Source organism: Coptis chinensis, chromosome 5 (genome assembly GCF_015680905.1).
Source record: "Coptis chinensis isolate HL-2020 chromosome 5, ASM1568090v1, whole genome shotgun sequence".
NCBI lineage: Eukaryota > Viridiplantae > Streptophyta > Magnoliopsida > Ranunculales > Ranunculaceae > Coptis > Coptis chinensis.
The window spans coordinates 9,872,293-9,944,381 of NC_141460.1; the positions used below are offsets into that span (position 1 = coordinate 9,872,293).

The 72,089-nt window shown below is 35.4% G+C and overlaps 3 protein-coding genes across 4 annotated transcripts; all 3 read right to left on the reverse strand.

The window, feature by feature from the left end:
• Positions 1-10,749: 10,749 nt before the first annotated feature.
• LOC147496602 (omega-hydroxypalmitate O-feruloyl transferase-like) lies at positions 10,750-13,445 on the reverse strand. The gene is made up of 3 exons (XM_086559560.1): positions 13,308-13,445; positions 12,715-13,185; positions 10,750-12,006 (listed from the first exon to the last, which is right to left on the reverse strand). The coding sequence occupies exons 1-3, from the start codon at positions 13,308-13,310 to the stop codon at positions 11,149-11,151; spliced, it is 1,332 nt and encodes a 443-aa protein (XP_086415686.1). The 5' UTR covers positions 13,311-13,445; the 3' UTR covers positions 10,750-11,148.
• Positions 13,446-15,512: 2,067 nt separating this feature from the next.
• On the reverse strand, positions 15,513-24,925 carry LOC147496603 (DEK domain-containing chromatin-associated protein 1-like). Its single transcript, XM_086559559.1, has 11 exons — positions 24,073-24,925; positions 23,961-23,994; positions 21,024-21,103; positions 20,860-20,919; positions 20,526-20,636; positions 20,357-20,437; positions 20,182-20,259; positions 17,190-17,733; positions 16,203-16,267; positions 16,092-16,122; positions 15,513-15,941 (listed from the first exon to the last, which is right to left on the reverse strand). The coding sequence occupies exons 1-11, from the start codon at positions 24,331-24,333 to the stop codon at positions 15,775-15,777; spliced, it is 1,512 nt and encodes a 503-aa protein (XP_086415685.1). The 5' UTR covers positions 24,334-24,925; the 3' UTR covers positions 15,513-15,774.
• An 842-nt stretch (positions 24,926-25,767) lies between these two features.
• Positions 25,768-41,377, reverse strand: ARP2 (actin related protein 2). 2 transcript variants are annotated; one of them, XM_086559561.1, is made up of 15 exons: positions 41,150-41,377; positions 40,973-41,083; positions 40,738-40,872; positions 40,593-40,664; positions 40,442-40,520; positions 40,180-40,229; positions 39,913-40,016; positions 39,765-39,833; positions 39,609-39,672; positions 37,152-37,220; positions 34,530-34,613; positions 31,871-31,929; positions 31,414-31,480; positions 26,256-26,339; positions 25,768-26,123 (listed from the first exon to the last, which is right to left on the reverse strand). In XM_086559561.1, exons 1-15 carry the CDS (start codon positions 41,189-41,191, stop codon positions 26,043-26,045), a joined length of 1,170 nt encoding a protein of 389 aa, XP_086415687.1. In that variant the 5' UTR covers positions 41,192-41,377; the 3' UTR covers positions 25,768-26,042. The 2 variants fall into 2 exon arrangements, with proteins under 2 accessions (XP_086415687.1, XP_086415688.1); XM_086559562.1 differs by having other exon boundaries at positions 40,973-41,022; positions 41,150-41,278.
• Between the last annotated feature and the right edge of the window lie 30,712 nt (positions 41,378-72,089).

A 72,089-nucleotide genomic window follows, 5' to 3' on the forward strand; every position in this document is an offset into this window, starting at 1 on the left:
TCTTTCCAAAGCACATGTTTGTTCCTTTATGGCTTTATTTAGTTATTGGCTAGAGCAACTTTTAGAGTTTTGTTTATTTCTTTCTCCTTCAGAAAAATAATCTCTTAACATCTTTCTTCAATGTGCAGTAGCTGCTTCAACATAAATGCTTACTAACTTTTGGCTTTGAGGAGGAGTCAAATTGACAGAGATTTCAGTTTTATACTTTCCAGGTTAGCTCTCCATCATTTATAACATGCAAGTAGGTGAGATTGACAAAAGGGTTAATCAAGTTTCAAGTAATGACTGGGTTACTATGTTAAATGTGGCACACCTGATGGGTGGACCTTGGACTTTCCACTAGGCCACTTCAAACCTTCCAAGAATCCAAGGTCTCACTGATTTTGTAATTGAACTATGAATGGTTACCAAATGTTTACCATAAGATGAAACAATTCATCCAAAAAATAAGTAACATGGTATTTGCTGATAATAACGCCCCAAATCCTCAGACGATTACATCCCAATCGATTACCGTTGTCTAAAAAAAAAATAAAAAATCGATACCTATGAATAAATAAATAAAAAATGGTGAGCGAATCCAATCAAGTAGCAAGTGAATCTCACGCTTTAGAAGCATTGAAGCCTGACTCAAACAAGAAATTGGAGCAGTGGAATCACTATCCAATTACCACAAAGCACTTAATAGTCCTGAGACGTAGTTGCATAACTCTTGGTGTTGGCCTGATGGGATAGATTCATAACGGAAATGTATTTATAGAATTAGAAATGTTTTGCTGGTATGACACTTAGTCTTAGCACCACTCTTCTTTTCTGCACCCACATTTTGGATCTACTATATATTTTTGTTTCAATATCAGCATGAGTTTCTCACTTTAGTATGTCTAGAAATACTTTTCCAGTCAAACTCTTGATATAATAATTCTCAAATGTTAGCCTGATTTACTTGCTTACTTCATAAGCTACTAAAAAAGCATAATCTGGAGTATGGTTGAAACTATGTATTAAGTATTAGCAATCATTCAAAGTAGTTTCTCCATATTGGTATATTGCCAAGTATTACATATGGAATTGTTGAATTTTATCGAAAAAATTATAATTCTGGGTTCTTCATTTGAATTGAGTTGGAAATATGCAGAGTTACATACTTATATTAGATGTACATGAAATGAGTACTTGGAAAATTTGGTAACTCAAAGATTTTATCCCCTTTGCATATACCATGGGTTGATCTTATGTATTGCTGTAATAATCAAAATGGGAAATTATAAAAACACGGTCAGCGATCCTGCACGTGACTCTCATGATATTATTACATTGTTAGTTTGATTAAACTTAATTGGTGAACTAAGACCATTTTGATTGGTAGCTGGCATGCAATTTATACAATATGCTCAGTATAATAAGTTTGTGATGCAAGATTTTATTGATTACTTGGTATGCTATTTAGAAGTAATATGGAAGTGCTGGAGAGAGTGTGTATGTACCCTAATAAATAAAGCCTCAGAATTCCTAAAGTAGTCTGTAGTTTGTAACAGAGTAACAAGAAATATATAGCAAGCCTAAACATGGGATGATTTGGAAATGGGATTTGTGTGGAATTATGGTCGGTTATTTAGTTTCAAATGGTTATATTGAATAATAGATTTAGGTGTTTTTTCTGTCAACGTGTTGGTAAAGGTTGAAGGTTGAGCATTAGTTAACTGCCATATTTGTTTTTTGGACGAGTTTCATGAGGAGGCCAACACATTTTTAACATGTTAAATAGGTATTATAGTCTATGGAGGTTGGTCAATTGACTTGAGAGAAGAGGCATTCTCTTTTGCTTACATTTTTCGAATGCAAGTGACATTTACTTTCTTTCACATTGATTAATCCGAACCATTTAGTACTCGCGTACTATTTTTTTGAAATGCATGGCACAATCATGCATGGCGTGTTGGAGCTGAATATGACATAATGACTCTATTGAAAGAGATGGTAAGGTTTAGACTTTCATTAGTTAGCTTATTTGTTGTATGGTTGGTGACCGCTCAATTCAACTAGCCTCTTTGAGCTTTCCAGTCGTCGAAGAGTTTCGCACATGTGAGTTGGGATTAGGGCTGGAAATGGTATGGGATGCGACCCGGATCCGACCATATCCGAATCCATTTTAACGGATATGGTTTCTATGTTTGTTACTAGAATCCAACCCGAATATCCGAAAACTCGAATCATTTTAAAAAGATTTATATTTTGATGCCGAAAAATTAATTTATATCTTACATTTATATATGAAAATTATTAAAATAGTGTATTTTTTTGTGTTTTTTAAGAGATATGGATATCCGAAATCCGACCTGAATCCAGATGGATCCAAATATGGTAAAGAGTTTTGAGTGAGAATCCGACCCGAACCCGCTCTTGAAATTCATGCTTTCACTTAGAGAACTATAAGCAAGGGAAGCAGGCACTAATGGTTGTTTGAAGGTGATTTGCACTAATGTGGAGGTTAGTTCAGACTCAATATAAATATGCTTTGCAGGATGGTAAATATACTAGGATTACCATATAAAGATTTTTAGACAAGGTAAATCTATTTTATTTGTTGAATAACTTTGATAAAAGGACGCCTCACAATGTATAGAGAAACTAACAGTCATGATGTAAATTATACAATATTTTTAGTACATTTTAGACGCGCTAGAGAAACTAATGCCTTCTTAGGGAAGGAACTAAATTGTCTCGAGGCGTAAGGGTTATTTAACTGTTTCGCATTCGCCGAGACGGTTAAATAACTGGATTAAACAGTGAGATATGTATATTGTTATGATTTTCAGGTTATGACAAGATTTAAGTTTATGAAATGTTGAAAATACAGAGAAGACTCTGTCGAAATTTTTGTAAGATTATTCTGTCTTTGTTTAGTTTGAGTTTTGCTTAGTTGGTCTGATCACGTCCCGAGTTTCACTGTAGATGCCATGTGTCTTTGGTAATCAGTCATTATAAAATTTAGGGCGTGACATAGTTGATGGTAGATGACATGCACCTTGGTATTGTCTTAATATTTAATATGGTAAAATATATATGTAGGAAGCTACCAGTTACATGATTCATCATGGGTTAGGGGGTAACAAAACAGTAGCTGGACTTGCTAACAATATTTTTGAGTGTGGTTGATGATGCTATTTTGAATTTTGCCCCTCTACTTAATGTATAGTGGAAAAAACTCTCTGGTCATAAACCCTTCAAACTTTTTCAAAAAATATTAAAAAACATAAACTCTTCAAACAAAGTATACATATATTATAAGCAATTAATCATTAGCTATAAATATACATATATTATTTATTCAAGTAGATTTTAGACTTTTGAGTCATTAGTTATCTATGTAGCAAGTCCGGCCATAGGCCGGGCCAAATGGATAGTCACATATAAAAAACAGAGTTGACACAATATTGTTGCCACATAAGCAACTCACTTGCCACCTGTACTTTCACCAGATTTTAGTCTCCTAACCGGGGTTGCTTGCGGGCTAGAAGCCTACAAGTACAGGGTCTCATTTGCCTAAAATAAACTTTAGGGTCTAAATGGATTATGTGACAGATTTAGGGATCAAAACTGCCATTTACCTTACTAGCCGCGAAAAAAAAGAAATACAGTTGAAGTATAGCACAAAACCATGGTTTTTAGACGGTTGGGGGCATTGGAATAGTGTTAGGCGTTTTGAGGTAAAATCATGTACTAGGGCCCAGTTGTAGATGGGTCTTAACAGCTAAGCATAGTCATGTGAGTTGCCCAGATGACACTCAGCCCCAGCCCAAACCAAGTTGCAAGGTCAACAATAACATCAAGCATTCAAGCTCGGTTCGGGATGGCCCAAGAAAAGGTCACACCCAACTACCCAAGAGTCAAGACTCAAGAGATACAAAAGAGGGAGGGCATTAGTGCCCAATGCTTTTTTTTCTTTTGCCCTTTTCTCCTCCTCTAAAAGCATCATGTCGCCACCGAGTGAAAAACAAAAACAATTATCATTGATGTCTTTCTCAAGTCTCAACTTAACCATTGGAAGTTTAGGAACCATCAACGTCGCTATCCATTTAACAGTGGTGTTGTTGCTGAGACCAAATCCCAAGCTTATTTAATGGAAAAAAAGAACAATTTTAGATTCCATTTCTAGGAGAAAATTTTATAAAATTCATCAACACGCTAATTATTCCGGAATTGAAACAAATTGCAAAGGTTTCTTATTTGTTTAGTGTTAGTGAGATACTTTGTGAACTCATTGTTTCGACTAACCACGATTCTCAATTATTTTTTATTGGTTACAACAACAACAACACAAGTAAAATATTTGTGGTTGATCTTTTGGGACAACTACGGTTTGATATATATATTTGTAAAGTCGGTTCTGCTACTGCGCTCGAAATTTGAACAGAGCGGAAGCAGAATAGTATGCAATTGATATCATTACTGGTGCAAAAGAGCATGAATACTGTTGTGGCGTGCCAATTCAACTATTAACTACTATGAATTGTGAGATAAAGAGATGGGGGATTAAGCCTAATACTGTTCTAGTTAACTGTATTTCAAGTTAAAAACCAATTTTAGATGATAGTGTTGAGAAAATGGGATAGAGATGGAGTTGTAAAAGAAGTGATTGTTGACTCAATCAATTTTGTACTTGTCGATGCTCCGAACTGATAGATGTAGACAGAAGATGATATTAGTTGTACATTGCAAATGTTGACAATGCAAGTTGAGTTATATGAGGGAAAGTGGCTATTTGTTGCAGAATAATTTTGTGGACATACAACTATTTGTTGTCCATAAGACTTCATGTGCTGATTGGTGGAGAGGCTGCTCAGAAAACTTATTTAATTGCCTAAAAAAACTGTTTATTTGGCCCATAAAGTGTTTGGACCAATGAGAAGCTGATGTTTGTGGACAAGTCTGTTCATAAATTCGCTATCATATTTGTTGTTACTTTTTTATGCTCTATGCATGCTTTAGATTGCATAAAAAAATTGTTGTTTTTTCTTTAAAAAACAAAAAACCAAAAAAATCATCTTTCTTCTATTCTTCCCCTCTCAACTGTTTGTGTTAGTTGTAGGTTTTGCCTCAACATTTATTACTTAGCCATACTAGTGTTTCTTTGGATTTTGGTTGTTGTTAATCTGAAATATGATATATCTTAGAACCAATGATGTCGAAAATTAGCAAACAAATTTATTTTTTCCGAAAACATTTTTATTTTCTAGGCGATCATACGCAAACCCAACAACAATAACAACAATCTATACTACTTTATAATGCAACGTGGGAGAGCTAGCCAATTGAGCCTGCATCCTCCGTTCGAACATTTTTTTAGTTTTACTCTCTTTTTTCTCTTGACTCCTGACCCCACCAAAATCGTACCATTCGTTGTTTTTCTTCACTTTTTATTCTCCTAGCCCCATATTTATTTATTTTTTTTCTCTTTTTTTGTATTCTTTTTAGGGGCCCACAATCTATAATAACAAAACAACAACATTAATTATTAAGGGGAAATATACAAAATAACTTAAGTTCCACAACACTGGTATGATGATGCAGAGGTTTTCACCAAAACCAAGAGATTACATAGACATAGCAAGAGTAGAAGAAACACATCTGATAATATAACAAAACAAATTCCACCTAATTAAGTACAAAACTACCCCATGAAACCTTTACTAACTCGTACTCTTCAACAAAAACTCTCAATTGAATTTGCTGGTATGAGTATGACTAAATATAAAATAGTACCAAAATAAATAAATACAATATTACCGGCCAACCATTTCAATTTGAAAGACAAGCTAATTCCATTCCCCAAAACGGAGTGTAGTTTCTTCCAAGCAAGCTCACTACTCAAATTTCTAACTAGTAATAAGGATTTTATATATACCTTATATTTAATCAAACACGTCATATTAGGGTAGGACAACGTCTCAACATAAAATATTAATAACTTTTACCCCCCTACAAAACAAAGTTAGATTTTCCAAACGTAAACATTTAAATTATACATCTACTTCACTCTATATCACAACAACCATCATGGTTATACATAATCTAACTTAAGATATCATCAATGTCAACATTCATACGTGTTAAATGCGGACAAGAAGAAACTTCCACCGAACTATGGCATAAGAGATTGTGTCATATGGGAGAGAAAGGCATGGAAGTTCTTGCCAAACAAAAAGTGTTACCAAATATCAAAGGTACACATTTGAATAGATGTACTCACTGTTTGGTTGAAAAACAACATAGAGTATCTTTCCAAAGATCTCCTTCTCACCACAAGGAAAATGTTCTTGAGCTAGTACACTCGGATTTATGTGGTCCCATGAAAGTGAAGTCCCACGAGAGAGTTTTGTACTTCTTAACTTTCATTGATGATGCGTCAAGAAAGGTATGGGCATATGGTTTGAAGACTAAAGATGAGGTTCTCAGTGTGTTCAAGACTTTCCATAGTATGGTGGAAAGAGAGACTGAGAAGCCTTTGAAGTGTATCCATCCATTTAGATAATAGGGGAGGGTACATTGGGCCATTTGAAGAGTAGTGCAAGAGTCATGGGATTCGTCATGAGTAGACAATGCCCAAGACACCACACCACAATGGTATAGCCGAGAGGATGAACCGTACCATTGTAGAAAGGATGATATGCATGTTGTCTCATTCCAAGTTACCAAAGAGTTACTGGATAGAAGTTTTGCGCACAACTATACGTGTGATCAACCTATCGCCTTCAAAGGCTCTGAATAATGATTATCTAGAGAGAGAATGGTCAAGCAGAGTTGTTGATTATGAATAATACTTGAGGGTATTTGGCTGCAGATCATTTGTTTATCATATTCCTAAGAATGAGAGGTCCAAGCTTGATGACAAAATCAAGCAATGCATTTTTCTTGGTTATGGGGATGAGAAGTTTGGTTACAAGTTTTATGATTCGATTAACAAGAAGGTAATCCGAAGTTGAGATATTGTGTTCTTGGAAGATCAGACAATAGAGAACTTTGAGAATGGTGAGAAGCTAGAAGCTTTTGTTTATGACCTCGTTGACTTAAAACTGGAAGTTCCGGTAGTGGAACAAGTGGTAGATGGCATCGAGAATGTAAAGAACCATGGGTTTGAGGCTCATGATGATGATCCTATTATTTATGATGGGATTGAACCTATTGAGATAGAAGATGTGTATGAACCACCACCTGAATAAGTATAAGTGCATCCTCTTGAGCCACAAGAAAATGAGGTGAGGAGATCCGAGAAAGAAAGACAAGCTTCAACCAGGTACCCACCACATATGTATGTATTACTATCAGATGGTGAAGAACCTATGTACTATCAAGAAGCTCTTTAAGGTATAGACAGAGAGAAATAGTTGAAGGCCATGCAAGATGAGATGGGTTCTTTGCATAAGAATCACACCTATAACTTAGTTGAGAAACCGAAAGAAAGAAAAGTTCTCAAGAATAAGTAGGTGTTCAAAGTCAAGCATGAAGAAAGTAATCCACATCTAATGCACAAAACTCGCCTTGTTGTGAAGTGATTCGATTAGAGGAAAGGTATTGACTTTGATGAAATTTTCTCTCTGGCGGTTAAGATGACTTCTATCAAGGTGGTATTGGGTTTGGCCACAAGTATGAACCTAAAGGTTGAGCAACTAGATGTCAAGACAGCTTTTCTTCACGGTGATCTTGGGGAAGATGTCTATATGGACCATCTAGAGGGTTTTGAGGTCAAAGGCAAGGAGCACATGGTATGCAAGCTGAGAAAGAGTTTGTATAGGTTGAAACAGGTACTAAGATAGTGGTACATGAAGTTTGAGTCTTTTATGGTAAAGCATGACTACAAGAAGTCTACTTTTAATCACTGTGTGTTTGTTCAGAAATTTCCATATGGGGATTTCATAGTGCTTTTGTTGTATATGGATGATATGTTGATAGTTGGCCAAAACATCAACAAGATATCCAAGTTAAATAAAGACTTGAGTAAGTCCTTTGAGATGAAGGATTTGAGTTAAGCAAAATAGATACTTGGTATACGGTTCACTCATGACAGAAAGAGTGGAAAGTTATGATTTTCTTAAGAAAGCTAGCTATATTGAGAATGTGTTGAAGAGATTCAACATGGATTAAACAAAGTTGCTGAGCTAAGTGTCCGAAGGGTGAGCATGAGAAGAAAGAAATGCAAAAGATTCCTTATGCATACGCAGTGGGCAGCTTGATGTATCCAATGGTGTGTACAAGATCGGATATTACTTTCGTTGTTGGTGTTATAAGCTGATTTATGTCAAATCCAAATAAAGAGCATTGGGAAAGTGTTAAGTGGATATTGAGATATCTCAATGGCACTTCTAAGGCTTGTTTGTGTTTTGGTGGGAGTAAGACCTTACTTAAAGGTTACACAGATGCAAACATGGCAGGTGATGTTGACTCAATAAAGTCCACTTCCGATTATCTGTTTACATTTGCAAGGGGAGCAGTTTCTTAGCAATCTAAATTGCAAAAATGTATTGCCCTCTCAATTACAGAAATCGAGTATATTACAGCCACTGAGTGTTGCAAAGAGATGTTATGGATAAAGAGGTTCTTCAATAAATTAGGGCTAAAGCATAAACAGTTTGTGGTTCTTTGCGATAGTCAGAGCGCCATCCATTTGAGCAAGAATCCAAGTTTTCATTCTAGATCCAAGCACATACATGTGCGTTATCAATAGATTAGAGAAGTTCTCGAAGAGAAGCGATTGTGCATTGAGAAGATCTATATATATATACCGAGAAGAATTGGTCGGATATGATGACCAAAGTTTTGCCGAAGGGCAAATTTGATGTTTGTTGTGCTACTGCCGGATTGGTAGCACATTCCTCCTATTGATTTGGAAATGCGTGGAGGTACCCCCTCATGGCTCAGGAGGGGGAGATTGTTGGGTGTCCCTCACCATGTGAGAAGAAAAGCAAATTTTCAATTTTTTGTTGTTGAACTAAAATTTTATGGCTCGCCAAAATTTCAGCATAGTATATAAAAGAAGTTAGGGTTTCATACCCAAAATAAAAGAGAGAAAAAATCCAATTTTGAGAGTTACCAAAATTAAGAGGAAACCCTTACAAAGAGATAAACTTGTAAGGAAAGAGATACAAAAAAAGAGATCTAATAAGTATTGAAGAGACTTGAGAGGAGTGATTATAATCATCATTCCCAATCTTATAAGGATTTTCTCTTGTGGAAGTAAGTATTATTGGCCAAACCACGTTACATCTTGTGTTATGTTTTTACTCTACATTGTTATTGCTTGTTGTGGTTGCTGATTCCATAGTTTAGGTTTGTGGTTGTTGATTCCAAAACTTAGTTTGGCGATTGTTGGATGTAGTGAAAGTTCGGATTTTGAATTGGAGTGAGGAGTGTCCATATACAAGCTATCTAGCTTGAGGGGATCAATTGGCATCGTTTTCTTCAACAACTATTATTATTATTAACATTGTACTGCGCCAGCAGATCACCAACACTTAGCTTAACCGTAATTGTAATATCTTTCTCATCTCTAGGGTTATAAAATACCCTCACCTTCCGCTTTGTGCTAGTTGATTTGAAAACCAGAATCCTTAAATTGGTCCACATATTCAAAAAGATCCTAGACCCTAGAAGGAGAAGAAGACAACAACGAGAGCTGATTATTAAGGGCGTTGATAATGTGTCCCAAAGCCTTGGAATAACCTTTTTTTAGAGGTTTCCTTCTTTTCTATTTCTATTTTAGACCCCTTAAGACTGGCATTTGTTTGCTATGGAGAGGAAAGTGGTCTTTTTCTTAGGGAAATAAAACTATGGAAAGGAAAGGTTTTTTTTATTATTTCATGGCTCAACCCTTGGATTTGAGAGGAATGGAAAAGGATAATTATAGTTTTCCTTTCTTTTCCCTAATGTTTGCATAACAAACAATATTAGTAAAGGAAAAAGAGAAACTAAGTTTAATAAAAAAAAATGTAGTTTTTTATTCCTTTTCTTTTTTAAGTTTTAGCCCCACAAACATAAATGATTAAGTTCCTAGGTCTTCCTTTTCTTTTCCGTCCGAAGTTACCAAATAGAAACATCACAAACGAACCTTTATTTTCATTTCTATTTCATAGTGGACCTCTCATGGTTTTTTCCTTACCTTTAACTAAGTGAGTAATAAACAAACGGAGCCTTAAGATTTCTAATTTAATTTAGCCTTCTCAGCCTAACTTGCTAAATCTAGTCATGCACTGCTATTCAACCCAAAATCCGATAACGAGTGCCATTGCTATTCAGCCCAATCAATTTCTTGTATTAGTGAGAGACCATGGTTAAGTAATTAGTTTTGAGGAGTATTGCTATATTGGAATTAGTTACTGTTTGGTATTAGAGCCTGCATACAGGCACATACGGTGCTAAGTAATTTCATAGGCGATAGCCTACATAGCTGCCAATGGAGAAAGGGCTACCATTGGTGATGGAGTATGTGGGATTATAAGGATGCAGGGTTTCTCTTAAACGGACTATACATTAACGGACATATTATATAGTGTCTTGAGCAGTTTATATAGATGTCTTGCACAGCTTATATAGTATGGTATATAAACTGCCCATGAACAAATTAATAAGTGTAAATTTAAAAATTGTTCAAGACACTATATATAAGCTCCACAAATATGCCCGTTTAAGAGAAAAGTTGTATAAGGATGTCAACTTTGGAAGCATGTTGGCTAGTTACTTAACACAGATAGAGGTATTAAACTGATTGATTTTTTCTTTAAGATGTCTATTGTTATAATGAATCCAGAATAATATTCAGTTGATAAGCAACAGATAACAAAAGTAAAATGTGATACAGAACATAATAAAGACACTGTGTTGATCTCTTTACATAGACCTCAATATAAATAGAAAAACAACCAACATTCAGACCTGATTTTGCACTCCCAAGTACATGTAGACAAGTTGGATCTTTGCCTTTCGTGTTGAACTTCTCGAAAATACTTGCTCTTCCTGCTCATTCGGCAATCTACTATGCATGAAGTGCCTTGGGTCTCGACTCTTGACAAATCTATTTTTATTAGCTGATTTAATAAAGAAATTCCATAACAAATTGATAGATACACATGCGTGCTGCTCTTTAGAATCCTTTTAGATTTGCATTAGCTCTTGGAAGATCTTCATCGAGGAAGCGGGCAAACCGAGAAGCACATTAATGCTTTTCCTCTCTTTCCCATGAGATAGGAACAAGATCACTTCCTTTTCAGGCAGAGTCACTGGACCTGATAAAATAGGTTCCCCCCATCCAAAATCTACAACATGGAAAGATAGCCTAGACCACGTTGTTATCAGAAGGGTCGCAGAGAGAGATGGCCTAGCTCTCGTTACTTCGAAGTAGTCTATGGCTGATCTCATATAACTGTCTGTGACCATCTTAACTGCTTTTCGGATTAGTCCAACTGTGAAAGACAAAGGATTCTCCACTATATCACCTGCCCTGCATATCGAGTTTGTTAATACAATCCCATTGCCAAAGTAGCCAATCGGTAATGGTGGATCGAACTTAGACCTCCCGTCAACAGCAAAGAGGAGTTTTATCTGTTGATCAGGCTTCATTTTCAAAGATTCAGTTCTAGCTTTCCATACAAAGGCAGAGAGAGCCTCGAAGGTACTGCACTTGTCAAAGACCCCTTCCGTCATAGCTTTCATCTTGAGCTGTTCTAGTTTCTCAGGGTCAAAACAAAAGGACCTGTAGTGCATTTCTTCTTCGTAAAGCTCAGAAGTGTTCGATATATCCTCTACCTCTGCAAATTCATGATGAGGGTACTCTATCTTAGGTGGATTCCTCGCTTTAAGTACGCTTCTATCTATCTTTGGTGGGAGAGTCAGAGATACACCTCTGGCAGTTTCACCCCACGAGTTCACAAAGTCCATTGCGCCAATCCCATCAAACAAGCAATGGTTCATTCCCAGCCCAACAACGAATCCTCCACATTTGAATCTAGTGACCTGGAAAGACCAAAATTTAATTCCTCCTGTAGCTTCTACTAGAACTGGAAATCATTAAATTTTACTCTGATCTCCTATTTTATTTTCTTCAGCTTATAACCTAATAAAAGGGAACTAAAGCAGAATTATATATAGTTAGTAATATCAGTGAAGTGCCCGTCTTATAACAGGGTAGACAGGGTACATACTAAAACACTTCAAAATAAGAAATTGGAATCCTAAACCTATTCATATGTCCGAAATCTTGATTTTATCCAAATGATGATTGAAATCTAGACACTTTATCATCTCCAAACCAAGACATCCCTGCTAATGTGTTATAAGTCTAAACCTTAGAGTTTTCTATCCAATCCGGTAGGTGACTGCTGACCTTAAGCTTCGAAACTTTGTGAAGCATTCTTGTATATAGATGCCAAGAGCTAGTATACTTAGAACATTTTCGTTAGCTAATTCTGTTATAAACCATTTTATTGTCGGACTAAGACTTAAATTTTTACCAAAAGTTGCAGGAACTCAGACAAAATCACACAAGAACGGCCTCTATTCCATGAGTTGCTAACAAGCCCTAAGCCGGAAAGCATTAGAGTAGTAATATGATATTATGATATGCTACTCATGTACATTTCAGTAAACATGTATTGTTTTTGGTAGCATACATGTAAAGAGAGTTTATAATCAGTGCAAATCAACTATGAAGAATTTGCTCACCTGAACAACGAGAGGTGGTATTTCGAGTATGTTTTTTGCACCAGGAATGTCAAAAACCAGTTTTCCTAGAGTAATTGGATCAGGCTCCGTAATGTCGCCAATCTCTTCAATAGTACAGTTTGCCTCCGCCTCAACAAATACACTACCTTCCCCTGTGCAATCCACTATCAGCTTTCCTTCTGAACTGATGGTTAAGCGGCCCGCAGCAGGATAATAGGGAACTAGTACTTTAGCTAATGCTTCCTTCATAACTTCTGCGGCTCTATCGTTCCCTTTCTCCTCCGACTTGAAGCAGTAAATGGTTTTAATGATCACTGCAATGTTCTGGTCAAGATTGTTAAGGAAATAGAGACCCCTCTGCGTCTCCTCTGCTGGAGGAACTAGAACAGGTTCTCCTTGCTTCACACTAAGTTCAAATACTTTTCCGTTAGACTTCTTCTCCATTGGAACAGACGCTGCAACCTCAACAACCTGTGTTCACAACATAGAAAAGACAGCAATATGTTGTGAATATTAGTTGAAAGTCATGCAGAAAAGTTGATCATAGTAAATGCATTTAAATGTAAATAATCCTTGTTTGTTAGAATACAAACCATGTGTAAGAACTGTGACTGAGGAAGAGAAAGCCAAATAGAACTGATGGGGGGTTCTCAGAACTATCTTGGGGAAAGGACTGTCCGGCTGTACCACAAAAGCTGATATTGGTTCTGTAAATGTGGGTAAGAGAGAGATTTATATATAGCAACAAGAGACCATGCAACAACTCAGTCAAAATGTGTTTCTTTCTTTCAAGTAACAGATTAAAGAAAACTCAAGGACAGTTGTTAATCCCTGATTGCATAAGCAAGGCCTTTTAAAGGGAGAAGAGAAGGGTCTCCTCTTTGTACGAGTCTTGTTATGGAAACTTTGCTTTCTGTGTAGATTTTGCTTTGGTCATGTGGGTGGGGGTAGGCTACTTGCCATGGAACCATAACATAACTATTTAGGATGCCTGGCGTGGGAGAAAGGAGTGTGTGTGGGGCTTCGGTTGGTGAGGTTGGCCTCCCAAATTTTGCTTACTTGGACTCTTTGTAGCACATTTCAGACAAGCTCATTGACGATTGGAGAGTCATGGAATATTCATCTTAACATCAAAAATTAACTTAATTTTTTTAAAAATAGTAATAATGTAAGAATAAATAAACAAATTAAATCCAATAACTGCTTATTATTAAACTAGACGTGTGAGGGCTGTTTAGAGTGGGATAAGTAGCATGCATCCAATAACCATTGCATCGTTCGATAAATTTATTTTATGTTTTTATCTCCATTTTTATTATATTTTACTGTGTGACTGCGTCATAAAATGTTTAAACGCAATGATCACCCATTGGCAACAAAATTTCGATGGAGCATCTTATAATGAAGTCGGCTCATGGAACAGATCAAATTCTCCCTCAAACTCACTTAACCCTGTTTTAAATACTGGCCCACCATTGCTTTGAGAGTTTGAGTTGCATAGAAAGTATTATCGGAAAACAAAATTGCATAGTAAGTGAAAGTGTTATAACACTTGTGATATTTATTCCAGATTGTAGCGTGTTTAACAAAAAAAATTTGGTTGTTTCCCTTTGTTATGTTTTTACCCAAGCGAGCCAAAGTAGAGAGAAACAAAAGAAGTCTACCTAAGCTTTCTTGCAAGCATAACGCTGGATAAGTCACAAGAATAAACATATTGCTAGACACTCAAATGGTTGAGATGTTATATTCAACTTGATTTCTTTATTTTCCTTCAAATCATAAGAGCATCATTAGTTCAACAACAAACCTGCTCCTTTTTCTATACGACTATACCTAATGTCAACATTAGCTAAAATATATGAAATAAACCCGTAGCATTTTATCTAAACCCTGATGGATGTCTTTGAAGTTCCATCACAAACATGTTTGATGTTTGGACTTTAGTTAGCATTGGGATCCATTTCACGGAGATAGTTAAATTTGGCTAATGAAATGAAGATGGGCCATTTAATTGTAATAGTTTACTTTACTATTACTGCATGATTCCAATCCCAGGAAAAGTAAAATTCACCAAACGAAAATTTGGTTTTGGAAGTACCATCTTCACAAGATTTCCGAATAACAAACAGACGGCTCAGTGGCTCACTGCTGCATAGGTCTACCCATTTTGAAAAAGTAGCGCTGATATAAGTTGGTTTTGGGCTGCTCAATATTGTCTACCGATGTGTTCAAAATACCTCAGCTAGGAGTAGCCCATAAGAGGCCCGCTCGTAGGGATACCAAGTTACCAACCATTTCGATATCAAACTATTTAAATCATTTTCAATTCTGAACAAAATTAGCACCGTTCTTCAATGGTTCTACCTTGCTGCAGGTAACCTACTGCAGCCCGAAAAACGACTCGAATCCAATTAATTGGTTACCATCTAGTTTAAAACCAGGTCTCCACGGAACCAACCGGTTTTAGACCCAACAAAGACTTCCACATTGTAGGCAAAAATACACTCAGGAACCTCGTTCATGGTACAGGGCATTCGTACTCCAGAATCAAAATTGGCCAAAAACCAAGCGGTCATCATATAGCTAATTAACTACAAGTCTACAACTATAGCAAGGCTAACATTTATGCTAACACATTATATCAGGTACCCATGCAAAAGTCTAAATGCCATCATCCCTAACCCCCAGAAAGCTAAAATCTTGAAACGTAGTCCCAAGGTACAATCTAATTGAAGGACTATATACCGCCCATACATAAAAAGCTGTATCAATAAAGAACTAATAAGGAAGCAAGAAAATAAATAACAAAAAGTATAAATTACGGCAAAGCTAAGAAATTCTGAAGCACCAGTCACGGTCAACAACCATTTTAACAGAAAGAATAGCTCACACCAGGTAGAAAGTACCAATTTGATGTTACAATGTACACATTAGTAGATCCATGTCAAAGGTTAGCAGAGGCATCTCTCGCTGAAGATGCTTTTCCTCAACCCCACCCATGACTTGTTTCCTCTTATGCAGAGATCTGTTTTGATCTCCAGATACAGTCAGTTGAGGAAATCAATTATCTTCGCCTGCTTCTTCTTCAGAAACATTATTAGCCTCCCCGTTATCCTCCTCAGCCTCATCTCCATCATCTTCCTCATCTGACATACTGTTAATCACCTCTTCTATTATACCCTTAACCTCTGATTTTCTGTGCATTAGGGTCATACCAAATCGCTTTTCTGTACAAACACATGGATAACACCCAACACAAAATATTCAGATGATTAAAGGCACTAAGAATTCTAAAAGGAATGATAACTTACTAGGTTCAGTATCACCTCAGTCCAATAACTACTATAGTTGTATGGAAAGAAAATAAAGAATCATACCTAGCTGCCTGAGAATATCAGACAAAGTTGCCTGCATTACAACCAGAAAAGTTTGTAAACTACTACACCAACAGAGTCATCAATTAACACATTCTGGACACGAGTACTCACAGTGTTGAAATCCACTTCTTTCAAAATATCACTCACTGCAGCATGCATCTCATCTCTGCTAGGTTCTGTTTCGACAAGAAGACAAAATAGTACAAGATAAAACCACAAGCTTGAATGTTCGCTAAAATCTATTGGCTAAGAATGCCTCAAGTACCACAACATCTTCAAGATATATAGAAAGTGTACCGAACCTAAAATTAAACTACATCTACCTGTACTAATTTCATCTTCCAACATATTTTTCAAATTTGTAACTGTAGTAAGATTCCATTTTAGAAAACATAAGTTTTCCCATGGAAAACCATCAATCACACCTTAAGCCATTCTAATACAAACTGCCAAAAACACTATTTCACTCTAACGATATTCAACAAAAGCATGTTGTGGTAATGTTAAGTATTTTGTGTTTAATTGGGACTCCTCTTCTAGGTCGCTGTCACGTGGACATTTGATGTGTTGACCTTTTTATGTTAATTGTTCTTCCCTTTTTCTCTTGATGTAAATAGGATCCCTCTTTCTTAAACTTTTCATATTATCAATATAATACATTTACATTTTACCAATTTAATATTTATTTTAAATAAATAATAATAATAATAATAATAATAATAAAACACAAACACAAACACAAACAAAAACAAAAATAAGAAGTTAAGCAATCAGAGTTGCAAGCTCAACTATGCTCTGTACCTAAATTCTGTAATACATCATTACAAGTCAAGAATACAAATGACAACGCACCACATGACGACAAAAGTCTACCACGTAGTATTTTCTGAAAAAACAATTTGTCAATACTCAACACCATAGTTTTCTTATAGGCACAGGGACAGACCACTATATTAAAGGACTGAACCAGATGTCCGCAGGCAGGTGTCACAGAATGAGGTCATCTAATAATTCTGTGAAGCAAATTTAAGTGTCATTCATACAAGATGCGTATAAGTATGACCAACGCGGGGGAAAAAGAATTGAAAGATCATATACCTTCTTCCTTGCCAGAAATCTTCCCCTCCAGCTTGCTTCGCTGTTTCTTCTTTGTGTTTTTGTTTCCAGATAAATCGGGGCGACTAGTCTGGCTCTTATTTTCAATTTCCCCTTGTTTTTTTCTTATTGACGCCTTGGAAGTAGTGTTTGAGCCAGAAACTTTACCATCAGTTGCAGCACCTTTATTGGGAACAGATTTCAATGGGCTTTTCGTAGACTTGGCAGGAACTTTTACAGATTTAGGGTCTTTTTCTCGTTTTGTTGGAGTGCCCTTCTCAGTCTTGAACTTGGCCTCTGAATCCCGCTTCACACTCTTCTTACCAGAACTCTTTTGCATCTCCGTCACCTCCTTAACTTTGTCCTCTTCTTCTGATGATTCTTCTTCTTCGCCACTTTCTTGTTTATGCATCTTAAGAGCGTCATCATCGTCATCAGAACAAAGTTTGATGTCCGCAGACTCAGCTTCATCATCTTCTTCAGGCTTCTCCTTGGCCTTAACAGAATCCTTTTTGATCTTTTTAGCTTCTGGGATCTGCTTTTGTTTCTGCAAGAAAATTGCAGGGAAACAGAAAAAATCAATCTACTTTCATGTGTGTGGACAACTAAAAAGGCAAAAATAAAATGCCAGAACAGTCTGATTAATTATCCAAGAAAGGAACTGTATAATGAGAGTTATTTAAAGTTGTCCAGCTATTAGCAATGCCCTGGAAATCAAGTGCTGATAAGTACAAGGTATTGACCAGTGTTCTAAAAAACGCTAGGCGGTAATCGGATGGTGGGAGAGTGCCTAGCGCTTAGGCCTTCTAGGCAGCAACTAGACGGGCTAGGCGATAGGCGGTTTTTTTCCTAATGTATATATTATGTATAGTCATACACACCCACTACTTATCAAACTTTACATATTTACAATCATTCAAATTTTAAACACTTACAATAATTCACATATTAAACACAATCAAAAGTACTTAAAAAAAGGCATAAGAGTTGAAGATGACAAGTGAACTGCTTGAGTTGAACTGAGAGAAGAGAGAACTGAAGAATATAATATATTTTGAAAAGGATGAAGTGAAACACACTCTTGATTTTTTAACAACTTGTAAAGGGCTTTCTTCTTTTAAGTGTGATTGGGGTTTAGTCTTTTAAATCTTAAGCTTTCTTGGGCCTTTTCACCAAGCTTAAAAAAAAATACAAGTATAAAAAAAAAATCAAAAATATAAAAAATAAAAAAAAAAAACCATCTAGACCACCTAGAGACCGATTAGTCCGCCTAGAGACTGATTAGTCCGCCTAGTTGGTCCGTCTCAACCACCTAATCGGTCCACCGTTTTGGAAACCGGTTTTAGGCCTAGGCGAGAAGGTTGGGCACCACCTAGAAGGCCACCTAGGCTGTTTTTTAGAACACTGTATTTGACCCACGACATCCAAGTCATTTCTTTCATATTTTCGATACAAATAATTGGAGTGACTTCTACAGCTCACAACGATTAAGCTAAAACATCTAGGTTCTGAACCTCCCTCCTCAACAAAGTTCTTAATGTCTTGTGTTCCAAGGCACGAGTCTGCGCCGGGGTGTTGCTTAGCGTGTGTGTTCTAAGGCACGAGTCTGCACCAGGGCTGCTTTCTAGCGTGTGCCTTCCCCATGTCTACACAGTCCCTAGAACACATTGGTACGTACCTCCAATACCTCAGGCTTTTGGAATGACGTGTTTCTTACTATTTTGTTGATATTAATGCTTGAGACCACCCATTTTGTTGAAGTACAACCTAGGTTGACAGCAATTTCACAAGTGCAAGCAATGCTGGAAAAATTCCCAGTGGGAAAACCATAGGCATATCAAATCCAAGACACTATAGCGATGGATAGGAATGAACATAGTGTGAGCGTGTGTATCCAACATTTACTATTGTAGTGGCAACCCAGAGCTAAAAAGGAGTTAGATGAGAAATTAAATCAAACTTTCTACCAGGAGCTGACATAAACCGTGTAGGTGGAAACCAGAGTTCTAAACCCCGAAGTCTGAGCACAATACAAGCAAAACCATTCTAGTGTTACCCTGAATTCGTGATTAGAATCTCCATAACAGAGATTTAATCCTTAACCATTCCATAACTAGGACAACTGCTTCAGGGAAGATTTCTGTGATCTATACTTGAGTACTAAAACCTCTAGACAACAAACAGTACTAAAATCTATAGAACTATAGCTCTAAGCTTCTATACAATTAGCATGAATAAAAATGCATCTCTATACACATCACTTTCTAACTAACACATTACAACAGACAGTCTCCATTCATCATGCATGGCAGTTGGCGGAACTAGGATGGTGGTAATAAAAAGTGCGAGACCACTCAGAAACTTAGTATGACAGGTAATAAAGGATCAAGAAGGGCTATGGAGTTGCTTGGCAGAAGAGAAAAAGCTTAACCTTGGACCCCGACCACAGACATAAAAGGAGCACGGAAAATAGTCATTGTCCTCAACAACAGGGATGAAAAAGTGATTTTAGAATTAGAATGTGGAAAGCTCCTACATGACATTTATCTAGAAACCAAAAATTCATCAAGATCCAAAAAACGAAAAACAGATTTAAATATTTAATCACTTTAACTATGGATTGTAGAAATGCATATCCACAACCCAAAAATGCATCACTAAGTAGTACATATACCATATAGCTTACGGAAATCAAATGGTTAATCTCCATCGAACATCGTCACTATTATTAGCAATTAGGTTACTGAAGGAGAATTCTAACAGTTCCAACTTTAGTTGGATACAAGCAAGTCGAGAAAGAGCTTGAGATACTCCAAATGTTTGAACTTCCTCATCTTCCTTTTTGAAAATGACACTAAACTAAATCGACTTTCAAAGTACTATACATGAAATAAAATGTAATGCTAACATCAATGAGACAATGGACATACCAACTTCTATTTAGCAAAACTCAACCAGTAAATTAATGTAATACCACAAGTACTAGAAAACAAACCTTTGCTAGTCCTGAAGATTTGTCTTTCGATGCAGTCCCTGAGCCTGATATAGTCTTCCTCTTGCGCTTTTTTATTTTCTGAGACTCAATAACCAATAATTTAACCGGAAAAATCAGAACATACAACCCATCCAGATATAAACCAAAACATTAAAACAAAGAGCCAGTGCGTAACTTGTTCCTTATCAGCAAGTGAAACTTCTGTCGTAGCATGTGGAGACTCAAGAAATTCCAGTAACTTTCCCAACAGCTCATCCTGAAAGTTTGTGTGATTGAATAAACACATGTTCACAGCTTTGTATCAAAATTCAGGAAGCCAATTGACAACAGAACAATCTTTCAACCTTTTTTGTTGTGGACTTAGCGACTGGGATGTCAAGCATATCACACAAATCCAGCAGTTTTTCTTTAACATATTTATCAAGCTTTTCCCTTAATTTCGCCCTCTGCTTTTCCTGCGGAAAGGGATCTCCCAGTAAATGAGGAATATATGTCATGAGCTATGCTTAAATGGTTCAGCATGTAAAATAAACTCATGAAGAAAAAATAGTTACAAACTATAAACAGATATTCTGAACAAAATAATAGAGAAGGAAGAGCAACAAACTAGAAACAGATATTCTGAACAAAAAAATAGAGAAGGATGAGCATTTTTCCTTCAAAAGAGAATTTCCATACCTCATTTTCCTCCCACACAAAGCCCGAAAACTGGTGTATATTTCTCTTCAAACTGTGCGTCTGTAGAAGCATATGAGAATTAATTGTGGTAGAAATTGGTCAAAGTCAATGTTTGAATAACTAGATATGCAGACCAATAGTAATCAAATAAAGCCACCAATTACCTTTGTTCTCTTGCCAAAAAGGATTGTGTGCAGCACCTGGAGGTTCTCATCTGATTTTCTCTTTGATAACTTAAAAGCCACTGAAACAGTTTACAGGATCAGGAAAACTCAGAGGCCAGTCTGCCTTAACAGGGAATGGCATCTAATATAAACAGTACTAAATTTAATGTCCAGAAGACTTGAAGCCTAATTACTGAGAAAGTCTATCCTGTGCAACATTCATAATTAGAGACCTCATAGTCAAATTAAAGGGAAGGAACCACCCAAACTCAGTAAAATATATCAGAAACAAAATATATGCAGCTGTATAACAAGGAACCTTGGTTTCAGATAAAAACCAAGTTTCACTAAAAGATAATTTACGGTTAAATTGAGAGTTGAGGCTTCACATTTAAACATCATCACAGGCGCTGGGTATAAGAAAATCCCAGGAATGGCCAAAGTACTAGACCCCACAAGGAGACCATCTAAGTGTGTTTTACTCAAGGTGCAAGGTGTGAGCCTAAGCTTCAGTGATAGTACCTAGGCGAGTCCGACACTACATAAATTTTGACATAAACTATTAGATGGAATAGGACAAGTTTTGTTTTATTTCAGACAAGATGTTTCTCAAACCACACATCAGATGGTGATGTCGGGGTAAGATTGCAATAGAATGGGGCAAATACAGATAGCACATCAAAAAGGAATTAGAAAACATAAACTACTCATGTGAAATAGAGGTTAGGTGCAAGTGTGGCAAACACAATACTTCTCTATTGTTTTACATTCATATACATTTTTATTTGCAAGTTGCATTATGACAAAATTGGCATTTCAGAACGCTCTTAATGGACCTTTCAAATGAGAATAGTATTTGGGGATTCACTGTCACATCAGAGGCACATCGAAATGTATCAACGACATTGTGCACACCGAAATATGTTGTACACAACATAATTGTGGGCGCGCTGGAAGCACGCTGCAATGTTCATGACTGACTGGCGTATTCAACCTATATTTGTAATATAGAAATAGCATAGCTTATTATGAAAGTGGGTCATCAACAAGAAGAAAAAAACAATTCACACTTGATGTCAAGTTCCTCTGGAGTCTGGACCATTGCTCTGGCATTAGTCACAAAATAAACTCCTCTTGAGCAAGTAATTCACTCCGTCCACTTTCTAATAATATATACAAATCGGTAAATTATAATTTTTGTGACCCCATAATTGAAACTATCTTATTACTGTAACATCTAACTACTGTAATGAAAACGCTTCACTGAATAGTGTTTTTTCATAAGGCTCCTACAAGAAACTACTAAAAATCCCTACCCTTTAACCAGCCATCAATTCTCTTTTAGTTAAGCAACTGATTATGCCACATGTTAGTAGTTGCTTTAGTCAACCAATCAACTCATGCTCCACATTGATAATGGTCAAAGTGTCAAACTGATATACTCACACGTACTTCTAGTGTGGACCCCAACTATGTCCCACTAGATTTTAAAAGATGGAATTCCTTCAAGATCTTATCCTATACTCTCATATCACTAGAATACCATACACCCATGGTTTATAATCAAGTCTAAAAACTAAAAATTAATTAATTAATTTTTGTTACCAAATTGAATTCTATATATACACATAACTAGTATCTATTACTAAACTGAATTGCCTCCTAGTCTCCTAGAGACAATTATTATTTCTTCACATGAACTGGTAACAGTTTACCTTTTAAAACCTTATTGTTCAATGTCCTTGAAATGATGTAAAGTCTTCTAGTCAGAAAGTTATCAAACTGTCATATGAAAATAATTTTTGAGATACCTGTCCCTCTCACCCTCCCTCCCACCCTCTACTTCCCGATTGATGTTTTTCTCACTACTTTTTATGGATAAAATGTGTACCTCTCTTATTGATGTTTTTGGGTTTTTCCACACTACGTTTTAGCGACAAAATTGTTTCTAATCAGTGGAATAGTAAGGTCATATACTCTGCATTATTAGTGACATGAACAATTTCAGTGACTTGAACATATTAGTCAAACCAAAATTGGAACCAATAAGTTTTTTTTAACTTTTGTTTACTTCTATATTTTCTAATCAGTTAGATAGCACTATGCCAAAACCAATAGCAAGCAGATCTCGTAGGAACTAATAAGATGGAATAGGAACAATAGAAACCAACCCTACTACTGCTATCTGTGAGGTTGTATATGCACTTTCGCTATAATACAATGGCAAATTTCTAACTGATATACACACAACAGACTAGCAACATATCTGATGACCACTTTAGTTCACAATTGTTCTGAAGTATCCAACTTAATCCTGATCATAATAGTTTATATTTTCTCTCTTTTGCTCAACCTTCTCAGAAGTAAGACCATTGTCTTGCAATAAAAAAACCTAAGTGATGGAAATCAGCATGAACTCAAACATAACCTGCTTCCTCTTCCCAGCATTACTCATTCCATTCTACATTAATAATACAAACTTTTCGGGTAAAATCTTTGTTTGTAACAATGTCAGAACTTCACTGTTTTTTCATTGTCTCAATAGAGACAATTTTCACCAAAGGAATGTTACTGCCCTTCCAACAAATAAATAAACATACAAGTAAACCTCGCCCGCCAATGAAGTCTTCCCTATTCAGCCTGATAACTAGGTCTACAACCCCTGTATCAATAGAGGCATTATCTGCATTCTCTCCAACATCTACATTCCCTAATTTGCATTCACTCAAAAGGGTGAATATATATAAAATTCGTTAGTCCATTTGATTTGAATTAGTGGTCCCCACTTCCCTACTCATTATCTCTCCAGTGTCTTGTAGAAAACTTAATACCCTTTATTAATTATTTTTATCAAAGACTCATCATGGTCAATTCTGGTAAACCCTCAACCATAACTCATCCCCACATTAAAATCAACAAAAGAAGAAAAATTTTTACCATTTGGAATGTCTTTCAGCTGCGTCCCACGTCCCTGAAATTCCAACAAACTCCAATTCAATTTACTAACAACACAAATTTTTAATCTTTACAATAAAACTAAGCAAAATACCTTGTGAATTTCAACTCCTTTAGTAGCAGAAACCTTATCAGAAGAAGGAGCCGAATATCTCTCCACAACTTTCCTCTCTCGTGAAGGTCTTGATACCGGCGTAGAAGAACTCCCTCCTCCCCTCTTTCTCTTCTTCCCTTCTTCTTCTTCTTCCTCTTCAATTACAACTTCTTTTTCCTCAAATACTTCAGAAGCTTCCTTAAATTCTTCCTCTTCAGGTTCAATTTCAGGAATTTTCACTTCTAGGGTTTCGGTTGCCATTTTTTTTTTTTTTTTGGATTGATGACGTGGCACCCAAAACAAAAACGAAGGGTATCCTTAAATTGAGTTTATATATATAAGGATTGTTTGTTCGCCGTGCGTGCGGAGTGTGTGAGAGAGTGTGAAGTGGATTGGAGAGTGATTTGGAGTCCAGCCAAATTTAGAAATTTTATCAAGGCGGGGGAGATTCTAAATTTGGAAATTTCATCAAGGCGGGGGACTCCAACAGTTTGGGCCTATTAAAGCCCAAGATCTAAATTAAATTCCAGAACAACCGAGAAACTAGGAATCAATCTCCCAAGTAGTTCAAACTTGCTATAAATAAAAAAAAACATACATGATGGATGATCCTTTTTTTCAACACTATTGGAATCAATCTCCCTATCTATACCGAGAAGCACCAATCAGTCGACAATCTTGGTCAAACTCAGACACCAAAGGTTATTCGTATACCAGTTTTTGGGCCAGAGGAAACGGAAGCAGTATCGAGAATTCAGAAGGTTTTTAGAGGGTATCTTGTTAGGAAGTGTGTGAAAAAGATTAGGGGAATAAAAAAAGAAGTCGATGAGATTGACAAGGAAGTTTCAGTTGAGATGATAAGAAAAGGTTGAAGGTGAATGAGCTGTTGATGAGATTGTTGTTGAAGTTGGATTCTGTACGTGGGGTTGATTCTGGGGTTCGAGATTGTCGAAAAGGGGTTATCAAGAAAGTCATCATGTTGCAAGAGAGACTAGATAATGTTCATGATTGCGAAACCCAAGAGAACTGGGAGATTGTCGATCAAGAGATGCAATGTGAAAGCTTTGGGCAAATTTCAATAGAAGATGATTATTGCTCTGCTGCTAATCAATTTGAATGCACAGAATTCGAGCCATTATTGGTTGCAAAACAAGTATTATCATCTGAACATGAAGAGGAGGGCAAAGCAACTATGGACAGAATTGTCAAGGAGAATGAGAGATTGCGTAGAAAGGTAATGCTGTTGTGTGACAGTAACAAGCAGCAAAATAACTTGATTAAAACTCTGTCCAAGAGGGTAGACCATCTTGAGAAAGCCAAGTCTTCCAGGAAGAGAAGACAGGAGCTATTTTTTTAGAACTTGACCAGATTATTTAAGAGTTGAGAGGACTTTTCATTCTGTTTTTTTCCTTCTGAAATGTAACGACTCTTAGATTATTATTATATGGTGCTAATTTCGATTTCATAAATCTGCTTTATGATTGATGCATGAATGTTTCTGTGGATTAGATTTTAAGTTTAACGTATCTTTCAGCTGATACAGCTGATAAGATTATGTAGTTAACACGCAAAAATTAGGTTTCAAACGCTAAGCTCTGACAGGTTGCTAGGTTGTACAGCTTAATCCTGAGATCAAAGCATTATTATGCATCCCAGTATTCTTGGTAAGCTTCAGAAACTTGCTGTTCTGTAGTCAATTACAAACGGAGGTATTTATTTAGCACTTAAGAGTTATGTCCATCAGAAAAATACAAGTATGTATGCTAAAATTTCCAAGGGAAGCATTGCTATTGAGGTAAACGTTGACACTTCCAAGAGGTATGTAAACGGTTTTACAATCAATCTCATTTGTACTGATTCAAATAGACACTTCTAAGAGGTATGTAAATGGAACATCTCTCTTAAAGCATACTTAATTGTACAGTCTTCATTGTAAATAGACACAGAAGCTTTGAATCTCTCAGTCCTTGCTATGCCTGGCCGCATTTGCTCAAACAACCAACTCCCTCTTCTAGGTAATCCTGCCTCGAAATCCAGAACTCAGGTGCATCCTGCATTTAAGCCATGTAAAACTAAAGGTCTCTGCAAAAAATGATTCACGCCAACCAAAGAGGCAGAAGAAGTCCTTGTACAAGTATCAAGTGTGTGTGTGTGACTGACGAGAGAGAGAGAGAGAGATGTACTTTCATGATTCCTGCGAGGACTGCCCCTCCAAGGTATACCATATGCTTTCTTCGTGGAGGATCCTCTATCCGTAAGCGCAGTTTCTGCTCCAAAGAAACTTAGTTTGATGAGTCTTCAAGGGAAAACAAATACTTCCAAGTTTATCTCCATGTTTAGAAGATTAAACAGTGCTGTTTTGTTAAATTAATTGTGATACAACTGTAAAAAATGGGCCTGTGAGAAAATACAGCATAGCTAACTTCAAACGAGGTCTTGTTATGTTATAGCTAACTTCTTCGGATGGAAGGGGTCACATAAAACCAATTCACAATCAGGGAAGAAAAATAAATATATACTTAATCTTTCAGGATGCGACTGCTAATACATTGCACACCTTCACCTAAAACGAAATGTTTGGGGTCAGGGACATTGGCCAAAAGCTACATAAAATATTCAGTTCTAACCATATCAAGAACTAAAATCAGCATTTCACTTCAAACTCAGCCTGCTGCGAAACATGAGCAAAGGTCCATAAGTTGGGAGTTGGGGCACATACAGCAGTATGTTATGCCGGACTTTCATAACCCACTGAAAAAAGGGCCTAACGCTGAGTGGATTTACTACTGACGGAGTCTGAAATCCAGACACATGCCAAAATCATGCAGTCATTCCCACAGTACTTACCTTCGCCAGTTACATCTCTCAATTTACAAATATATAAATAAAACTAATAGTTAAATTTTACTTAAGAGTAGAACTCATGCAGTCATTCCCACAATACTTCCGTAGATTCTACTGAAATGCTTTAGATGTCCAATTAAAATGTAAAAAGTTCTCTTTTCTTGATCGTATCAGCACCAATATATTATCCAACATTAAGTCCCCATTTGGGATTACTGCACCATTTATGCTTCCTTTTTTAACATCAAATATGGACATCACTTTATAAGCAGTTTTTCCGACAATCACATCTCCAGACTATTCAGCACATGAGTAGTTTTTTCATCTAATATAAAAGAAATCGATACAAACTACTATAAAAGAATTGATATAAACTTGGTGTCAAACCATGGTATAATCAACTGTAGGTCCATAACTAAGAGTGAATCTATCTCCTTCTCATTTATTGTAATAACATTAAAAATGTATTAAAAAGGTGAACAAATCCTTTAATCAAGTGTAAAGTCGTGGTATCTGATGGTTCAAGAATCGTTCCATATACCATAAAAAAAAACAGAAATGGTTCTGTCGCTAACGCTTCTGAAATTACCGTAGCCCACCTATTCGCAAATAGCTAAGCACATAAGCCATTTGGATTGAACACCTTTGCTGTAAAACCTATTAGAGTATGATGCCCATTCCGCCATTGATTCATTTGAACTTTGACCGCTAGAAACTGGTAAAATTAGTTCATAGGCACACATCCTAAACTACAGCAAACAAAACCAATAATGAATATGAGCTGAGATAAGTATGAATTCGGTGTAAACCCTATGGTTCAAGAGTCTTTCTCTCACAAACGCTTCTTGAATATTCAGCTGTAACAGCATCTCTAGCTACAGTTCTAGTCGGCCTGTGCTGTGAAAAGCCTAGTACATAAACCATCCACCTTAGTGATATGACACCAACTAGAGTTACCCACAAATATAGTCATTATTTTCATTAGTATGCGCATCCATCCATCTCAACATATTCTGATGTAGATTAAACTGGCGGAAGCTTCAGTTTATCAAATCTACTCTTGAATTAAACAAAACAACTAAAACTAAAACAAATCTTTATTTCTCTCTGAAATATTCTCAATAACACAACTCTCTAGAACCCTAATTACAAACCCGTTATTTATACTAATCCTAAAAACTATAAACCAATAAAAACACGACATGTGTCAACAACTAAAATAAAATAACTAAACTAGTGGGCTCACAACCCATGGGCTTTGACCATACTGATGTCCGCATCACTCTCCCCATGTTGAAGAAGCTTGTCCACAAGCTTGTTAACATAAAAACCCACCAATATGCAAAACAACTCTTGAATTAAACAAAACAACTAAAACTAAAACAAATCTTTATTTCTCTCTGAAATATTCTCAATAACACAACTCTCTAGAACCCTAATTACAAGCCCGTTATTTATACTAATCCTAAAAACTATAAACCAATAAGAACACGACATGTGTCAACAACTAAAATAAAATAACTAAACTAGTGGGCTCACAACCCATGGGCTTTGACCATACTGATGTCCGCATCACTCTCCCCATATTGAAGAAGCTTGTCCACAAGCTTGTTAACATAAAAACCCACCAATATGCAAAAGCTCTTCAAACTTGTATACGTCACCCTCCCGAGGTTCTGAGGAATTCGACCTCGAATCTTGCCCAAATATCGGCTCAAACAAATAACATGATACCACAATGCTGCTAGTACTCCTTTCTTGAAACACAACGAATAATGGAAGTCATGAAGTATGCGTTGAAGTGTTTTGTGGCTGCGAGCAAAAACCTTCTCAAAATTGGTTAGAAAATGATCAATATAACCACCACGTTGTGCTTGCTGAGTTGGATGAACAAGACCTTCATAGATCTGGTCAGCAAGACGACTTTGTTGCAATGGAAGGTGATGAACCTACGCTGATTTCGTTTGTTATCACGCTCAAAACATGACACAACGTGATTAAAAGGTTCACGAACTAATGGAGGAACCTCGAATGGATGATCATGCTGGAGCCATTGTTCAACTCGTTTCTGGCCTGATGTTGCATCTGTATCAGTAAGATCTGGGTGAGGAGTCGAGTGACCAGACCGAACATCAAAAGGACGCAGTGGTTGGTACTAGTCTGTAACCTGTTCTAGCAAGACAAGATTATCGTAGGTACTGGAATTATCGTAGTGTATCACGGTCGCGATAGTAGTGACCAAGGTAGGAGGTGAGAGTAATCAGTAGTCACAATAGGCTTAACCCACCACTTCAAGACCGCGGCGGGGCGATCCAGTAACCTAGAAAATTCTTGTTGAGGATAGCTTGGCATAGAGCGTATATCCCGATTAGGGTTAAAGATACCGCGACCTGATTTGATAATCGACTAGGATTCCAAGACTGATAATAAGGAGAATAACCCTGACACATCATCTGCTGCTGATAGAGATCTAGATAATAGCCAAATGGCATAGAAACTGGCAGTGTCTGAAAACTTTGAGAAGGCGCCATTAATGGTGGAACCTGTGACAGCTACTAAAAAGGTAAACTAACTTCTGGAGAAACCCTATAATTTTGTTATTGGGCGGCTAAAAGTGCATTCAAGGTTTCTTGCATAGCTTCAAACTTGGCATTCAAACCCTGATAATTTTTTTCTAGGTGTTCCATCTCTGCTTTCTTGATATACGGCATAAAAATTAAAACTTTGAACAGTAACACGATGAATATTAACGCGTGAATAGTGTTCCCTATGAACAGTGTTTTGTGAATAGTACCGATGAACAGTAACACGGAAAATTAAAAACGAATAAGAAAAAAGAAAATTGGATTTTACTCAGGAACGATTCGTGCTCCGATACCAAATGATGTAGATTAAACTGGCAGAAGCTTCAGTTTATCAAATCTACTCTTGAATTAAACAAAACAACTAAAATTAAAACAAATCTTTATTTTTCTCTGAAATATTCTCAATAACACCACTCTACATAACCCTAACTTAAAAGCCTGTTATTTATACTAATCCTAAAAACTATAAACCAATAGTAACACGACATGTGTCAACAACTAAAATAGAATAACTAAACTAGTGGGCTCACAACCCATAGGCTTTGACCATACTGATGTCCGCATCACTCTCCCCATGTTGAAGAAGCTTGTCCACAAGCTTGTTGACATAAAAACCCACCAATATGCAAAACAACTCTTGAATTAAACAAAACAACTAAAACTAAAACAAATCTTTATTTCTCTCTGAAATATTCTCAATAACACAACTCTCTAAAACCCTAATTACAAGCCCGTTATTTATACTAATCCTAAAAACTATAAACCAATAGGAACACGACATGTGTCAACAACTAAAATAAAATAACTAAACTAGTGGACTCACAACCCATGGGCTTTGACCATACTGATGTCCACATCATATTCAGTCAGAAGTCTGCACATGTTTCTTTGTTGAACTAACATTAATTCTCACTATGAAGTTGGTCTAACCACTTGCTTAGGAAGTTCAGTTTTGATTGAATCATTAAAATGCATTAACTAATAGCATTTTATGATACTTCTACTCTAACTGGTTCAAATCCAATATCCCTGGGGTCAACTTCCCCATTCCCAAGATAGTGTAAGACTAATAAAACCAAGATAGTGACAAATGGTCATATGGGGCACTCCAAAGCTATCAATTTCTACAAAGTCACTCTTCATGTGGACTTTTGGTAAAGCTGAACTTGAATAGTAAATACCATGTCAGGTTGCACTCCTGGGCATCTTTCCTAAGTTCCACGATTTGCATCAACTTTTTCTAGATTTTATCAGTCACCCTATTCCAGATCAAGAATCATTTTTTTTGTTTTGTGTGGGTTGCGTGGCTAAGAACTGTCACTGGTGCAAATAAACGACAACAGGGAACACCATCATTTACATAAGAGGGATGGGGAGTAAGTGAGCCATATCTTGTTGAGTTGACCTGTTTCTTGGATTACTAGGTCTACCTTTTTCTTCGCCTGGATCTGGTGTCATTCTGTTGTATCCAGATAAAATGGTAAACATGCTCACTTGCTAGGTTCAAGTCTTTTCTCATAATAGAGAAAATGGGAGATTGAATTTAAAGCTTGCTTCTTGTTCAGATCTTGTGGGGAATATCACTTGATCGCAACCTACAACACTTGATGGTGCTTCAGCGACACAATGTGACAACTAATTTTGTCAATTAAGTCCCTTCTTTACCAGTGGAGTGATGCTTTCATAGTTTATAGGTAGGTACTTCATAACTAGATTGGACTGATTGCTTACAGAGTGGTAACTAGTTTTATGTTAGTTTTGCTTGGCTGTAATATTTTTTCATGTTCGCACTTTGCATGTGTAGGGCTTCTTGGCCAACCTTATTTTTCAATAAAATTTCTCCTTGCAGATAAAAAAGGAAAACAAAAAAGAGAAGGGTAAGAAACAAACTGAAGAAAGCTAACATATTTACCTTTAGCCCATCTTTGTTTCCCTTCAGGACAGCTTCAAGATAGCGATCTAGGATTTCTTTCTCCAAACTGTAATAACATAAAAAGCCAATTCAGTCAGAAAACACCAACATCAACAGGATGATAGTTTCTTCCGAATCAATATCTGCACACAAAACGGACAAGATTAACTTTTATGTTGTATTTGTAATCAGTTCTGCCTAGCAGTACTCTCCTAATCATAGCCCTCAAAACCATGTGGAGGCAATTCCCACTAATTCCTAAAGCTAAGACATGTTGGCGTGCCTCTGTGATGCGTTCGCAGTGCATTAAACAAATATACAGTAAAGGTTTTTATCATTGAGAAATTGGATTCCAACTTAATTATTTTTTGCGATTGGAAACATGGCAAGAACTTTACAGTTTGCAAGCGAAAGTGAAGTAATCTGACAACTGAAAAAAGAAAAATAAGGACATTACCGACTTGGCAATCCAGGATACATAGTACTTCCTCCACTCAAAACAATATGCTGGTATAGCTGCATATGGAAAGTGATTGTAAGCTTATTAACATAGCAGGAAAACACCAAAGCGGAATTAGTAAGATATAGAATCGAGGGTGTGGCTTCACAATTGTGTATTAATGCTTTTCTAGTATTTAGCAAGAGTGATGCATCTCCTGAACCAATAACTGATCGGATAGCCAACTTCGAATCTCGGGGTGAAGAAATGAAAAATATTCCATGGTCCACAAAATCATAAAGTTTTGTTTACAAGTAAAAGTACAGGAATACTAGCCCTGCCTTCTTTTTAACAAAAACGAGTGAATGATCATCTGATCAGAACAAGTGGATGGTTTGTAGATCATGTAATAGAAACTCCAAACATAACTGAATCGAGGAACCCCCCGATAAATTCTGTACTTCGGCTATACACATCAGAAAATTATAACTGGTGAGGTTATATAGTGACTATGGAGGCAAGGCTGCACACCCAAGTCAGACCCCACCAAGCGAAAGGGCGTTTTGGAGAAATTCAAGCTATCAAAAATTGGAATAAATGTGAGAGGATATCACAAGAACAGCTATAACTCCTGAAGTAAGCACTCGGTTCAGAGTGATAGTAATTCATGCTTATGAACTCCATGAACTAAATGTTCTTTTCACAATCTTTTGTTCTTATCTCCATTAAGAAATCTCCATCAATCCTACAACGCTAGTCCTTAAATCAATGGAAAATCTTACGCTTAAATACAGTATCTTAATTCAACCAAAATCATATAGTCAATCCTCCAATCTCTCCAGCAACTAATGAGGAGTACTCAAACATTTATTGTCCACTACTAAAAGAAACAACAAATCACATGAACACCTATCAAAACTTAATGTTCAAAGCCCACATGAAAGAAAATGAAGCAATTAACAATGAGAAATACCCATTGGATTAGTGATACAACTGCAAATATAATTTCAAAAGAAAAGAGAACATTAAAATATCATGGGGAGGTTTCACTCTCAACCGTTGGGTGGGAGCTTACCCCTCCATGATATAGACTAACATTAAGTGTAAAAGAAAGGAACAAAATGGAACACTGAATGCCACCTTTACTTCTCTGATATCGATCTTCAAGAAAATTTCATTACACACTCTAGCAATCTCTCTCATTTCAAAGTTTACCCCGAGCACATAGCGCAAGAACACCAGCCATGACTGAAATTGTTCCAGAAGCTAAGAGCAACTTAGTGACTACTTTGTCACTATTGCTACAAACCCACCCTCATGCACACACCCACTACGGTGGCACATTTAAAAATTAAAATCTGAATGACGATAATGCGAAGTTGAGACTTCTTTTCCCATTCTCCCTTCAGAATAAATCCCTTTTGTGGCTAAACTCTTTCACTGGAAAACCCATCCATACTTCGGAAGAATTGTTAAAAAGGCTAATGGGTAAGGTTTTACCCCATCTCCAAAACTAATGCCACAAGAGCTGCTATAATGGACTTCAAAAGGCTGAGAATGGACACTATTTTGAGTGTTGGGACCGTTTCCACACATCATTTTGAGTTGTGGAAATGGTCCCAACACTCATAGTAGTGTTTGTTTTCAGGTTGTTCGAATTCTATTATAGCATCTCTCATGGCATTAGTTTTGGAGAACGGATAAAACTCACGCATGATCAAATTCAACAATTCATCCCAAGTACAGATGGGTTTTATAGGAAAAGAGTTGAGCCACATAAGGGATCAATCCTGAGGGAGAATGGGAAAATTCTCAACCTTGCATTATCATTATCCAAAAGTGGAACCTATCCATGATTTATTAATCTTTTTCTTTTTTTCTTTTTCTTTTGAAATTATCTCCAATCCATTGTGGATGTTCCTGCAGGATAGGCAATTCTAGGCCATGTGGTCAATGCCTAAGCGATCATGAATGAAGACATGTCGAAGTGAAATCCCTTGGGATTAGTGAACGGAAATACAAGGACGAGCCTATGCAAACAGGGTTAAAAGCAGTAGATAGCCTGGTTCCTATAGGTTGTGGCCCCAGACAATACTGTAAAAGAAGTTTGAAAGAAAATGAATGATTACTTTATTCTTCTCTACGTGAGGTATTTATAAGAGCGTACATTAAAATGACATTTGCATGGCATGTGCCGATTATACACTATAACCTGGGTATTTTTCGTTGTCAATTACGTTATTTTTTCTTTCATGTTTTTAGCTTTCACAATTAAATTTTGATAAGTGTTTATGTAATTAATTGTACTACTATTAGAAGTGGCCAACAAATGCTTACGAACTCTTCATTAGTTGCTAAAAAAATTGGAGGATTGACTATATCATTCTGAGTGGATTTTAGCATTAGATTTTCCATCGATTTAAAGACTAGAGTTGTAAAAGTAACGTAGAATTCTTCATGGAGATAATAACAAAAGAATATGAAAAAGAATATTTATTTCATGGAGTGATATTTATTCATGGTCAACCGAGACCATAAGAAACAAGACTACACACACTAAAAGCAAGATATATTGACTTTCTTACTTCTGTCTCCTAATAAAGAAACAATTACTCGCCTTAACAATTAATGTTGTGGAGAGCAGTGGAGCACTATACTTGAGGAATGAAAGTCATACCATCATCCGATTGTCAATATCCATTTCCTGAATGCAATGGAACACCATATCAGCCATCCCATCACCTTCAACGTCTATTAGTTCCTGCACCCAGGATGGCAATTTCCATTCTTACAAATCAAAAATTCAAGATACAGGAAGCACTCGTATTATGATAGAAACATAATTCTTAGAATGGAGGACAAACAGTTGTAAGGGTGTTGCGATTGATCAATAACATGTATCTCCTGAACTCTAGTTATATATACAAACTGCGCGGACAATTATTTCAAGAAGGAAATAATTCTAAGTGCTAAGCTCATCTAAATTTGCATAACCCTCACTATCTTTACTTGGATGAATCTGAATCGAGAAAATCAAACCTGGAACTTTGCATCACATGGGATATAAAAAAATTGAAAAATTCAATAAAGAGTCAAAATGAGAAAACATATACACGTCACAGAAAAACAAAACCTTTGGTATCTCTCAAATTCAGTACAGTACATACGTGTTGACTACATGTACACGCCAAATTGTCATCTTATAGACTGAAGAATCTCCCATAGGTGTTTCACTATTAAAAGGTCTGAGAAAGATTTGAAATTAGCTTTTGCTTATTAATGATATTTTTCAAGAGCCTCCCTTTATATCACTTACTGTGTTACCTTTTCACCATTCATCTAGTGTAGCTTTCAGGCATAAACTGACGGAGATGAGGAATTTCGACTGAGATGAATGGAAAGTGAACCCCAAAATGGGGAAAATATCATCTAGTCATCTGGTTAATGAGAGTCCATTCTAAAGCATGCGAGAGGTTTGGGATTCAAAAACTTTAACAAATGTAATGCTCCTTGCATATGCATTTACTCTATTTAGAGATGGGAAGAAGGCACACTCAAGTCATACTATTATCTTTCATACAAATCCGGAAATGCTCTTGTTTTCAGATTGTTTAGTAGGCAATGGTTCCCTAGAATTAAGAACTTGACCCTCGAAAACACAGATATAGATGATATCAACATCATAATCATCAGCTTGAAGAAACATAAGTAAAAGACGGGAGTCACGACACAGAAGAGGAAGTAGTCATAATGATACATATGCATATATGGTCTTTCTCATTCTTCAATTCCATGTGGATTAAGTTTTCCTATGTCCTGGTGATAAACGAGAGTTTTCATCTAATTCAGCTCATTGACATGAATGATGCAGTGTATGCACCTGGTCATTACATATGCATATATGATCTTTTTCATTCTTCAATTCCATGTCAATTAAGTTTTTCTATGTCCTGGTGCACCTGGTCATAATGATGCATATGCACATATGGTCTTTTTCATTCTTCAATTCCACATGGATTAAGTTTTCCTATATCCTGGTGATAAACAAGATTTTTCATCTAATCCAGCTCCATTGACATGAATGATGCAGGGTATGCACCTGATCCATAAGGCCAATGAATAACAGAATTCAAGTTGCTCATGTCTTGCCATTGTGCAAGCGACGTTCATGTTTTACCTTTGCAATGAGTTCAAGTCCACCCATTACTATGCATGACCTTTTCCCTTTTCCACGAATGGAACTTCTACCTTCATTTCTATTTGGAAAAGGTATTGAGTAGTCTGTGAGGAAAACAAAGCAACTACATACACCGAGTCTAATGGGATAAGCTTGTATAAACGCATTTCCAGCCAATCGAATAAACACAATGAAAGCATTATTTTCTCCATTAATTCTACTCTGGAAATATAGTTGATTGGACATAATCACTCAAGCTCCAATGTTCAAATGTATATGAGAAGCCAACCAGCAAGGAAACACTAAATACAGACTACCGAAAGTAGAAGAGAGAACTCAATCCTACTCTGGAAATATTGATGACTGGACATTATTTACTCAAACTCCAATATTCAACTGCATATGGGAAGGCAACCGGCAAGGAAACACTTATTACATACTACCCAAAGTAGAAGAGGGAAACACTATTGAGTGGAACATCATGTGTGAAACTGAAGACTTAAAGGAGTGAGAGGTGGAATATCTACGGTCCTTGAATTTCATTAATAAGGTCAGTGCAAAGCTTCCGGACTAGTGACCAAAGAGGATGTGAGTTAAAGAAGGGACAACTAAAGCTAAATAACATAACTTCCACTCTCAGAAAACATAAAAACAACAAAACAAAACAACTAAAACAAAAATACAAAACAAAGAAAAAAAAAAGGTAGGGACAACTTTTTTTTTGACAAATGTAAATTCTAGATTAAAACATTAAAAGAGGTGAGGAAGGGACTCATCAAAACAAAATGCAAAAGAGCATAAAAATTATGGATCTCTTGAAAATATATCACGCCTGTTCAGATTACACCTCTAAAGACACCACAGAAAGGTATTACAAATAGAGATTCCTAATCACATCTAATCATCTACACCGCAAACCAAGATTTCTTCACATTAGCCAATGGTTCTTTCATTGGAAAAAGAAATTGCATTGTCGTGTTGCAGCTAAGCATAAAGGCAATACAGATTCATAAAGAAGGAAACTTTATTCACGGAGTTCAAGGAAGCAGCTTAAGTTGCAAAATCTTGTGGAAACAATGAAGATTTAGCCAGAACAAATTAGAGAGGAGTTATAAGACTTACCGGGGTAAAAAGGGCCTCCGGGGCTTGGAACCGCTCAGTGCCAACTTTAATAACCCTTCCATCTGGAAGCTGGCGACAAGTTGACTCTAAAAATAAGTCTCAGAAAAAAGGAATGCAAGTAATGTAAAACGTTGTTGACATTTTCTAGTTCAAAATAAACATTTGTTTGCTGACAGCCTACTAGATACTAGATACACGTAAGAGGTTAGAGGGCATGTGATGCATCAATGAGATTTAAGCTAAAGCTACAAGTAAGTCGGGCAGCGGATAAGTGCTACATATGCATATCTATATAGAATGACAATTTCTAAAAATAAAGGACTACTCAAAACAATATGTTTGGGACCTCCATTTATTTGCCAAGATCTACCTGAAAGACAACTGATAACACACAATAAAATAACTTAACATGACAACTCTATATGCAAATCATTTTCACATTGTATCTAGAATGCTGGTGCATTTACTTCTCATAGATCAGACTTTCATCTTCAACATAAGGTGGGGTATTTGTATACATGAACAGACACGGGGACACAAACCAAGAAGGTATGCACAGTAATAAACTAATAATCACAGTATACAATTATTGCCAGTTTCCTAACGTTTTCTATATTGATGAAATTGAAATGCTTATGAGACAACAAGAGTTCAATGTGATTCTAGTGGCACCCTTAGCAAGACATTAATGTGAGCTAACAAAATGAGTAAAGAAATTACAAAAAACTCATAAAACAAATTACATCACAAATGGAGTCCCAATACACACAAGATACTGGAGACTGAGGTCCCTAAAAGATGGAATCCCAATGGCATATTAAAAAAGTGTGGCTTTTGGTAAAACTGAATTTAATTTCTGACAACTGAAATTCTAAATGAAATGTGTAGTAAACTGTCACAAAATTATCCAGGTCATCTTTATACATTTCTCCAATTAAGCTGCCAAAATTCAACAATTTTTTTCCCACCTATTTTGGAGATGCTTAACTCCAACTGACTTTAGTGGCTACCAAACCCCTCTTAAGTCATACTGTGATTTTAAGACATGAGCTTTTAGCCTTTTAGTAATAGGATTAACAAAAACAACCTCACTCTCTCACAAAAGAATAATTTGATGTAGGTCCTTAGCTTCATGGTCCATCACTCTGGTGCTCTCCTTTTCCAGAGGGTCCACAAATGACTTTGGAATGTGCACAACAATCACTTAGCCCTCGAGGGAAAGGGTGGACAGTGATAAGATTGCCAAAGGATGAAAGAAATATCTCCCAAATGCTAGATAAAAAACGGCCGGGATATGATACGGTGCTCCACTCCCTTCCAAAATCGCGATAGGTTAAAAAACGTTCATAACCCACCAGTATACCATTGTCATCGGTTACAGGGCTCACAATCGTATCACCTCTTCTTGGCATCTAATTGTAACTGAGAAGTGACTCATAATGTGTATTTTAAGGATGGGAATTCGGATGGAATATCAAATCTTGTTACAGCATAGCATACCATATCCAATATATTATGTGGTAAAACATTATATTCTTTGCTGCTTCAGGCAAGAAATCGATGGAGTATCATATATTGTTTCAGCATAGCATACCATATCGAGTAATAGTATGACACTCCTGTGCTACTAATTCTAATTCCTCCTAGGCACCATGCCTTTCATAAACAGAGAAAGAGAGAGAGAGAGAGAGCTGTTTTGACATGAACGGATAGATAAGAATGTTAAAAACTCTTCTTGAACATCATTAACTTGTATGCGAAGTTAGGAACCATAGACTGCTTCACACATAGCAATTTCATATGAGTATGAATATCACTACTTCCCCACATACTTACTTGGTTACGTGCATAATAAAGTAACCGGAAATAAGGTAAGAAGACTCAATGAAGCAGAGTCAATCTCAATGGATTGCAAGTAAAAAAAAGTAAATCTGTCTTGAACATATACAGTTTATAAAGGTGGTGATAACATCCCAACAATGATGCTTTAATGCTTATTTTCTCTTTCTTCTTGGTCATTATATATAGCATTTCAACCAAAGTTGTTCTTATAATGTGTGGATAATATTCTCATCTAGAAGTTGTTGAGTAGATTTATCTCTTTTTGTTTCTCATTTTGTTTTAATTTTAGAAGTTGTTCGATCTTGAAGAATTTATTACATATGAATTATCCTTGACATTTATCTGAAACCGGTACCAACAAATCTATATTAAAATAAGGAAATGAGCGGAAGATTCATGGAAGTTCTAAACCTATATGAAACTCCTTCCACCGAGAACGAAAAACAAAAAGAGTACTCTTCCAAGTTCCGATCAAGTTGATCAGTTTCACTAAGAGTGTAGGACCTAATTATTAATCTTGGTTGGAACATGACATAGGTTTCCCTCAGGCATATATTCCTTATACTTATAGCAATGGTTATTAGAATTTAAGTAGAACAAAGAGACGCAGCTTACAGTGTAATTCTTGACAAGAATGGTTGTCTCCAGTCCCAACTGGTACTCTCGTTTGTAATCATAACTGCGAAAAGAGATACCACGGCACGTCGGCAACACTATGAGAAAATCTAGAAAAGATGAATGTAGAGAGGAGTTATACAAACTTGATTCTACCTAATATAGCAGAGCTTCTCTTTGATTTCCCTAACAGTCTCAAAATCTGCCGTCCTATTCATTGCATACCTTCATGACAAGATACAGCATTTAGGGTTAAAGAAAAAATATTGCTAATAAGTGAGTAGTAGAGATCATAGGCTCTTACCCTCTTCGCGAAAGAAGATCTACAAGGTAAGAGGTTATATGCCTGCCAGCTACATTCATTCGTTTTGTAAGATGTGGGAAAGAGTAACCATCAACCACAGGTACCTGGAATATATTAGCAAGTTACACATAGTTCACACTAACAACCCAATATCCCTTTTTCCAAGTTTCTACCAAATTCTAAGTTTCTAAGATAGTTAGACGAGAAAACAAGGAAAACCCATTGCCTGTAGACCAAAATTCTTGTATAGCCTTTAGAGAATCTTACCACATGAGTGACACCATCACCAGAATCAATAACTAGACCAGTCAGCAAGCCTGTATAAATAAATTCAAAATCATGAGGAAGATGATTGACCACCAGACCATATTTTGTAATAATAAATGTCACGTTGAATATTTCCAAGATATCAGACAATAATAAAGTGTTCATAGGTAAAGGTTGAAGCCAAATCTTGTCTGAAAACCATGCCACAACACTGAAAAAATGATACATTAAAGTCTTAACCTTCTGCAACTCATGTAAGCACCTTGAGCATACAATGTCAAGACAGCTTGTATTTGAATGAATACCCCGCTGAAATTGTACTTCTCAAACATGGTCTCTACCTGTAACACTGATTATTATTAGTAACAAGAAATTAACAGATTAACATTTTTTCTTTAAATGAAATAACATACCATTTTTTCACGATTCTTTGAAGGATTAAGAGGTGGGTCAGTTAGTAAAATCTTACATTCTGCTGGATCTATCTGTGTAAATAAATATATATATATATAAGAACCAATCCAATAAAAGGGTGTCAGGACCAATGACAATATTTACTTTTAGTTCATTGAAAAATGCATGATCCCAAACATGGCCCATATCATCCCAATTCTGAACAATCCCATTACTAACAGGATAAGATATATCTAACTGATGTCGTAAATCAGCACAAGCTTCTCCCACAACAATATCCTAAACCAACACACACAAAAAAAAAACACTTATTATTTCATAAAGCTTAAACATAACTAAAAGAACACTTAAAATTCTAAGCTATATCTCTTTCTCGTACCTTCAACTCTTGTTCCATTAAAGATTCCTCGTACCGTAACAAGGGACGACCTACAACACAAGGGAATACAGAAGTTGGGAAATTTTCTCCTGCAAAACCACATTTGACATACTGCAAACACGGATCGTGTTAATTTAGTAGTACTGTATGTTAATTTTGGATATAAAAGATAATTACCCCGGTGCCATTGTCGCAGACGATTACATTTTTGTTGTCCATCTTCTTCTCCGAAATTTCTCTGATCTCAAATCTCAATTTCGTTTTCCCTTTTCAGTTTTTTTGAGTGTTTAAGTTTTGTGTTGTTTCAAGTGGGTCCTACGACTTGAATCAGCTATGACTTTTTAGTTTATGGCGTGTTTGGTTTATCTCAGTGTTCAGCGTTAAGAGGTTTTAACGTGAAAGTAAAACTGAGTAAAGGAATAATTCTGTTTGTTATGCAAAAGCTGTAGAAAGGAAAAGAAAGCTGAAAACATGAATAATTTATCAATATTACTTATCATTTTTCTCCAAACTACTTATTATTTTTCTCCAAAACTCATTGCTCTAAGAAAAATAAAATAAAAAACAAATGGCATGACCTTTTTCATTTTGCAGATATATACATGAAACTTGTAAATTAAAATGAATTTAACATATAGAACCAAAAAAACAGACAAAAACTATCCTGTTTTAGGAGTATGAACACTTGTATAACACATGCAAACTCATATATAATATTGTCTAACAATAATAATAGAGAACTCCCTCAAACACATAAACTATTGTTGCATTCACTAAAACAATAATAAAATACTACAATAATCTTGAAAACATCCAAAATAGTTAATGGATCTGAAATACTACAAAAGACTTTAACACTCCATCATAAAAAGAAAAAGAACACATGAAAGCATATCCAAAGTATATCTAAAACAACCACAAAAGACTTGAGAACCCACCCACTCAATTATCACCAAGCTTCTTCAATAACCAACTAGCACGCTTGTTGGTATTCATCTTGAGAAAAACATTTTTAGGTTTTCAACCCGACTTGTGAAAACAACTCCATAGTCGCAATCTTTTGTTCCTTATCCAACACATCAATTTCATCAATGGCTAAACAAATTTGGTCCCAAGTGAGGGGCTAGAGCATTGTTCTTACTAGCCTCAACGCAATCCTCTCACGCTCAATTTCACTCCTCACACGCAAAGAATTTGCCACATTCTGCATAACAAGCCTCATGCCTTCTATAACATTATTGCCTCCACCTTCCATGCTCTTGCGCTTCTTCTTAGGCAATTTGTTTAGACGGGCAGACTAACTTGATGGTTGGTAAGTAGCAGTGTGGGAGCCTCCACCCTCGTTATTAGTTGGTGGGAAGTTATCCACATGGATCGCGTATGCCTTCCACTAAGCAAAGTATCGAATCTTGAACTGTGATGACATGTCCATCTCACTTGCCACTGTAGCATCCTCATCCACCGTAAGACCAGTTTTTTGTATGTTACCACAAGCAATATTGTCTCCAAACACTTCAACCCACTCCAACAACCTAGGTATTTGCTTACCTTTATAGGTCCTCCTTTTCGGGTTTGTCTGCGACATAAAAAAATATTTGTTGGATTTCAAGAAAAAAATATTGAACCAATCTGCACTAAAACTGTCATAACTTTATTTGTATAACTTGGATTAGTACAAGGTAAATTGGGTATGAAACTATACTAAATTGGCTACAACTAACTTTCAGGCCATGAAAGGAGGTTCCCAACAGAAAATGCACAGAATGCCACCAAACACATAACTTCGTCAAAAAAATCCTGGTTGACCTATCTGCACTAAAACTGTCATAACTTTATTTGTATAACTCGAATTAGTACAAGGTAAATTGGGTATGAAACTACACTAGATTTTCTACAACTAAATCTTATGCCATGAAAGGAGGTTCCCAACAAAAAATGCACAGAACACCACCAAACACAGAACTTTGCCAGAAAAATCCTGGTTGACCTATTTGCACTAAAACTATCATAATTTTATTTGTATAACTCGGATTAATACAAGGTAAATTGGGTATGAAACTACACTAGATTGTCTACAACTAACTTTCAGGCCATGAAATGAGGTTCCCAACAGAAAATGCACAGAACGCCACCAAACACAGAACTTCGTCAGAAAAATCCAGGCTGACCATTATGTACTAAAACAGCCGTAACTTACTGTGCAAATATCGAAACAAGATGAATCCAATTGTATTGGAAAGCAGACTCACAGATCTAAAAATCTTATTCAATCCCCGAGACCAAATTCTCAAGCACAATTTTTCAAGAATTTTCTTAACCAACACCAGAAATTAAACCAACAAAAACTGCTTACACAATATATTATTTGTCACAAAATTAAAGGAACATAAAATCTTAGCTTGGGCACTAATAACTATGTTATCAAAGAATCAAATAATTAAAGTACTCACTATACTACAATAACTAACAAAACTTGTTCGCATAAACATTCTTACCTTAATTGCATCTGCCCGCCCATACTGAAGCATCACTTTCTATCATCATTGTATCCGAATTCCAACCAAAACCACTATGAGAAAAAGATCTCAAATCTTTGAATGATTTAACCGCAGCCCTCTTTGTCTTGATTCGGTTTTCAACGTGTTCAATATCGATAGCAAAACCCAACTGATCTCTCATTGCCTCGGATGCGGGAAAGAATGTGATTTCTTTCTTCCATCCACCGGTTCCCCTTAAACCCTTCGCAAGATGTTCCAAAAAAACTTCTAACATGACATCATCCATAGATTGAGTCCAAACTAGTCTCCCTTTCTGATCGCGTACTGGTGCTTGTGGTGTTTGAGGTGTTGCTTGTGTTGTCATCCCTATTAAAATTATTATATGATCATAACACATCTATTTCCACAATATAAATTATTAAAAAATATAGTACATAGGAATTGAAAAGATCCATAAAATTTAGATTTCATCGTTTTAATCAACAACATATAATCAAACCATAACATTTACAATTCACACTTTGCATAAATGTTAGATGCAAGTACATATTCTTACCACCCAAAAACAAATACAACATATAAATAACTAAAAAACATAAAAGTAGTCGATCACTCTCTTTGTGTTTGAAACATATGACGCTCATTGCACATGCTCTCGCTAGGTTGGTCCCGAACAACTTCCACTCATTAGTTGGCCTCGGTTGCACTATAATCCCGAGCTTGGCTACCCATATCTCTAGGTTCCTCCACATCCAGTTCATCCGACCATCCACCAACATCGGCCGGGATCAACCTCTCGTCGTATGAAATTATGTAGTATACAACAAGCTATGATTAAATCAACTTGTATATCCACATTGTAAAAAGGAGTTGCCCTCAAATAAGCTTTAACCGTTTTTTCGAAGTCCAAAAGTGCGGCTTCGACTACATTACACGTGAAGAATGTCTAAAGTTAAATAACTTTTTTCTCGTTCCGTCGCTGCCATTTCTCCAATTTCATATAAATGATACCTTGTTTCCCGATGCATTTAACTAAGAAGCCTCGGGGCAAGTGGGTAACCGCATCGGCTAAAGTAATATTTACCGGGTGGAACAAACAAGCTCTCCCTTGGATGGTTTAGAGAAGCTCTTAATATCCGACTATCATGAGCAGAACCCTCCCATCCGACCAATACATATGATATTTTCATATCAAATGTACAAACCATTAGAACGTTATGCGCTAAATTCCCCTTCCGGTTGCGATACCGTGGTTGGTCTGCTATAGGTACCATTGCCGGTATGAAAGTACCATCAATTGCACCAACACAATCCTATAAAACGAGGAAATAAAAAATATATATAATTACGACTAACTTTATACCTTTAAGGCAAATGCTAGCTAAGTTTAAGAGTAAGTATTTTACTCAATTTACCTTAAAATATCTCATGGCCCAAGGCTTCATATTACTTCCTGTTGTTGGGGAGTTCGTTTGACGTGCCTGTCTTATGTATTCCCTACCAAGCCTCAATACAGATTACAAAACTTTATGAAAATGTCGGTGGATAGTTTCTTGTGACCTTATCATAGTCCAAGCAGTAGGCCCCATACGTGTATCGTGGCCTAAAATGTAAAGAAACATTGCCATTTGTTCTTTCACAGAAACCCACCTACTAGCAGTCAAACCTCTTTCTTGAAGTCGTTCACATAAGGTATGAAAACATACTCTATTCAATCGGAGCATTTTATGACAATTATTATCATCTTCTGAATATAGCCTCTCTAGAGCTAGATGTCTCTCGTAGTCCCGATTTCAACGTGGCACCCTATCAATAGGCATGTTCTCAAGCATACGTGACATTACAAAATATGCAGCAATTACACAAAAGACTGCAACTATTTCGTAGTCATCCATATTCCTAAGACAGTCATTATTGATCATCAGAGTTACAATTAATTAACAGATAAACATATAATATTATAAAGGAGTTAATATTAATACAATTAATTAACAGTAAAATATTAAGAACAACATATATAATATTAACTAACATGAAAATGTTTGCGATATCCGATCTTGTATGTTTAGAGTAAATCTATACACTGTAAATCAACCTCTCTGGTTCACCATCAAATCAGCAGTAAAATAGACCTTACTCCAAGAAGAGGAGACCACACAGTCCCAAGTTAATGAATTGCTTGAGCCCATCTGCTTGAGGAGACCACACAGTTTCCCACAAGTCTAACAATAGAAAATGCAAAGCCTTAATAGAATTGAGCTTGACACCTGTTTTCTCCTCAAAGATGCATTTATTCATTGTCTTCTAAATCTCCACAATTAATGCCCCTATAGCAGTTTTCCACATGTCTTTAACAATAGGAATGACATGTTTAACTTTAGATGCAGCTACTTGTAGTTCACTGAAAGTTCTTGAGTATGAGTAATCTCACACTACCATATATATAAGTGACGCTGATTTCTAAACCCTGAAGCATATAAGGAATCCTGATGCTAAGCGAACTTGCTTTTGTTTCACTACTAGATCAACGGGCACTCTATTGTGTAACAGCTTCGATGCATTTGACTTATTAAGGAATTATAGGAGACAGTATGTTGGTCCTATCAAGTTAATTAATTACTAATAATAAGAAAAAAATTGTATATTTAAAAAATATGTTTATCCCACAAAGAGAAAGACAAGAGAGGAAGAAAGTACCTGAGATAGAGTATGAAGTTTGAGTGGTGTAAGATGAGAAGAGAAGAAGAAGGGTGTGGTGGCTTGAGCTGTCGCCTTTTTTTTTTTTTTTTTTTGAAGTGGTTCGCTTTTTTTTTTTTTTTTTTTTTTTTTTTTAGGGGTAGGGCATGGACACAAAACCATTTCCGTTTCCCTAGTTTTGTTTCCATACGGAATGACCTATTCCTTTCCATGGGACAAACAAACAGCCAAAAAACTATGGAAAAGGTGGACCACACCTATTTTCCTTTCCTTTCCATAGTCTTTCCTTCAGAACAAACACACCCTTAACTTTCAAAAATATTCTTTGTTTTAAAGAAAGAGATAACGATTATTGTGTGCAATAGTTTGGCCTGGAATGCGTTATTTTCATTTGATAGTGACTCATTTGGAGCTACACATATGGAGTCATGGACTAGATAACCAAAGCCTAGCACCCACTCAAATTTGGGCTAGTCACCCACATACAAATTTACGCACAGTAACAATTGAAGTGCAAAATTGTGTAATGGGACATTGGGACTACTCGGACTTTTTTTTTTTTTTTTGGTAATCATTATAAATACAAGGTGAGTGCACGTGCTACGCACATTATGGTTAGCTTGTATATAACTGGTATTAAAAAATGAAACGTTTTTGTTGACGCTTTTGTACTTGTTAAAAACTCGAGTAAACCTACATGAGGAGACTGGTATTAAAATAGCATCAATGTAAATCAATATTAGTATATATTTGTTTTTTTTTAATTATGTTCAGACAGATAATATAACATATTCATTAGTATTGAATGTCATTCAAAATGGGCATCACTTTAATAAACAAATAATCAAACCCTCCGACTAAATTTGTATTCATTCCCTGCAAGCTAATACACAATTTTAGCTAATACACAATTTTGACAACAAACACTTACCACTTAAATTAGGACAAAGAATAACATTTTGATGTAAGAAGACCTGTCACTCCTATGGCTTAACTTCGTCAATATGCTCTCCCTTCTTAACAACAATAGGTTCATTTGCAATTTGCCAAATGATCTAATAGCTTCATGGATTGATAGGAGCCAAACTCCTTTAGTGCATCTTGTGACGCCAACTAATGAAAATCTCCTTGGATTATATATATATATAAGTTCTATTAGTTGTCTCTCTCTGTATAAACAAAAAGAAAGTGGGTTACTGTAGCAAGAACAATATGTACAGATAAGTTTAGTTGGATGAAACTATGTGACTGTTAAATGAATAATTTTAAATGTGTATACGAAGGACTTACCAGTAAAAGAGCAATGTGATAGAAGATCATGGGCTGGACTTTGTTAGCGTGTTACACGATCTGAGGACGTCTTTGTAGACGACATTCCTTGTGAAGGTTCTAGAGTAGATTCTTTGTAGACAACATTCCTTGTGAAGGTTCTAGAGTGGCCTCTTATTCTTCGATTTTTAACAATTTTTTTCATTGTGGTCTTAGGTACACCTTGGGAGAGAACAACATAGAGGTGCTAAGGATCCAAAACATGGTTTGGTAAAGAAGTTCCTAGATGAGGAATGGTATGTCTCTGTGATTTGTGTATTTGTAAACCAACGCCTAGAAGATTGGGGAACTGTTTCCGAATGAAATTGCACGCTAGCTTGAGATCATCTGATGATTTAACAGGAATGCGATGTAAGAAAGTTGGTTTATCACCATAACTTTCAGTTAAAATATTAGCATACATGACATTTGGCTGGGAAACACAAAAAAGTAGTATGGTTCTATTGCACAATCCATTAGCAGGATTGATATTTTGGAGGAGAAGTATTGTAGGTTATAATTTTAGAGACAGCTTGTGTAGTAGTAGACGGGATGTAGATATAGAATTAAGAATTTCTTGATGATTTAAATTCCTTGATTAGTCATTGGCAACAGAGTCAAATGAGTAGTATGTTTGTTCTTCTCCTGGGAATACACGGATGACTGATCGATGTAATCCGACTCATGACCATAAGCAAACAAAGCAGGGAAGGCCTTAGATATTAAATTGGACAGTGAATGCTCACCTTCATAGGGAATGAGAATATCATATGGTACTTTAATAATACTATTGACAATGCAAGATTGACTACTATCACCAATGTGAAACAGCAGGGGTCAGAAAAATGGATCTCTCCTGGGTAGCACGTTTTTAGTAAGATGAATCACTCTAATAGTTGACCAGAGCTTAGAATATGTTATACATGCATCAATCTTTTGTGCAATAGTAACATGAGCCACGACGGGGAGTCCTTAGGGGAAGTCTCGACCTAGTACCAAAACATTGCCACCAATAGGTAGATCTGAATCACTTATATGTTTTAGTGTTCTGTCTAGAGCCTAAAAAATATGGGGATGTGTCATTGTTTCTTCATCCCAAATAAAGAAACATGTTTAACACAGCAAGTTACCAAGAGGAGATTCTTTACGCACCTTGTAGGTTTATTCTGCAAACGTCAGTAGGGGAAGTGAAAGCTTGAGAGAGTTGTACGACCCCAGATAAGATAGTGGGTGCAAGACTTGAAGTTGACTTTGCAATGACAATGTATCCAGGCCATGATATCTTAAGCATGCTAAAACTGAACAATATAAAAATTTCTTCCCTCTTACGCTAGCACCATGAATGAAGTAGACCGAGCTATAATTACGTACAACTGGATTCACAATGGTCTGGAATGCAGAATAAGACAGGGATAAAATCAGAATTATACAACTATGAACATAAACTAAAGGACTCTTGTGAAATAAACTCTTTCAACAATTGTTTAAATCGCTAGGGTAAAACGATTAATTTTTTTTCAATGAATCATGCTAAAACAGTATTTCCGAGATCTATGTCTAAAATGCAAAAGCAGGCCTTCAGGTATTAAGAATTAGTATTTATTTTAGGTTTTTTGATAAGTGAGCAAAAAAAAGAAAGCTAGACTGATAACCCCAGACATGGTTTTCCTTTGCAAATTGATTCTTCAAGGTTACTGGGCATATTGAAATTCAAAATCAGGCCGACTTAAAAATGAGACAAAAGTATAGGGACTAACGAATGAAATTGAAACAAAAACACCCATCGTGGTATCGTACTATATTGTTCGTTAACTAATAATTTTAGGATTATAAATAATAAATATATTTGTTTAATTCATGAAGCAATTCATGAACTAAGTTCATGCGCAATACTATACCTTTATTGCTCAATTGTGCGATGGAAATGCACATAATCCTTCCGATGCTTAATAATGAATAGTTCCAAACCTTCAATGCTTTGAAGTTACCAATATATAATAAAAATTCGAGATATGAGCAACAAATAAATCAATCCAATTCAATTAAATGGAAGTAGAAATATAGTGTATGTACCCGATTGAGGGCAGATTTAGTCAAAGGTAACTTTTGTCGAGACTTCTGCATGGTTAAGGATGCCAATATGGATGCCGTTTTGGACTGTCGAGACAAAACTTGATGAAGATATATATACAATCATCACAACATTCAATTGTTTGTACTAACCTCAGGGAACCCTATTCAAACAAATGATTTAACGCATAAATGTCCTTAAAATCCTCAATTAAATTACGCTTCGACATTGCTTGATCATCATTTAAAAAAGACAACTGTGAGTCTTTGGAATGAAAACCTTTTAAATTGGATGAAAAATAAAGGAGATGGGATCATACCAACTTTAAAATACCATTTGCAACTGCCGCGATAATGACTTTTAGGTGGCTTCTTTTCGGGTGCCACTGTCTTAATGACTTGTTCCATGTATAATGTTGAGGAAATTTTCCATAGAGATACTGTCTCGCATCCGCATCAATATGATTAATTGGGAGAAGCTCAATTAACATGGCGTGGGAGTGTTTTTCATCAGGTAGAAGTTCTCAAACATCTTGATCTTCAGTGAAGAGGAAATGGTGCATATATATTCTCAACCTGGATTTGTAGAGCGAACTCTGGTGGGGTACAAACCACCTTCTTAAAATATTTAAGGAAGCAAAACCAGCTAACAAATATTTAGAGGAAGCTTACAAACCAAACTTCTTAACAGATAAACATGCATCGAAAATAAAGACCAAGGACAGATATATACCAAACCAATGAAAAAAGCAAGTATAAGGGGACCGACAATGGCAACCACTTGTCTCGTCAAGGCTGCCTCAATTGTTATTGGTGGCAACTGCCAAGTGACATTGCACTACCTTATCGATCTGAAAAATACACCAGCAAATAAAACCCACATTAACCAATTGTGCTAATATATAAAACCAAAGCAAAAACCTCAAAAGAAAAACCATGGAGAGCTAATTTTGTCTTGAACAGTTTCAAATCGATTCACTTTGTTTTATCATGCAATGAAGATTTTAGGCAATGACAATCATATATATATAAGAAGTTTTTAAAAGAGAGAAGAAAATAAATCTATTCCAACGCAGTTATTCCTTAGTAACGTATTATGAAACTAAAACCAAAACATACCCATTAACCAACGATGAAGTAAAGAAACACCTATAGAGTTGCCGACACATGAACTCCATAAACCCACCCATCTAGAACCAAATTTTTTGAGAATTAAACTTTAGTCCCCCCTTTCAACACACACATACTTGAATTGTCTGCCAGAATTCGAATTTTTTTTATTTCACTGTCTTAAATTTCATGAACATTACTTTACTGAAGCTCAACATTTAAACCGAGTCATAAAACAATATCAAGCTATTAAATTTGGATTACCACCACATGCTTGCTTGAATCTCCACTTCTAATTTAAAGACCCTTGACTCCATAGTCGAAATCAAGTCCTCTGCAGTTATCAAAAAAAATCATGTCAGAATTAGAATTACACGATAAATCGCTAAGAAAAGCACAACTTCAAAAAAAAAAATCAATTGAACCAACAGTCATTGAAAATGAAATAGATTGATAGATGCAAAAATAAATAACTAAGAAATCAGAGGTTACTTGTATATCTCCACCTCCATTATTTCCAAGTTGGGGGTATTAGATTCGGGGATAAAGCAGGCGAGAAGAAGTTAAGAAAATAACAGCTTCATATTCTCTCTCTAGCCTTCTCTTTTTCCATCCCTTCATACTCTCTCCAGTCCCTTTGTATTCTTAACGCCCTGGTAATAACACTAACCATGTGTTCCTAATGACATCAATTTTTCAAAAATAAACTAATATTGAAGTAGAATAATACCATTAAAACTTACATATAGTGGTTGCAAAGTAAAGGGAAATCAAAGTGGGTCTTCTCAACTATTTTTTTGGAGTAACAAAAGATTGAAGGTATATGTAAGTAACCAACCTATATCATCAGTGCACAAAATGAAATTATATTAATGGCCGGCCATAACACATGTATAGACTAAAACATGAACTCTTTCTATCCAAACCGACAAAAGAGTGTATGTATGCTCGCCAAACTCCTGATTCATAAGTTTGTTTGTAAAACCATATACCACGCTGGAAAAAGTGCATTTTTTAAAGTAAAAGTTGGCATGCCTACTCTACCATCTCAATATCACAAAATGTAGCCAACAGAATGGAAAACAATAATCAAGAATTCTATATTTTTAGCAAAATCATCAAAACTTATCCAGCTCCAAGTTCAGGGGAAAAAACACTCGAATTATGTAAACCTCATATGTGAAAACTCAAAACCACTCCAATATGGCAAAACCAACACATTACTATAAACTACTATTGCAAACAACAAACCATGTAAAATAGTTACAAAATGGCTTGTTGCAATAAATTTTCAAGTCAAACACAATGTAATCAAAGATCCCAATCCCCCTCCCAAGCCCAACACTACATATTCCCAATCCGATGATAAATAAAATTGAGAAAAGAAAAAAAGGTACTTTGATAAAATAAAGCAAATTGAGACCTGCATTGATCTAACTGTCGCGTGTATTCTCATCTATGTCACATGTGAGGCTTCACAGGACATCAACATCATCACCTCACCTGGAAAAAACGAACAAAAAGAAATAAGAAGCCATTTAAACAAATCATATGAAACCGTGTATATAAAATGCACAAAAAAAGTTTCATTAACAGTAGAAAACATCATAAGGGAGTATGTACCACTGAGGCAAAGTCCTTGAACATACATACTATTTACCGATCAAACATATAGCAAAGCAAGCCATCTATAAGCCTTTAAATCATCTTCTCTATGAAAACATAGACTTGAAATGAATGGGGTTTATGAAATAGAAGTCACTTAAAGCACATTGTGTAAGGAATTATTATGACATTGATTATAATATGTCACAATGTCAAAGATATTGCATTGTATAATAAAAAATTCATAAGGCACTTAAAGCTTGGGGATTGTAATTAATCCCACCTACAATAATCACCGTTTTTTAATACAATACATTGTATAACCACTTAGAGCATGCTAGTGATTATTGCAAATCTAGTGTAAGGAATTTCAGAATTATGAAAGGGGTCTATTAGTCTTACCAAATTGAAGATGCACCTGCAATTGGCTTTAGCATGCTCATATTGAGCAATAAGAAGACCACCCTGTTTTATAGTTGTTGCGTTAGGAATGTGAAACTCTTCACTGATGGGTCTTCCTTTGGCAACTTGAGTTTGGTGATGGCAGTAGAATAAATGAAACCAAGCAAACAAATATTAAAACCGGCGATATCATATAAGAAGAATAATTAGAAATTTCATTTCTTGTATCCCCAACAAAAGCTAAGAAAATTGACTTTCTGTATGATTAAACAAATCTGAAATATGTAAATAATATATATCTAAGTATCTAACCACTATCTTTTTCTATTGCATCAGTCGTAAATCCACCCTCTGCAGTCGCCATCATCATCTTACACTACTATCTTCGGAAGTACTGGTTTAGGCAAGAAACACGCTGAAAGAGGGGGGGGGGGGGTACTCAATAAAGTTACGCAACCAACCATAGCATGAAATGAATCAATTTGCAACTAAACAATTAAAGTTTAAAGGGCAAATTTGACAGCAAACATTTAAAAAATATGTGATAAAGAAAGTGGTAGTGAAAGCATGTAATGAAGGACTTTCCAGACATGTTTCCAATGTGTCTAGGTAGTGGCTCATAGAATAATGACTCCCCTGCGTATACTTACCTTCAATTAAACTATACTTCTTTCCATTGGTACTGATAGGGTATCCACATCCACTAATGAGACCCAAATCATGAATTTGTTTATTTTTTTGGGGAAAATAAAAATACTAATTTATGCTAGGTCGTTCTAGAGAGTGGAGAAACCAAAGGCTTAAACTATGCTCCCTATAAAAGACTTAAACCATGGCCCCTTTGACAAATCCCATTGAAATTGAGCTCAACGGTTCTATTCCGAGGAAAAAAATCAAAGAATAATTTTAAAAAAAAATGAAACAGGGGCGTAACTTTAAAAATGGCATCTAATCTCTAGCAGTAACCGCACCTAAATCTAATGATAGTACCATTGAAGCACCATGGTACCAAATTAAATCCCTAAAGAAAACAATATATTTCATAGTAAGATACCAATAATAAAAGAAATAACAAAAAACCATTTAATGACCAAGCATTCCCATAAGGTGAAATCTATAATTCTTAAACTATCGAATGTCTTGAAGAATTAAAATGATTTTGATAAGAATATAGAGCATATTTATCTACAAAAGAGAATGGAACATGCATACCAAGTATTGGGCATATTTCTTGGAATAAAATTCTCTGAGAACAGACGACCTTAGTAGGCAATTCTAACATCAAACGATAAATGAAATAAGAGAAATGCAATCAGTAAAACACAAAACGGAAGAAAATTGATTTAACAACCACTCTTAGTTGAATTGTAACAATTCTTAGTAAAGGAAAGCTCTAAAATAAGGCTATGACCTATGTGCCAAGAACTAAAGCCTGAAGAAAATGGATTAAGAGGTGGCTTGAACCAATGCATTAGTAGAATCAAAATTGTCACTAATTTTATGAAAGCTGCTAGAGGTAGTGTACAACTTTAGGAAGCGCTATAGCGTTCTTTGAATAAAGCAGCAAATATGAAAATGTTAGTAAATATCATAGATAAAATTGATTCCATGAAACTTTCACACAAAAATTCAAATATTATTTCTTACTTGCTCTATTATAGGGTGTAAGCACTTGACCTGGAAGTGCTAAAGTGGGAAAGCAAAACAAATTTTCTCAGAAAATGACTCGAGGTTTCTCCACTTTTCCTAGAGTTTTGCAAGATTCCAAGATCCATAGGGTTGGAAAAGTTAATCTCTAGTGCCAATGCTAATAGCTAACACTAAACCTATGATAAAATCGATACTTGAATACTAAATGCTCTAAACCCTAATAATAGCAGAGGATCTATTGACAGCCATGTGTGACCTCGGATCTTAACATTAACAAAAATAAAGAGACTAAGCTTTAGTAGCTCTTGCTAAGACGGCTGATTGTAGAGGTGGTAAAACATCCCAGACAAAATCACCCACAGATACAATGTCAACGAATTTCCAGAAGCTTGGATTGCTTTGTGATACCCTTCAACCCATTGAGAGCCTTTGACAAATACAGCCACCGAAAACAGATACAACAACGAAACTATACTAATCCAACCATATAAATTCAGCTCATTCACTTCCTTAAATCCTTAATAGGGATAATTAGTATTTATTACTTAATAAGGTAGTGGCATAGGAAAATATAATTAACTGATGCAATATTTGCTCGAGTGAAAGACACCCATTCTACCTATCTCCTCATTGAGTAGACTTGAGAGTAAATCATGCCATAGTATTAGTGTAGTATCAATATTAGTACCTAAGAAAGCTTTTATCCTATGTGGTATCAATGTTAGTAGTTCTAATTCTTCAAACTATCGTATTACTGTATATTATAGTTTCAAACCTTTTAGAAAACAAAATAGAAAAGGAAATCTTCTATCAAAGGATATACATATAATTAAGTAATTATACTATTATGTTTGGCCATATGCATTAAAAAAACAGATAAAAAAAGTCAAAAGATGGACAGAACATTTTAGATTTAAATGGGGAAGATTAACTCATAACGCCTAAGGCATCACAACGAACAAATCTATAAATCTAATTATGTGATCCACAAACAATATATAAGTATGTAACTCATTAGAATGCTAATATCTTATTCATCAACATGTACCTGCTCATGATCCACTTGTTTGCCATAGCTTGATGTCAGCAATCAATTACCACTGAGCAAACAAAGTAAAAAATCAAGTGAATAACAATTGAAAGGTAGTCCTAGTACCTAAAATTAAAGAACTCAACCCCATTAGAAAAAACACTCAAATTTTGAAATTATAAAAAAGATTTGATATGGCCTGGAACTCCAACTTGGTAGCTTAAAATTTTCTCACGTACAACAACATAAACTCCTCAAGAACAATATTTACATATTTATGAAAAACCTACGCACACTTAAATGCTTGTCCCTATTTTTTTTGCCGAGAAACTTAATAGTTGAAGCACTAAAAAGAAAACAAAACAGTTTCTTTATACCTTATCTTTATGTAATAAAAAATTTACATTCTCAGGTTCTTGAATCCAAATCAAGCACTCAATCCCTATATACTACAAACATGATGGTAATGAAAATATAGCTAATCTCAAACAGCAAGTCCTTGAAACAAACAAACAAACAAATATATTTGTTGCGAAGAATGGAGGCGAGAACTAAAGAGTTTGGTTATTTGGGGTTTTCCATCTCATAAACGAAGACAGTGGTTTTCCTTGTATGCAATAATCCATCGAAATATGTCTTTTCTTTTATTAAACAAAATGCCTAAATAAGTAAATATTAAACAAATAAGTGGGAAAAAAATGACAAACAAAGAGGGATAAAGTGAATACCTCTTTTCTAAGCGTACTATCTGTTCTACATCTTTAATAGCTTCAATCAGCTTGGTGTGACGCAGAGTTCTACTTCTCTTCTATTGGGCCTTTGCTTGGTATTTAGAAACGATGAGAAATGTAAGTTTGGGTTGAATGGTTTGAAAGTGATGACTTTGTTAGTAGATAGATGATGAGATGGGTGTGAAAGGTGCATTAGTAGGAACAGGTTGAACTGTACTAATCCTTCAATCAACATTTTCAGGACCCAACTCCTCCTGAAGGTTGAAGTTTCAATGGGGAAATTCGTCAAACAAATAAATCGATTGAAATTTATAAGATGTGGCTGGGGCATATAAAACAGTAAGTGTTAGGCTCATTGAGGTGGCATAGTTTATTTGGGCTTTGCTACTTTATTTATTTGCTAAAGCCAGCATCAGGACCAGGTAACCCACAATATCGTGCAAAATAAATCAACTGCAGACCAACAATGAAATCAGATATTTGTTCATTTCAATTTCCAAGTTCAACAGAGCTTTTTCACATCAAACCCAATATGAAAATTTGAAACATACCTGATTCACAAATAAGGTAGATCAGCTGCCATTAGTATCACCAGTTGTGCTTCGCTTTCAATTCTTCAATATGGCTTCGATAATATAGGACAATATGGCTTAGGATATTCTTTGAACTGACAATGTTAGAATTTGATGAAGAGAGAGGGTTTTTTTAATACACTTTTTTTCTTGAGAATTTAATGAATTAATGTCTTTTTGCTTCTTTGGGTTTTTTTGTTTGAATCTGTTGAGAAGAAAAACCAGATGGAATTTTTGGATCTGGAAGAAAAACATGTACCTGTTGTTAGTTTCTTTATTTTTGATAGGTTGAAGAAAGCGGTGGAAGTTGCAGATGCCGGCTTGGAGTTGAGAAAGCAAGAGTTGCATTGTGATTGGAGGAAAAGCCCAGACGGATGCCGAATAGGCTTAGGAGGCTAAAATGACAGATGGTGAATCGGGTTACGATAAAAGCGCAGTGCACGGCTAGCTCACCCACGCCTCTATGTGATGGCGGCTAAAGCTAAGCTTGGCAGCTCGGGTGCGCCTCTTTAAAGGTGAGGTCAACTAAAACCCATATTTAGAGCATAGCGCAATGATCGCATGAACTTTCCGTAAGTTGACATTATTTATCTTAATAAAGTTAAATGTTAAAGATGTAAGGTTCAAAGATCATATCCATCCATGTCTTGCATGATACTAAAATAAAGTTAAAATGATGAGTAACCAATGCCAAGTACTGTAAACATCAAACCAATACATTGTTTATAAATATGTTAAGTTATATGAAGCTTCATAGACATGATCAAACATTGTTAACATATTTGGACCATCTAATGAACCATTTAAGTAGGCAAGCATAGGATTATTGCATAATTGCCTATCTAGTGCATTCAATGTACATGCATGCAAGCTATCTAATATGTGCCATGTCGAAGTGTGCATACAGTTAGATACAACGATAAAAAAGGGATAACGATAGAACCTCCTTGCACGGGATAACAAAGCATAATGTGTAAGAGCGTTCAAAGTTATACGTTAGCATAATATCATAGAAATATAACATCATATTTGAAGAAAAGCAGTGAAATAGTTAGGTCCAAGGGTACTTGGATGAGGAAACCATTGGTGATGTCTATGGCAAACACTTGACAATGACGAAACAAAACTAAATGCCAAATCAGTCTATTACAGAACCGGGTCCCAAAGACACATTAGTAGTACGCCCTGGCATATAACATGGTTTCTTAGAGTTTGGTCTGCTTAGTCATAAAAGCTAAACATCCCTTCAACATTTTTCAAACAAATCTATGGAATTGAACAGTATATTCAAGGTGGAAAGTTATGTTGGTCAGTAATAATAACAACACTTTTAACACAAAGGAAGACCAATTATTCAGTAAACAAAAACTTTAAAACTTTAAAAGTAAGTTGACCAAGGTTAAGAACTCTTTTTAGTTTATAGATATGTTGTTGCTAACAATTTAGGTGGAGATAAAAAGCAGAGAAAAGCAAAACACGATAGGCAATAGATTTCATAGCTTGAGAGCAATTTTTTGGTTGAATAATTAATTAATTAATTATATGTCAACAGAGGCTCCTATTACACTCGCAATTTCTGAAGAATGAGAACCAACTATGTAGCATATGCATGGATAATTCAAATATTGTATACGTTATTAGTCCGATCTTTTGTACGAACTACCCGTAATAACGAACTTGCACGAACTGATGACTTCCACCATGTGAAGGTGACACTCTACCGCTGAGTTATTACCCTTCCCTACCTCCATTGAGAAATATAACTGATTAATCCTAAAGCAAATGGTCGAGGGACTGAAAACTACTATTCCTCGACAACTTAGAGTTGGGCCTTCTTTTCGCACTATTACAGATACAAAAAAAATGGCAAAATAAAAATAAAAAACGGCCAATCTCATAAAAATGATGAATCATAAATAGAGTTTATGTTCGAATTCCATAGATAATATAGATGGGTCCCCTTCCCTGCCTCCATCAAGATATAGAACTGACTAGTCCTAAGGCAAAGGGTTGAGGAACTCAATGCTACTATACGTCAACAACTTGGAGTCGGCCCTTCTTTTTGCACTATTACGGATACGAAAATAATGGTAAAAGAAAAAAAAGTGGCCAATGTCATAAAAATGATCAATCATAAATAGAGTTTAGGTTCAAATTTCATAGATAATATGGATGTGATTGTCTATAATGATAGAGAAATAAAAAAAAAACGTCCTCATAATTCTTATCCAACTACTTTATTTTTGAAAATGCACTCATTGAATGAGTAAACAATTGAATTGGATTTAGTTGGAGGGTACCAACAAAATCAAGTAGTCACTTCCATTTCTTATTGAATTAACTGACCCACTTGCTAACGGACATTCTTTTTATTTTATTAAGTTTGAAAAAAAAATTCAACATGTAATAATTGATTATTATTATGAAAATAAATCCTACTGCTTCTGGTCCTGGCGCTTGAAGGAAAAAAGCTGGGGCGTATCGCTCAAATAATTGGTCCGGTACTCGATGTATCCTTTTCGGCGGGAAAGATGCCTAATATTTACAATGCTTTGGTAGTTAGAACAATTACACAATTTTTGAACAAAGTTTTACCATATATATATATATATATATATATATTATATATATATATATATATATATATATATATATATATATATATATATAAAGGACAATGTTATATAATAGGAAAATAAAAGAATAGTAAAGCGTACAAAAGAGTACCTAGAATATTGTTAAATCCAGCCTCCAAATGATAAGCAACATGTACAGTGCTCCCAATCACAGTGGATAACCAATGGCAACCTTCATGTGAAACAACCTAGAAAAGTTAAATATGAGAAATACAAATGTATGGTGGAAAGTTATGTTGGTTAGTAATAATAACAACATTTTTGACACAAAGGAAGACCAATCATTCAGCAAACAAACACTTGAAAAGTTTAAAAGTAAGTTTACAAAGGTTAAGAACTTTTTTTAGTTTATAGACATGTTGTTGCTATATTACACTCGTAGTCTCTGAAAGATGAGAACCAACTATGTAGCATCTGCATGGATAATTCAAGTATTGTATACGTCATTAGTCTGATACGTTGTCTGAACTACCCGTAATAAGGAAATTGTACAAATTTCAAAACTTGAAATTTGTCCATATTCAGTTCAATCTTCATATCGGATATCGGCTTTCTTAATCTCCTTCGAAGTGCAAAAGGAGACTTGAGATACAATATAAAGTACAAATTCTCAAGTTCAATAGAAACAATGGTTTCTATGATGCAAGCAAGCAGCAACTAAGCTGCATGACTTATATCGATGGTCTTAGTGGGCAATCCAAAACAATTGTGCTACGAATATGAAGATATTGCAAAAGTCGTGAAAGATGACTATCACCACAAAGAAAACAGACTAAGTGAGACATTATCACAAACACTTAGACCCCAATTCTATTGAACACAAACAATAACTATTACTAATTTGAAAAAAAAAAATTGAAAAGCATAATAAAATGGAAATTCTTTTACTTGGAAATCACACAGAAAAAGAATAATTAAAAAACCACAAAATTAGCAATCAAATAATTGTCAAAGAGCAAAAAATGTCACCTGAAAACTCCTCGCCAAGCCCCTAGAGTTTAATGGAGTTCAAGAGAAAGCGAGTTCGATAGATGAATTGAGGAATGGGAGGGGATGAATTGAGAAGGGTAAACACATAATTGTTGTTGATTTTGTTGTTGTTCTTGTGGATTGATTGAAAATAGAGTTTTTTGGTGGGTGGGGTTTTTACAAAGGGGTTTTGGTTAGCATGAATCTTGGGAGGAAGACTGGCTGGGAGGCTTTGAGTGGCTAAGAAAAAGAGGTGTTGTATTCTGGTAGGACAAAAAACCTGGAGGGACAGCCGAGAGGCTTAGAAGACTAAAAAGGACATGTGTAATAACGTGATTAGATAAAACATCGGTTGAAGGCTAGCTCACCCACGCCTCTATGCTATGGCGGCTAAAGCCTGGCTTGGCAGCTGGGGCACGCCTCCTTAAAGGTGTTTAGATATATATTGATAATATTAAGTAGCTTAAATTACAAACGATCTTTCCCTATCCATAATGTCCCCAAGCCAGGAAGGTGGGTATAACCATTATGTTATAATAGGTAAAGATTGGTCATGCTTGACTAGGATATGGTCTGCATTGTTTTCAGTGTGGTTAACCCAGTTAATATAGACACATTCTAAAGTAGATAGTATGTACAATGCATCAATAAGTATCAACTACAAATAAGTCCAGGATATATTTCCCGTTATCTTATTTTCCAAAAAGTTGCTAGCTAATTTGGAATTAGCCTCCACCTCTAGTCTTTGGGCAGTTGAATTTTCGTTTCCACTTGATTTCTCGTAACAAAATTTTGCTTTTTGAAAAAAAAAAAAATTGTGCATGGTTTGAGTAGTGAGTTGAAGTTCGTCTTAAATCTTATGTTGGAGAAAATGGTTTGATGGCTAAAAACAAAAACTTATCTAAAACTTCTCCTATTCATATATGTTTCTAATCTCTAAAAGGGATTGAAAACAAGCTGTCTAAAGTGTTAGGAAGATAAAAACATTGAAAGGAGGTTGATTTGGATTAAAAACTTTAAATAACAAGGGAAGGAAAAGAAGTAAATTGGTTAACAAGTCACACTCATTTGATTGATTCAAATGAGTGTAACATACTTCTATTGATTGAAACGACAAAAGGGAAGTGTAGAAAACAAGTTACTTGATAACAAAATTGAATGACAAGTATTTAAATGTAAGGAAATACTTTTACATAAGTTTAGTGTTTGTTTGCTTTGGTGGAAACTAAACTATGGAAAGGAAAGGGTTTCGAGTCAGTGGCTCAAATAGTTTTCCTTTCCTTTCCTTAGCTTTTGCATAACAAAGAGTCATGGAAAAATGAAAAGGAAAATAAAGTTTAATAAAAAATATGTAGTTTTCTATTCTTTTATTTTCTTAAGTTTTGGCCTTACAAACATCATAGATTCCATTCTAAGGTTTTCCTTTCCTTTTTCGAAGTAACAAAATAAACGCATCAAAAAGAAAAATCCATTACATTCCTTTCTATTCTATTCCATAGTGGACCACTCATGGATTTTTCTTTTATTTCCTTTTCTCAAGTGAGTGAGTAAAAAAATGCAACCTAAGTTTTGTGTTGTTTCAAGTGGGTCCTACTACTTGAATCAGCTATGACTTTTTTAGTTTATGGCATGTTTGGTTTATCTGAGTGTTCAATGTTCAGCGTTCAGCGTTTACAGGTTTTAACCTTTAAATTGTTTTCTAATGGTACACCACTCCATATCTCTAAAACTTAACTTGCAAAAATATTGTTTTAAAGACAGAGAGTACGATTCTTGTGTGTAATGGTTTGGCCTGGAATGTGTTATTTTCATTTGGTAGTGACTTATTTGGAGCGAGTTCAATTGGCATGGAATGCATGCACTCCTTATTCCTCTATATATAGAGGATAAAAATCCACTGGTTTGGCCACCAATAATAAGAGAATAAGGAGTCATTGGACTCGGCCTTAGTTGCACAAGAGCTACACATATGGATTGGCTAACCAGAGCCTAGCGCCCACTCAAATTTGGGCTAGTTAGGCGTAAGTTAGAATCTAAACACCCACACACAAATTTAGACACTGTAAAAATTGAAGTGCAAAATTATGTAATGGGACTACTCGAACTTTTTGTTTTGGGTAATCATTATAGATATATATTGATATTAAGTAGCATAAATTATTACAAACGATCTTTCCCTATATCCATAATGTCCCCAAGCCAAGAAGGTGGGTATAACCATTATGTAATAATAGGTAAAGATTGGCCATGCATGCATGGCTAGGAATCTAGGATATGGTCTGCATTGTTTTCAGTGCAGTTAACCCAATTAATATAGACAATACACATTCTAAAGTAGATAATATATATATACAATGCATCAATAAGTATCAATTACAAAGTCCGTAATATAACTAGGAAGGAAAAGAAGTAACTTGGTTAACAAGTCACACTCATTTGATTGATTCAAATGAGTGTAGTATGCTTCTATTGATTGAAATGACAAAAGGGAAGTGTAGAAAACAAGTTACTTGATAACAAAATTGAAGGACAAGTATTTAAATGCAATGAAAGACTTTAAAGTAAAGAAAGCATAAAGCTTGAACAATGGAAAATAGCAAAAAAAAAAAAAAAAAACTTGAAATAAAATAAATCTATCTAAAAAGCATAAGTATGATCTCAATCATTGGTTTGTCAAACCAAGAATTGGATAATGATTTCTCTCTACATTTTTTGTTTATATGTCCATACTTTTATATTTATAGATTTGCCCTCCTCCTTAGATGTAGGACACCTCTTACAATTGTTTTTCCTTTTGGTTTATGCTTTATCTTTTCTTATTGAGAACGCTAGGACAAGCTAAAACCACTTTTGAGATAAAGATATCATCTTCAGTTTTTTAAACTAAGGACAGAATCTTCAGACTTTTGGATTTGAGTCATTGACTGTTGACTTTGACCTTAATTTTTCAGCACTTTCTTATATAAGCTCGAGTCTTCCTAAGCAACATTAATAGAGCTCATTTTGGTGCTAAAGTGCATATTTTACGATAAGGAGTTTGAAAGGATCTATAACCTGCAAATAATAGTAAAAGTTATGAGATATCTATTTATCATGTATAAGAATAGCTGTAATGCAGTAATGTAAGGGGATAAAAATGCACATTTGAGGTCTGATCACTTTCCGCCTCTTATGTTGATCCATCTCCACCCTATTTAGTTCATGCAACAATAAATTCTCCTTTAGAGTCTCTCAAAATATATCCATAAGTCGACACATTTCCCTGTTTAAAACAAGCATTATATTAGTATTGAGTTTTAGGAATCCAGATTTTGGTGTTGTCCAGTGTACTAAGCTTGAGTGGAAGGTGGGCAGCACAGTTTGGATTTCCTGGTTTGCAAGATCAGTAAAGAATTTTTGAATATTTATAGAAAGCTCAAATATATTTGGATATGATGTCTCTTTGTGTGGTAAACTTCATATCTTTCCAGCCATATACTCCAGTTCAGGTGTATAGCAAATTTTGTCCATAAGTTGCTTTGTATTGGCCAATCTGATGGGGGCTTATACCAGAAGTCTATCTATACATTCTTGTACCTGCAAGTTCTAAAAAAAAAGGTGAGTCTTATATGCCAAGTTGTTTGAAACCATAAAAGCTTTGTAAACTGGCATTTCAGCAATAAGTGACGAAATGATTCAGTAACCATTCCACATAAAAGACAATATTTATTTGGGATATGAAAGAGCTTAGATAAATGTTCTCTTGTTATAAATGTCATAGTAACATTTCCAAGCAAAAAAAGTGGCTCTAGAATGGTGAACATTTCTCTAGATTATTATATTTGTTTTTGAATTGGTGAGAGGGGTGGAATTAATACTAAGAACTTTGTACATTTGATTTGACTGAGTGAAGACATCAACACTTGGTTGCAGTCCATTTAAGCTTATCCTCATTATGTCTTATGGGTATGTAGATGTTTTGAATGGAGATTCTTGTATTATTGTCAAACAAATGGTTTAGAAGAATGACATTCCATGATATAATGTTAGGAATCATGAGGTTAGATACCGTCTTATAAGATAGATAATTAAGAACAATGGAAAAAGATACCTTTCCCAGAGGAAGTCTAGACATCCAAGAATCATTCCATATGTTTATATCTTTACCTGAAGCAATCTGCAGCCATATAACATTGTCTTTGATCATGAGAAGAGTTTTTTGCAAACCATGCTAGAACCATGAACATCCATGTTTAGGAGATGAATTAATAGTATTACAATTATGGAAATATTTATTTTGTAATTGGAGACTGAGAAATGAGTTAGGTTTAATTTGATTTGATATTCCAAACAATTCTACTTAGATGAGCTGAGCATGATTAATTATCAATTTCTACATCCCTAATACCTAGACCTCTTGAACTTTTTGACTGACATATGAACTCCAAGTCTTAAGATAATGATGGTTTTAATTTCCTTGGTCTTGTTCCCACCAAAAATCTCTGTGTATAACATTAATAGTGGAAGTGATGTGTTGTGGTAGAAGAAAAGTATTCATTTGGAATACATAAAAGTACTCACGAAATTATTATAAACTAGCTCTCCCATAACTTTTTCAGCTTTCGACAGGTACTCGATCGTGTATCAAAATTTGTGTTGCTTGCCCAAACTAACGGGTAGTAACTCATCTGGAAAAAAAATATCATTGTCGATCCCTCTAAAGGCTTCACTTCAGCATTATTAGGTAGTGAGGTGTCACTTGTCAGGTCATAACAGTCACAGTTTGATGAAGACGCAAAGCCAAGACTGACAATACTCGAAATTTAGATAAATATTATTTCATTGATAATTTGATGATTTACATCGAGGAAGCTAATGCTTAAATAGACATATGGAATACATCAAGATGGAAAGATATGGTAGAATATTATCACAAATCCTATAGATAAAATCCAACCATATTAATCTAGATCAAGAAATATTTTTCTTGCCATGGTAATCTATATCTAGACTATTCAAATCAAAATAATATAATGAATATATTGCATCATATATTCCAACAATTTCCATAAAATTTAAAATAGGGAATTATCCAAGATATAATTATCTCAATCGTCACCCTATTTAATCATCTAAAAACCCAGGATGAAACGAAACCTTAATAACATATTATCAACCACGATATTAAAATTTGAGATCAAATTTAAAACCAAAAGGGACAATCCTTCATTTACATTATTAAACTACAAAAAAACTAACCAACTCTATTACATCTGTCTCAAAACAAAACCATACAGTTAAGAAAAACTTAAACCGACTCCAAGAGCAAATCCAAATCGCGTGTCCTCATCCACTGCACTCCACCATCTATGTTTCAAAGAACACACCCACGTTGCAAAACAAAACTTGCTGACCCACCATCTATGTTTCAAAGAGCACACTCACGTTGCAAAACAAAACAAACATGGGTTAGCAAATTGAATTTGCTGGTATAAGTAAGACTAAAAATTTAAAATAGTATAGCAGTATGCTAAATCTTTCAAATCAAGAAATATACTATTACAATCATTTCAACTTGGAAGACAATTTAGTTCCGTATTCTCAAAACGGCATGCAGTTTCTTCCCAAGTAATATTTCAACCCCCAATATACATTTCTAAGAAATCTCATATAACAGTATTCATCATTCTCACTTTCCAAAATAACTCACAATATAATTATCACTTACATTCCACTTATTATATACACATATGATAACTTATTTAAATATGAGTCTGATACACTTTACCTTTAAGCCGGCACGTCGTCTTAGGGTAGGACAACGTCTCTGCATAAAATTAAAGTTAATAAGTCCTACCCTATTGCAAAACAAAGTTAGATTTCCCAAACGTAATCATTTATAGTATACATCTATTTCACTCTCACTGCAACCATCATGGGTATATATAATCTGGCATAATATATCTCAAATATTAACATTCATGTCCCACCACCATATCCATCATATCACGCTAACCATATTCACATTCTTTCGTAAGAAATTATATGCATCATATCATAATATATCACCAATCATATCTAATAATTTGCTCATACTTAAAACCAATATTTTTCTTAAAAATCACTCGTCTACTTATGAGAACAAGGAAAATATCACAACCAAGGAGTACATTCATCCCTTGTGAGTATCAACTCACACAAACCACATATATATTTCTCATAAGAAATTATGTACATCATAATACATAAATATTCATATGCAATAATTCACTCACACGTAAAATCAAGATTTTACTTTAATATCACTCGTCTACTTATGAGAATGAGGAAAATTATCACAACCAAGGAGTACATTCATCCCCCGTGAGTATCAATTCACACAAACCACGTATATATTTCTCATAAGAAATCATGTACATCATAATACATAAATATTCATATGCAATAACTCCATCACACGTAAAATCAATATTTTACTTTGCTTATTAATTATCTTGTTGACTCATTTCTTAAAAGACACAACCCAACTTTTAGTTCCTACTTCACGATTTGCACTTCACACATTTGCCAAATCACACATATCCGTGTGCCTCACTCACACTGAGTACCACTACAAGACATATGTCCCAAGCGGGGATATCACCTCCAGAAAACATATTTTCATCTTGTAAACTCGTAACTTGTGAGTCACAGCCATCTCTGGGTTTTCCATACACATACACAAAGCCTCTTTTGGGCATAACAAAATATCAAGTCATTCATGGCACATTCAATGAATACATTGGGTCATTCCCACCACATTCAAGGAATACCCATCATAACACTAACAGATCATTCATGGCACATTCAATGAATACCTTAGGTCAATCCTGCCACATTTAAGAAATTCATACTTACATTCCCGTACACTCAAGGAATATAGCCCACCCGCAAAGCGAATGCCTTAGTTCCTCTCTAAGGAGGTTTTTCACATGACATCATTAGTCATAAACATTTCCTTTCATTTTTTTTCATCAAAGAGGCGTAGAGAGATCTAAAGATGTGGGCGACACATTAAATTTTTACCGGACACTTTTACACCGGATTTTAACACTCAAGAGTTCTCATTTATTATAATATTTTTAGTACAAAACAAACATCGTCTCAAACAATAGAATCATTACTAAAGATTCCAAACACAATAACTAATCAACTCACCTCATTATCAATTATATAAATTATAGATATCAAAAGGTTTAATCAGGAATAATGCATTAGTTAAATGTCTCGTGAATACATTTTAAACAACCACAATTACGTACTAACTTTCTACACATATAGTTATCACAATAACTAATAACTAATAACTAATATATAATATAGTGGCTGCACTTTTGCTCAAAGTTACCTACGTATCCAAATCTTTCAAGATTGGAATCAAGCCTTCGTAGTTCTTATCAGCCACATAGTCAAAGTTAAAGAACAATAAGAATTCATGTTTTAAGGTTTCACACTTTATATTCCTTTCATTTCTCAATTATATATATATTAAACACAAACTTTAATGTAACATGTCACGTGAGACAACATAAATCTATATTAACATTTAGTGTATATGCAACAATTGTACTTGGAATATAATACAAATGTGAAATTAAGCAATCAAGATTCAAGACACTCGTATGTCTAAGTAAAATTATTTATCTCATTACAATAATAAAAGCTAATTGGAGCTCCCTTAAAAAGAAAACATGGTAGGTTCTCTGGGTAACTTGCCAAAATAATAACGTTTTCTATATCCATCCAAATGATACCCCACTTGATTATTTGAAAACTAGGATATGTATACTTATTTTTTCATGTAGAACTCGAAGTCCCAATGTCATTCTATCTCGAGTAAAAATAGTTCAAAGTTGGTAAAAATCCTAATTTTTAGCAAACTAGATTTCTAACAAACTATCTTTTGAATGACACAACGCTTTCCACAGGTGTCCAAATGCATCAAGGTTTTTTGCGTTGAAAATCTAACACACAGAACTTACTTTCTTATGTTTTACAAAAATACTCAATCTCATTCTAAATGTTCGAAAACTAAGCTCGAACACAGTGCGCAGAAACTGATTTCTGACTCACTGTTTTCTGCCAGTCAAACTTCCAGACACCATAATTAATTCCACAGGCCTCGGAATGAGATGAGGCCAATTGGAATAGACAACAGACTTCCAAATCTTACTTTTTCATGTTTTCATAAAAATCTAATTCAAACTCTAACTAAATTAAAACTGGACTTGAACACAGTGCGCAGAAACTGATTTCTGACGCACTGTTTTATGTCAACCAAACTTCCAGACATTATATCTACCACCACAGACCTTGGAATGCGACAAGGCTAATTGGGTTGGTAAGAAGACTCAGAAAACTCATTTTTTTCATGTTTTGGCGAGAGTTTGAATCTGACCCTAACTAGGTGAAAACTCAATTCCAAACCAGCCACAGATTCGGCCCAAAAACAAACTCTAACCCAAAGCCCATCTAAATTAATAGAATCCGGTCTACTGAAAATAGAGTTAATGACTATTTAGTACCACGAACTTTCACATTTTTTCCTAAATGGTACCCGAACTTTGTTTCTCGCCTATTCCTATTCGTACCATGAAGTTTCAATTTGTTTTAATTTAGTACCTCAGTTAATTTTCCATCTAATTCAGTCCAATTTCACTAACGGCGTTAGTACTATTCACGTTAGCATTATTCATACATCACTATTCACGTGAACAATGTTTTTTCAAAAATTCAAATTTTGACAACAAAAAACACTATTCATGTGAACAATTTTTTTCACTATTCACGTGAACAGTTTTTTTTTTTAAAAAAAAATCTTTAATCAATCTTAAAAATTAATTCTTCAATGAAAAATAATTAAAAACACTATTCACGTGAACACTTTTTTTTTTGTAATAATCTTTTTATTACAAAAAAACTGTTCATGTGAATAGTAAAAACACTGTTCATATGAATAGTGTTTTTTAATTATTTTTCATTACAGAATTAATTTTTAAGATCGATTAAAGATTCTTTTAAAAAAACTATCCACATGAATAGTGAAAACAATGTTCACATGAATAGTATTTTTGTTTTTTTTTCCCCAAAATTTGAATTTCTGAAAAAAACACTGTTCATGTAAATGGTGCTAACGCCGTTAGTGAAATTGGATGGAAAATTAATTGATGTACTAAATTGAAACAAATTGAAACTTCATGATACGAATATGCGAGAAACAAAATTCGGGTACCATTTAGGAAAAAAAACGAAAGTTCATGGTACTAAATAGTCATAAACTCACTTAAAATAAAAAGGACCCAACCCACAAAATAATAGAAACTAGCCTAACAACTCAAGGCCCAAAACTATAAACTACTTAATCCCAAAAGTTTATAAAACAATTCAAGCCCACCATTCAAATTCGGCCCAAGCCCACCTGAAAGAAACTAAAACCCAGCCCACTTCAAGTTGTATTCTACCTCCGTCTTCTTCCCCAATAGCCCACACCACCACCGAAACAACCACTACCCCTCTCACTCACCACCACACCAAAACCATTCGGTTTTGATCCCACTCAAAAACCCAACTTTTTGCCATCTTCAAAACCTAATTCCATCACTTAAAAAAAATGACCTCAACCCCATTAACTATAATATGGGCGACTTTAACAGTACCCAAACATATACCCATCACCCGACAACAACAACCAACAAATCTAAACCACCAAAACACTTGATTCAAATACCACAACCCATATATTCACTCAATCACTCGGTCGTTGATAAGCACCCAAAACTGTAATATTAAATCCCGAGAGACATAGCATTTTGGTCGATTATGTGTTTAATAATCATGTAATAATTATATTTTCGTACTTTTGCAGGATTCCGCAATTAAAATAAATATAGTGATAAAACATGCATCGAAGTATGGGAATACGGGAATAATTGAAGTTTCCCACTCGACCCCCGTGAAGCCCAACAAAGCCTGACTAGAGCCGAAGTTTCCAAAAGAACAAAACCAGTGCAGAGCGGGTCCACATATAAAGAAGCAGCAAACTTCCGAAACTCAAATCGGATAAATTTAGATGCCGACGTTGGCTAGTGAAGCTGCCATAGCGACCCGGGCGAAGAACTCAGCGCAAGGACAAAAAGTCGTAAAAACGCCGAAATCGGTGCAGCCACTGGACACACTAGGTCGATCCACTCTGCGGGCCCAGAAAGCATGATGAGTCAGCATAGGCAGGTGGCAAAGGATGGTTTCAATTTGATACCACCTGGCAAGAGAGAAGACACGTACCAATTCAAACCAGGTGGTTTGAATTGAAAGTGAGCTAACAAACAAAACCTTAAAAGCAAAAAGACAAAAATTAAAACAGTTAAAACAAAATTTTGTTTCGAACCATTCAATTAGCATAAAGCCAAAATCTAAAACATTCACGGATAGCCTTCCTATATCAGCCTATATATATGAGGGGGTCGCCTTCATTATGACCCCTTCAGCATATTAATGCTTTAGCTTCCGCTTTTTGTTAGATTTTTCCTTCCTTCAAGATTACATTCTACCATTTCCATTCCAAAGCTTTAAAATCTCGTAGTTATTTTACCCTTAATAACAATCATTTCTTTTCTAGTTTAATTTCGTCACGCATTTATTTACTTAATGTATACAGACAAGTTTTATTATTCCTTCTATGACCACGAAGCTAATCCCCTCGGAGGGAGGGTTATCTTTGCTTCGTGTGAAAATCGGATTGACTTCGTTAATATTCTAGAATCACTACTTAGGAGTTAGGCATAGAATTGACATCCGTCCCAAAATGATCGAGGTACGTACAAAAAGTTGGATCACTGATGCTCCAGACGCGATCTGTAGCGACTCTCTTGTGTCGGACTGACTCTCCAATCGTCCGGTGATGTGAAATCGAGCCGAGAGCTGAAATAATATACCGAGATGAGGTATTATTGAAACTCCTTATGCTAGTGAAATCGACCTAGAGATGTGGGCATCGCTTTAGGGATCAATACTCGATGTCGTCTCCGAAAACAAGACGAAGTAGAGATGTAGTGACTTGGTAATATAAACTGTTAAAAAATGATTCTTGCATGAGCATGATTAACTCTCTCCCTATTTCTCTATTTTTGTTTACCTACATATAATCGCCGTAGTAATTTACATTATTTGCATTACCGTTAATTTAATTAAAACCAACTAAAAAGAAACCTAAAAATCCTACTCACCAAAAGTTGTAATTCCAGTTGTGAACCTATCCGAGCCCTAAGATTTGGACGATCCCTTACTCGACCTATCCTACCAAACCCACGTGAGTAAGGTAACTTGACTAAAATGTACGACTATACGGACGTTGGAATTTTGACTTTGGACTTGGGTCTTTGGACTTCGGACTTTGGACTGTGGACCTCGGACTTAAGAAAATAAGTAACTGTAAACCAATAAACGTGTATAAATGCGTGTTTTATCAAATGGCGCCGCTGCACGCCGAAGGACTCTGGACTTAACGTAATAACTGGAATACATCCATAAAAACCCCCTCCCCTACCTCCTCATCTTTTTAATTTTCATTTTACATTTACAATACTAACGAAGTTTCTTTTAACGGTTTACCTTAACTTTTTCCACTAACAAATATATGTGAACCAAGTTTGTTTATTTTCATTAGCACAGTCTAAGTACTCCGTAGGAATTTGAAGTACTGAACAGACAAAAGAGTCTCGGATGAGACTGAATTAGTAGCACGCGAGACTAACCTGGTGTATCAACACTCCGGTTTTTAAGTGCAGGCCACTTTCCTTTTCAGTACTCTTTTGGGCTCTTTGGT

Coding starts and splice junctions, on each gene's coding strand:
- LOC147496603 (XM_086559559.1), bottom strand. CDS start 24,333: ATGGCAACCGAAACCCTAGAAGTGAAAATTCCTGAAATTGAACCTGAA. Junction 20,637..20,859: donor TTGTGTGGGAGGAAAATGAG/GTATGGAAATTC, acceptor CCCTTTCCGCAG/GAAAAGCAGAGGGCGAAATT. Junction 15,942..16,091: donor TGATATTCTCAGGCAGCTAG/GTATGATTCTTT, acceptor GTGTTTGTACAG/AAAAGCGATTTGGTATGACC.
- ARP2 (XM_086559561.1), bottom strand. CDS start 41,191: ATGGACAACAAAAATGTAATCGTCTGCGACAATGGCACCGGG. Junction 41,084..41,149: donor TCTGCGACAATGGCACCGGG/GTAATTATCTTT, acceptor CCGTGTTTGCAG/TATGTCAAATGTGGTTTTGC. Junction 39,834..39,912: donor GATCTTCTTTCGCGAAGAGG/GTAAGAGCCTAT, acceptor CTTGTCATGAAG/GTATGCAATGAATAGGACGG.
- LOC147496602 (XM_086559560.1), bottom strand. Junction 12,007..12,714: donor TACCACCTCTCGTTGTTCAG/GTGAGCAAATTC, acceptor TGGTCTTTCCAG/GTCACTAGATTCAAATGTGG.